The 69,327-nt window shown below is 42.3% G+C and overlaps 3 protein-coding genes across 4 annotated transcripts; 2 read left to right on the top strand and 1 right to left on the bottom strand.

Annotated features, from left to right (window-relative positions):
- Positions 1-9,023: 9,023 nt before the first annotated feature.
- DNAJC8 (DnaJ heat shock protein family (Hsp40) member C8) lies at positions 9,024-21,264 on the bottom strand. Its single transcript, XM_075603765.1, has 9 exons — positions 21,114-21,264; positions 19,696-19,797; positions 18,743-18,799; positions 16,690-16,756; positions 15,721-15,815; positions 15,279-15,350; positions 14,570-14,661; positions 12,451-12,526; positions 9,024-9,470 (listed from the first exon to the last, which is right to left on the bottom strand). The coding sequence occupies exons 1-9, from the start codon at positions 21,180-21,182 to the stop codon at positions 9,345-9,347; spliced, it is 756 nt and encodes a 251-aa protein (XP_075459880.1). The 5' UTR covers positions 21,183-21,264; the 3' UTR covers positions 9,024-9,344.
- A 763-nt stretch (positions 21,265-22,027) lies between these two features.
- ATP5IF1 (ATP synthase inhibitory factor subunit 1) lies at positions 22,028-25,787 on the top strand. The gene is made up of 3 exons (XM_075603764.1): positions 22,028-22,187; positions 23,667-23,779; positions 25,499-25,787. Exons 1-3 carry the CDS (start codon positions 22,110-22,112, stop codon positions 25,641-25,643), a joined length of 336 nt encoding a protein of 111 aa, XP_075459879.1. The 5' UTR covers positions 22,028-22,109; the 3' UTR covers positions 25,644-25,787.
- A 3,810-nt stretch (positions 25,788-29,597) lies between these two features.
- HNRNPR (heterogeneous nuclear ribonucleoprotein R) lies at positions 29,598-52,761 on the top strand. 2 transcript variants are annotated; one of them, XM_075603762.1, is made up of 10 exons: positions 29,598-29,770; positions 30,669-30,793; positions 42,103-42,210; positions 43,035-43,148; positions 44,044-44,220; positions 45,872-46,007; positions 48,017-48,222; positions 49,400-49,549; positions 50,267-50,388; positions 50,985-52,761. In XM_075603762.1, the coding sequence occupies exons 3-10, from the start codon at positions 42,130-42,132 to the stop codon at positions 51,592-51,594; spliced, it is 1,596 nt and encodes a 531-aa protein (XP_075459877.1). In that variant the 5' UTR covers positions 29,598-29,770; positions 30,669-30,793; positions 42,103-42,129; the 3' UTR covers positions 51,595-52,761. The 2 variants fall into 2 exon arrangements, with proteins under 2 accessions (XP_075459877.1, XP_075459876.1); XM_075603761.1 differs by lacking the exon at positions 30,669-30,793 and having other exon boundaries at positions 29,600-29,770.
- Positions 52,762-69,327: the final 16,566 nt, after the last annotated feature.

Here is a 69,327-nt window from a genome sequence, read left to right as displayed (position 1 = left end):
ATATGAAGAACATGGCCCAGAAAGTATAGCGCCCGTAATAAATGGGTAATATCTCACTATAATCGTATGAAGAACATGGCCCAGAAAGTATAGCGCCCGTAATAAATGGGTAATATCTCACTATAATCATATGAAGAACATGGCCCAGAAAGTATAGCGCCCGTAATAAATGGGTAATATCTCACTATAATCATATGAAGAACATGGCCCAGAAAGTATAGCGCCCGTAATAAATGGGTAATATCTCACTATAATCATATGAAGAACATGGCCCAGAAAGTATAGCGCCCGTAATAAATGGGTAATATCTCACTATAATCATATGAAGAACATGGCCCAGAAAGTATAGCGCCCGTAATAAATGGGTAATATCTCACTATAATCATATGAAGAACATGGCCCAGAAAGTATAGCGCCCGTAATAAATGGGTAATATCTCACTATAATCATATGAAGAACATGGCCCAGAAAGTATAGCGCCCGTAATAAATGGGTAATATCTCACTATAATCATATGAAGAACATGGCCCAGAAAGTATAGCGCCCGTAATAAATGGGTAATATCTCACTATAATCGTATGAAGAACATGGCCCAGAAAGTATAGCGCCCGTAATAAATGGGTAATATCTCACTATAATCGTATGAAGAACATGGCCCAGAAAGTATAGCGCCCGTAATAAATGGGTAATATCTCACTATAATCATATGAAGAACATGGCCCAGAAAGTATAGCGCCCGTAATAAATGGGTAATATCTCACTATAATCATATGAAGAACATGGCCCAGAAAGTATAGCGCCCGTAATAAATGGGTAATATCTCACTATAATCGTATGAAGAACATGGCCCAGAAAGTATAGCGCCCGTAATAAATGGGTAATATCTCACTATAATCGTATGAAGAACATGGCCCAGAAAGTATAGCGCCCGTAATAAATGGGTAATATCTCACTATAATCGTATGAAGAACATGGCCCAGAAAGTATAGCGCCCGTAATAAATGGGTAATATCTCACTATAATCGTATGAAGAACATGGCCCAGAAAGTATAGCGCCCGTAATAAATGGGTAATATCTCACTATAATCATATGAAGAACATGGCCCAGAAAGTATAGCGCCCGTAATAAATGGGTAATATCTCACTATAATCATATGAAGAACATGGCCCAGAAAGTATAGCGCCCGTAATAAATGGGTAATATCTCACTATAATCATATGAAGAACATGGCCCAGAAAGTATAGCGCCCGTAATAAATGGGTAATATCTCACTATAATCGTATGAAGAACATGGCCCAGAAGTATAGCGCCCGTAATAAATGGGTAATATCTCACTATAATCGTATGAAGAACATGGCCCAGAAAGTATAGCGCCCGTAATAAATGGGTAATATCTCACTATAATCGTATGAAGAACATGGCCCAGAAAGTATAGCGCCCGTAATAAATGGGTAATATCTCACTATAATCGTATGAAGAACATGGCCCAGAAAGTATAGCGCCCGTAATAAATGGGTAATATCTCACTATAATCATATGAAGAACATGGCCCAGAAGTATAGCGCCCGTAATAAATGGGTAATATCTCACTATAATCATATGAAGAACATGGCCCAGAAAGTATAGCGCCCGTAATAAATGGATAATATCTCACTATAATCGTATGAAGAACATGGCCCAGAAAGTATAGCGCCCGTAATAAATGGGTAATATCTCACTATAATCGTATGAAGAACATGGCCCAGAAAGTATAGCGCCCGTAATAAATGGGTAATATCTCACTATAATCGTATGAAGAACATGGCCCAGAAAGTATAGCGCCCGTAATAAATGGGTAATATCTCACTATAATCATATGAAGAACATGGCCCAGAAAGTATAGCGCCCGTAATAAATGGGTAATATCTCACTATAATCGTATGAAGAACATGGCCCAGGAAGTATAGCGCCCGTAATAAATGGGTAATATCTCACTATAATCGTATGAAGAACATGGCCCAGAAAGTATAGCGCCCGTAATAAATGGGTAATATCTCACTATAATCATATGAAGAACATGGCCCAGAAAGTATAGCGCCCGTAATAAATGGGTAATATCTCACTATAATCGTATGAAGAACATGGCCCAGAAAGTATAGCGCCCGTAATAAATGGGTAATATCTCACTATAATCGTATGAAGAACATGGCCCAGAAAGTATAGCGCCCGTAATAAATGGGTAATATCTCACTATAATCGTATGAAGAACATGGCCCAGGAAGTATAGCGCCCGTAATAAATGGGTAATATCTCACTATAATCGTATGAAGAACATGGCCCAGAAAGTATAGCGCCCGTAATAAATGGGTAATATCTCACTATAATCGTATGAAGAACATGGCCCAGAAAGTATAGCGCCCGTAATAAATGGGTAATATCTCACTATAATCGTATGAAGAACATGGCCCAGAAAGTATAGCGCCCGTAATAAATGGGTAATATCTCACTATAATCGTATGAAGAACATGGCCCAGAAAGTATAGCGCCGGTAATAAATGGGTAATATCTCACTATAATCGTATGAAGAACATGGCCCAGGAAGTATAGCGCCCGTAATAAATGGGTAATATCTCACTATAATCGTATGAAGAACATGGCCCAGAAAGTATAGCGCCCGTAATAAATGGGTAATATCTCACTATAATCGTATGAAGAACATGGCCCAGGAAGTATAGCGCCCGTAATAAATGGGTAATATCTCACTATAATCATATGAAGAACATGGCCCAGAAAGTATAGCGCCCGTAATAAATGGATAATATCTCACTATAATCATATGAAGAACATGGCCCAGAAAGTATAGCGCCCGTAATAAATGGGTAATATCTCACTATAATCGTATGAAGAACATGGCCCAGAAAGTATAGCGCCCGTAATAAATGGGTAATATCTCACTATAATCATATGAAGAACATGGCCCAGAAAGTATAGCGTCCGTAATAAATGGGTAATATCTCACTATAATCATATGAAGAACATGGCCCAGAAAGTATAGCGCCCGTAATAAATGGGCAATATCTCACTATAATCATATGAAGAACATGGCCCAGAAAGTATTGCGCCCGTAATAAATGGGTAATATCTCACTATAATCATATGAAGAACATGGCCCAGAAAGTATAGCGCCCGTAATAAATGGGTAATATCTCACTATAATCATATGAAGAACATGGCCCAGAAAGTATAGCGCCCGTAATAAATGGGTAATATCTCACTATAATCGTATCAAGAACATGGCCCAGAAAGTATAGCGCCCGTAATAAATGGGTAATATCTCACTATAATCGTATGAAGAACATGGCCCAGAAAGTATAGCGCCCGTAATAAATGGGTAATATCTCACTATAATCGTATGAAGAACATGGCCCAGGAAGTATAGCGCCCGTAATAAATGGGTAATATCTCACTATAATCGTATGAAGAACATGGCCCAGAAAGTATAGCGCCCGTAATAAATGGATAATATCTCACTATAATCATATGAAGAACATGGCCCAGAAAGTATAGCGCCCGTAATAAATGGGTAATATCTCACTATAATCGTATGAAGAACATGGCCCAGAAAGTATAGCGCCCGTAATAAATGGGTAATATCTCACTATAATCGTATGAAGAACATGGCCCAGAAAGTATAGCGACCGTAATAAATGGGTAATATCTCACTATAATCGTATGAAGAACATGGCCCAGAAAGTATAGCGTCCGTAATAAATGGGTAATATCTCACTATAATCATATGAAGAACATGGCCCAGAAAGTATAGCGCCCGTAATAAATGGGTAATATCTCACTATAATCGTATGAAGAACATGGCCCAGAAAGTATAGCGCCCGTAATAAATGGGTAATATCTCACTATAATCATATGAAGAACATGGCCCAGAAAGTATAGCGCCCGTAATAAATGGGTAATATCTCACTATAATCGTATGAAGAACATGGCCCAGAAAGTATAGCGCCCGTAATAAATGGGTAATATCTCACTATAATCATATGAAGAACATGGCCCAGAAAGTATAGCGTCCGTAATAAATGGGTAATATCTCACTATAATCATATGAAGAACATGGCCCAGAAAGTATAGCGCCCGTAATAAATGGGCAATATCTCACTATAATCATATGAAGAACATGGCCCAGAAAGTATTGCGCCCGTAATAAATGGGCAATATCTCACTATAATCATATGAAGAACATGGCCCAGAAAGTATAGCGCCCGTAATAAATGGGTAATATCTCACTATAATCATATGAAGAACATGGCCCAGAAAGTATAGCGCCCGTAATAAATGGGTAATATCTCACTATAATCGTATGAAGAACATGGCCCAGAAAGTATAGCGCCCGTAATAAATGGGTAATATCTCACTATAATCATATGAAGAACATGGCCCAGAAAGTATAGCACCCGTAATAAATAGGTAATATCTCACTATAATCATATGAAGAACATGGCCCAGGAAGTATAGCGCCCGTAATAAATGGGTAATATCTCACTATAATCATATGAAGAACATGGCCCAGAAAGTATAGCGCCCGTAATAAATGGGTAATATGTCACTATAATCATATGAAGAACATGGCCCAGAAAGTATAGCGCCCGTAATAAATGGGTAATATCTCACTATAATCATATGAAGAACATGGCCCAGAAAGTATAGCGCCCGTAATAAATGGGTAATATGTCACTATAATCGTATGAAGAACATGGCCCAGAAAGTATAGCGCCCGAAATAAATGGGCAATATCTCACTATAATCATATGAAGAACATGGCCCAGAAAGTATAGCGCCCGTAATAAATGGGTAATATCTCACTATAATCATATGAAGAACATGGCCCAGAAAGTATAGCGCCCGTAATAAATGGGTAATATCTCACTATAATCGTATGAAGAACATGGCCCAGAAAGTATAGCGCCCGTAATAAATGGGTAATATCTCACTATAATCGTATGAAGAACATGGCCCAGAAAGTATAGCGCCCGTAATAAATGGGTAATATCTCACTATAATCGTATGAAGAACATGGCCCAGAAAGTATAGCGCCCGTAATAAATGGGTAATATCTCACTATAATCGTATGAAGAACATGGCCCAGAAAGTATAGCGTCCGTAATAAATGGGCAATATCTCACTATAATCATATGAAGAACATGGCCCAGAAAGTATAGCGCCCGTAATAAATGGGTAATATCTCACTATAATCATATGAAGAACATGGCCCAGAAAGTATAGCGCCCGTAATAAATGGGTAATATCTCACTATAATCATATGAAGAACACGGCCCAGAAAGTATAGCGCCCGTAATAAATGGGTAATATCTCACTATAATCGTATGAAGAACATGGCCCAGAAAGTATAGCGCCCGTAATAAATGGGAAATATCTCACTATAATCGTATGAAGAACATGGCCCAGAAAGTATAGCGCCCGTAATAAATGGGTAATATCTCACTATAATCGTATGAAGAACATGGCCCAGAAAGTATAGCGCCCGTAATAAATGGGTAATATCTCACTATAATCATATGAAGAACATGGCCCAGAAAGTATAGCGCCCGTAATAAATGGGCAATATCTCACTATAATCATATGAAGAACATGGCCCAGAAAGTATAGCGTCCGTAATAAATGGGCAATATCTCACTATAATCATATGAAGAACATGGCCCAGAAAGTATAGCGCCCGTAATAAATGGGTAATATCTCACTATAATCATATGAAGAACATGGCCCAGAAAGTATAGCGCCCGTAATAAATGGGTAATATCTCACTATAATCATATGAAGAACACGGCCCAGAAAGTATAGCGCCCGTAATAAATGGGTAATATCTCACTATAATCGTATGAAGAACATGGCCCAGAAAGTATAGCGCCCGTAATAAATGGGTAATATCTCACTATAATCATATGAAGAACATGGCCCAGAAAGTATAGCGCCCGTAATAAATGGGTAATATCTCACTATAATCGTATGAAGAACATGGCCCAGAAAGTATAGCGCCCGTAATAAATGGGTAATATCTCACTATAATCGTATGAAGAACATGGCCCAGAAAGTATAGCGCCCGTAATAAATGGGTAATATCTCACTATAATCGTATGAAGAACATGGCCCAGAAAGTATAGCGCCCGTAATAAATGGGTAATATCTCACTATAATCATATGAAGAACATGGCCCAGAAAGTATAGCGCCGGTAATAAATGGGTAATATCTCACTATAATCATATGAAGAACATGGCCCAGAAAGTATAGCGCCCGTAATAAATGGGTAATATCTCACTATAATCGTATGAAGAACATGGCCCAGAAAGTATAGCGCCCGTAATAAATGGGTAATATCTCACTATAATCGTATGAAGAACATGGTCCAGAAAGTATAACGCCCGTAATAAATGGGTAATATCTCACTATAATCATATGAAGAACATGGCCCAGAAAGTATAGCGCCCGTAATAAATGGGTAATATCTCACTATAATCATATGAAGAACATGGCCCAGAAAGTATAGCGCCCGTAATAAATGGGTAATATCTCACTATAATCATATGAAGAACATGGCCCAGAAAGTATAGCGCCCGTAATAAATGGGTAATATCTCACTATAATCATATGAAGAACATGGCCCAGAAAGTATAGCGCCCGTAATAAATGGGTAATATCTCACTATAATCATATGAAGAACATGGCCCAGAAAGTATAGCGCCCGTAATAAATGGGTAATATCTCACTATAATCATATGAAGAACATGGCCCAGAAAGTATAGCGCCCGTAATAAATGGGTAATATCTCACTATAATCGTATGAAGAACATGGCCCAGAAAGTATAGCGCCCGTAATAAATGGGTAATATCTCACTATAATCGTATGAAGAACATGGCCCAGAAAGTATAGCGCCCGTAATAAATGGGTAATATCTCACTATAATCGTATGAAGAACATGGCCCAGAAAGTATAGCGCCCGTAATAAATGGGTAATATCTCACTATAATCATATGAAGAACATGGCCCAGAAAGTATAGCGCCGGTAATAAATGGGTAATATCTCACTATAATCATATGAAGAACATGGCCCAGAAAGTATAGCGCCCGTAATAAATGGGTAATATCTCACTATAATCGTATGAAGAACATGGCCCAGAAAGTATAGCGCCCGTAATAAATGGGTAATATCTCACTATAATCGTATGAAGAACATGGTCCAGAAAGTATAACGCCCGTAATAAATGGGTAATATCTCACTATAATCATATGAAGAACATGGCCCAGAAAGTATAGCGCCCGTAATAAATGGGTAATATCTCACTATAATCATATGAAGAACATGGCCCAGAAAGTATAGCGCCCGTAATAAATGGGTAATATCTTACTATAATCATATGAAGAACATGGCCCAGAAAGTATAACGCTGGTAATAAATGGGTAATATCTCACTATAATCATATGAAGAACATGGCCCAGAAAGTATAGCGCCCGTAATAAATGGGTAATATCTCACTATAATCGTATGAAGAACATGGTCCAGAAAGTATAGCGACCGTAATAAATGGGTAATATCTCACTATAATCATATGAAGAACATGGCCCAGAAAGTATAGCGCCCGTAATAAATGGGTAATATCTCACTATAATCATATGAAGAACATGGCCCAGAAAGTATAGCGCCGGTAATAAATGGGTAATATCTCACTATAATCATATGAAGAACATGGCCCAGAAAGTATAGCGCCCGAAATAAATGGGTAATATCTCACTATAATCATATGAAGAACATGGCCCAGAAAGTATAGCGCCCGTAATAAATGGGTAATATCTCACTATAATCATATGAAGAACATGGCCCAGAAAGTATAGCGCCCGTAATAAATGGGTAATATCTCACTATAATCATATGAAGAACATGGTCCAGAAAGTATAGCGCCGGTAATAAATGGGTAATATCTCACTATAATCGTATGAAGAACATGGCCCAGAAAGTATAGCGCCCGTAATAAATGGGTAATATCTCACTATAATCGTATGAAGAACATGGCCCAGAAAGTATAGCGCCCGTAATAAATGGGTAATATCTCACTATAATCGTATGAAGAACATGGCCCAGAAAGTATAGCGCCCGTAATAAATGGGTAATATCTCACTATAATCGTATGAAGAACATGGCCCAGAAAGTATAGCCCGTAATAAATGGGTAATATCTCACTATAATCGTATGAAGAACATGGCCCAGAAAGTATAGCGCCCGTAATAAATGGGTAATATCTCACTATAATCGTATGAAGAACATGGCCCAGAAAGTATAGCGCCCGTAATAAATGGGTAATATCTCACTATAATCGTATGAAGAACATGGCCCAGAAAGTATAGCGCCGGTAATAAATGGGTAATATCTCACTATAATCGTATGAAGAACATGGCCCAGAAAGTATAACGTCCGTAATAAATGGGTAATATCTCACTATAATCGTATGAAGAACATGGCCCAGAAAGTATAGCGCCCGTAATAAATGGGTAATATCTCACTATAATCGTATGAAGAACATGGCCCAGAAAGAATAGCGCCCGTAATAAATGGGTAATATCTCACTATAATCATATGAAGAACATGGCCCAGAAAGTATAGCGCCCGTAATAAATGGGTAATATCTAACTATAATCATATGAAGAACATGGCCCAGAAAGTATAGCGCCCGTAATAAATGGGTAATATCTCACTATAATCATATGAAGAACATGGCCCAGGACTCACGTCGAGTATATGTTTCACAAGTCCATGGAACTGCCTCCCAGCAGAGAAGGGAGTGATTAATACAGCAACGATTTTGGAAAAAAAAAAATACACCACACAATCCCAACTATGGGAAAGGTCAGACGTGAAACCGGGCGTGAAACCGGGCCCGAGGGTGGGCCGCGGAGAGGAAACCAGTGGATCTGATCGTCTGCCAGTTTCTACGCTTCCATAACTGCTACAAGGACGCTCATTTCAAACATTTCCTTTAATGTCTCGCTCCAATAATACATCAGATTGATGGACATCAAACTTACGGTCAAGGTACAAAACATTAAATTACAAGCATATCCCCCTCCAAAAAAAAAAAAAGAAAAAAAAAAAAAAAAATAAGATATAGAAAGAATAATCGGGGGGCCGCGGAATAAAGTTTCTGGGGAGGAACGGCGTTCCGTGCTGCGGCCCGATGCAAATGTACAAAAGGAAGATAGGATTGCTTAACTAAAAAAAAGCAGAGACGTGTTATACGAAGTCTGTAAAAGCGAGGGAGGGAGGGAGCGGTCGTTGCAAAGGCTCATTCTCTCTGTTCCATTTTCACTTTGGGGGGTTTCAAAAAGGTTCGTGCCTTCTTTTCTTTTTTCTTTCCTGACGAATGGGCCTGGAAGTTCCTCCAGCTGTCCACGCGTCCGTCTCGACTTTCCTGAGAAGGATCAAAAAAAACAAAACCGTAAGGAGAACGGAAAAAACAAAAGCACCAAGCAACACGTATTTTAAAAAGGGACAATCCTAGTTAACTAGTCGACAATGGGGATACAATTACCCTTTAGCGCAGGGGCGCTCAACCCCAGTCCTCAAGCCCCCTCCCCCAACAGGTCAGGTTTTCAGGATATCCCAGCTTCAGCACAGGCTCTGATTGAGCCACCAGTGCTGAAGCTGGGATATTCTGACAGGTTTGGGGGGGGGGGGGGAGGGGGGAGGTGCTTGAGGACTGGAGTTGAGCGCCCTTGCGTTATCCCATGAAACATCACTTTGGTCCTACCCCTTAATGCAATAAACACAGGCCAGACTTTTAATCGTACATGGGACTGATCAAGCTCAGGTTATGGAAGTATCGAGCCAGCAACGCACACACACTTAATTTTTACCACGAGTTCAGTTGCCGACTGTTACTAATGACTAATTAACAGAATTTGTAGTCTTGTTTTTTGTAAAGCAAACTTCTTGAGTGGGTGGAGGGGGGGGGGGGGGGAAGGGACACAGAATTGCGCTGCAATGTCTGGGGAATTATTGAAACGTGACGTGTCCGTCACGGGTTTCCTTAGACACGAAAAAGGGAAGACGTGTTAAGTGTCCATCTGGAGCAAAAAGGGGAACTGCCAGTTAGCGGGGGTGTTATGGGGCCCCGGCCTAAAGGAAATACCCTGAAATTTGCGTCATGGTTACTTTTTGACCACTTGCCCACCCCACAGCAATTCTGAAGCCCCCAGTGATACAACGTGAGAAACAGCCGATAGCAGGAGTGACTAACTCCAGTCCTCAAGGGCAACCAACAGGTTAGGTTTTCAGGATATCCCTGCTTCAGCCACCTGTGCTGAAGCAGGGATTGAACGTAAAACCTGACCTGATGGTGGCCCTAGGGGTATGGCGTTCGCCTCCCATATGGGAGCAAATTGACTGTCAGGACAGCGCAGGGTTAATGGCCATTCCCACTTAGGAACAACTTTTTTTATTTAACATCTTCTTAGTCATCTAATGCCTTGGACTAGGGGCGCTTAATTCCAGTCCTAAAGACCCCCCCCAACAGGTAAGGGTATCAGAATATCCCAGCTTCAGCACAGGGTGTGCAGTTGAAGACTGAGCCTCTGATTGAGCCACCTGTGCTGAAGCAGGGATATCCTGTAAACCTGGCCCTTTAGGACTGGAGTTGTAAAACAAGGGGAAGGGGGTGAGGAGGACCCTCGCTCAGCACGGGTACCGGTGCTCTGCTGGGACAGAGAGACTGGAGACCCAAACCCAGAGACAGGCCTCAGACTTACTGCACTCCAGCTCCCTAAATGGAAAATGGTGATAGTCGTCTATGATAAACTAAGGCTGAGATCAGACAGGCTGCTGCGCCCCCGCGCCTCGGCCCAGCAGACAGAAGGATGCGATTGGAGGCGGGACCACGTCAGCTATTTAATAATAATAACAAAAAAAGAAACAAAGCGTGTGCGTTTGTGATTGGCTGGCGCAGTGCACGTGACGCGGCTGCCGGTTGAAATCACAACTTCAGTTCTCTTCAAGTGCAGCGGCGACAACGCTGTACTGCGCCGCCGGGGGTCGTTTTCAGTTTGAAAACTCCCACCCACCAAAGCGAAAGAGCGGCGAGCGTGCGCAGGCACATAAGCGCGCGCACAGCACATCCTGTCTGAGCTCAGCCTAACACTCGCTTTCATCACACTGTGCTGTGGTTTCCTTCTGACTGAATGAATCAGTCCGAGTGCGCCCTCTATTGGCTTATGCTGGTATCGACTGTCTGTGCAGTCTGATGGAGACAGCCAGAAAGATCACTTCTGCAAGTATAAATCCCCGAAGGAAAGTAGTGCTTTGTATCCTACCAATCTAGGCTTGATTAGGTATCTCACTAGTGCCAGGGACTCGTACTTCGTTATGTGTACATGTATCTAAATAGTCTCCCTTTGCAAATGCTTGATATTGTTACAATAATAAACTCGCCCCTCACCCAGCAGCATGTGTACACCTAGCAGCGGTTTGCCAATCACTGTGCAGGCAGGAAATGCTGGGGGGAACTCAGAGGCACGTGTTAGAAGTTACCTGCCGTCCGCATGAGTAAGACCCCATTAATCACTCAGTAGGTAAGGAACGCTAGGGGTAAGTCTGAGCGGCACATATATTCTGAGTTACCTGCCGTCCGCATAGGTGAGAGACTCCCTCATGCAACGTAGGCACGGGACATGAATAAAAACAGCGGCAAATTCAGCAGGCGGACGCATTGTCAGCGCCTGCCCGTCATGCCCTGTGGTGCCACGGACCACTTCCTCAAATAATCGCTCACTAAATACAAGTTACGGTTACTAACAAGCCGACGTAGGTTTCACTCGCAGTTTCAAGGCAAACAGAATCTATGCATTTTGGCCTCCAAATGCCGATATTTATACCCATGGTTCCGTGTACGCCCAGTAAGCTCACTGGTTCCCTCTTGTGGGTGTGTTTAGCATAACCAGTACCATGTCTGGTTTCTCACGCTGTTATAGTCTACCCTAATAGGAGTTGTGGACTGCCATAGGGTTAGATACACTATCATTCTCTATACTGTGAATACCGCACGTGCTGCCATAATATCTCAGATGTATGTGCGACTGTAATAGGATATATGGGGCACCATTAGAGTGATAAGTGCATCCTTCTGATCAAGACGACGTTCAGGATTAGTACAGCAAAATACTAAATCCCAGATGCAATGTCCACTGCTAGAATTAGGTAAAGTCCAAATGAAGAGTATATACAACCTTCTTGGTAACATTAGGGAATAATGCGACCAAATATAAGAAATAGTCAGTGTACAGTCCCACCTGCTGACATATGGCAGGGTACCCAGGTCAGGCTAGAGGGGTGGGGGGGGAGGGGGTTGACCGTCTTTTGTGTTGGGACGGTCTCTTGTATATACAAGGAAATTGTACCTCAAAATTTTTCTGCCATTCTCTATCCCGCTTGGCTTTTTCTTGGACTTCTATTTCTTCTTCTCTCTGCCTTTTCCTGAAAAGAAAGGCAGGAATCACTGTGGGTAACAAACTGTGAGACCCCAGGCAGCACGATACAGGGAAAGGGAGTTGCAGGGAGCACAGAAGCGAGTGAGGAGGTTATACTGTTTAAACGGTTATGGTTTATTTGTGAAGCGCCAACATATTCCGCAGCGTGGTACAATAGGGGTACAGAGTTATGAATATTACACAAACAGATACGCAGAGGTAATGAGGGCCCTGCTCGTGAGAGCTTACAGGCTGGAGGGCAATAGTAGGTGTTATATGGAGAGATGGGAGGAGTTATAGGGAGCGGTTATATGGAGAGATAGGAGGAGTTATAGGGAGCGGTTATATGGAGAGATAGGAGGAGTTATAGGGAGCGGTTATATGGAGAGATAGGAGGAGTTATAGGGAGAGGTTATATGGAGAGATAGGAGGAGTTATAGGGAGAGGTTATATGGAGAGATAGGAGGAGTTATAGGGAGAGGTTATATGGAGAGATAGGAGGAGTTATAGGGAGAGGTTATACGGAGAGATAGGAGGAGTTATAGGGAGCGGTTATATGGAGAGATAGGAGGAGTTATAGGGAGCGGTTATATGGAGATAGGAGGAGATATAGGGAGAGGTTATACGGAGAGATAGGAGGAGTTATAGGGAGCGGTTATATGGAGAGATAGGAGGAGTTATAGGGAGCGGTTATACGGAGAGATAGGAGGAGTTATAGGGAGAGATAGGAGGAGTTATAGGGAGAGGTTATATGGAGAGATAGGAGGAGTTATAGGGAGAGGTTATATGGAAAGATAGGAGGAGTTATAGGGAGAGATAGGAGGAGTTATAGGGAGAGATAGGAGGAGTTATAGGGAGCGGTTATATGGAGAGATAGGAGGAGTTATAGGGAGCGGTTATATGGATAGATAGGAGGAGTTATAGGGAGAGGTTATATGGAAAGATAGGAGGAGTTATACGGAGAGATAGGAGGAGTTATAGGGAGCGGTTATACGGAGAGATAGGAGGAGTTATAGGGAGAGGTTATATGGAGAGATAGGAGGAGTTATAGGGAGAGGTTATATGGAGAGATAGGAGGAGTTATAGGGAGAGGTTATATGGAGAGATAGGAGGAGTTATAGGGAGCGGTTATATGGAGAGATAGGAGGAGTTATAGGGAGCGGTTATATGGAGAAATAAGAGGAGTTATAGGGAGTGGTTATACGGAGAGATAGGAGGAGTTATAGGGAGCGGTTATATGGAGAGATAGGAGGAGTTATAGGGAGAGGTTATATGGAGAGATAAGAGGAGTTATAGGGAGTGGTTATACGGAGAGATAGGAGGAGTTATAGGGAGAGGTTATATGGAGAGATAGGAGGAGTTATAGGGAGAGGTTATATGGAGAGATAGGAGGAGTTATAGGGAGAAGTTATATGGAGAGATAGGAGGAGTTATAGGGAGCGGTTATATGGAGAGATAGGAGGAGTTATAGGGAGCGGTTATATGGAGAGATAGGAGGAGTTATAGGGAGCGTTATATGGAGAGATAGGAGGAGTTATAGGGAGCGGTTATATGGAGAGATAGGAGGAGTTATAGGGAGAAGTTATATGGAGAGATAGGAGGAGTTATAGGGAGAGGTTATATGGAGAGATAGGAGGAGTTATAGGGAGAGGTTATATGGAGAGATAGGAGGAGTTATAGGGAGAGGTTATATGGAGACATAGGAGGAGTTATAGGGAGCGGTTATATGGAGAGATAGGAGGAGTTATAGGGAGCGATTATATGGAGAGATAGGAGGAGTTATAGGGAGAAGTTATATGGAGAGATAGGAGTTACAGGGAGAGGTTATATGGAGAGATAGGAGCAGTTAAAGGGAGAGATAGGAGTTATAGGGAGCGGTTATACGGAGAGATAGGAAGTAATACAAGGAGTGAGCACATTTCTTAACAGACAGAATATTACAATAATGGACGTGTCTATGAAACCAGTTTAAATAAGAGTCTCCTTGTGTGTGAACAATCTCTATATTCCAATTTCTTTTATCCAAAAATAAATTTAAAAAAAGACAAACCTTTCATGCATTTCTTTTGTCTCTCTCTCTTTCCGTTTGATTTCCAGCTCTGCAAAAAGCTTCATGGTCTGTTTGTACACGGCCTGTTTAAACTGCGAGGACGGAAAAATACAGGATATCGTCACTTATTCACCTTCCCTCACACCCACAGCTGTATTACACAGTGCTGAGCAACCCGTCTTATCCGGAAGACATTTGGCATTTTTAAACACAATACAAACTACTGTACGTGTTAATGGATCGGTCCCTTGTAGGTTTAATGCGATTTCTGTGTGGGATTGAACCTTTAACGCCGTGGGTGGCCAACTCCAGTCCTCAAAGGCCACCAGCAGGTAAGGTTTTAGGGATATCCCTGCTTCAGCACAGGTGGCTCAATCAGTGCTGAAGCAGGGATATCCGTAGGACCACGGCACAGAGATATCACACAAAAGGAAGCAGCCCGAGGAAATCAAACCCCGTCCCACGTCAACTCGCCATCTTTAAAAACCAGCTTTGAAATGGGATTTAATAATTCTTGTAGGTGACAGATTGTGTCAATGCCACAGACTTAAACATGTCATTGGTTCATGTTGGCCCTAAGAGGGCTAGAACCTCGATTGCAGACAATATTTAAAGTTCAGTAACAGCCTATGGGTTGGCGATTTTGCTTCCCCCCCCCCCTCGTTGAGCCTAAAGCCACCTCATAAAACCTACAGCCCGCGAGACTTACAACATCGGAGTCATCTTCTTCAACAATTACCGACTTTCCTTCTTTTTTCAATTGCTTCTTTTTCTCTTTAACCTGGGGGAAAAAAAATTGAAGATGCATAAGCCCACCACCATCAAATCGCCTCAATGGCGTGCGCTGCAGCGCCACCTTTATCTAGCACCCTACAGCATGGAAGGCTATGATCTCAAGCCATTTTTGCTGGGCTTTTTATATGCGGCTGCCATATTTCTAAGCAATTCCTGGAATCGCTATAGGATTCCTGCCTCACTTAGGGCAGATCCCTTCAACAGACCCCAATTATAGCAGCATGTGGTCTATGGAACCGGTTGTTTTTTTGGCGGGGAGGGGGGCTTATCGACCTTAAATGTGGGGGTCATAAACGTATCTTGTCACTTGGGGTTAAAATTGCGAACGACATGCTAATAAATCGGGAGGTACTTACAAAGTGCTCAATATACTCTTGTCCTGCCTGTATAACGTCCAATGCTCTCTTCTTCTGCTCGGGGTCTAGTAACCGCTTGTACGCTTTGTCTACGGCTGGAGTGAAATACAGACACAAGCTCAGAAAATACACGTGGGACACACACACACACACACACACACACTCTCTCTCTCTCTCTCTCTCTCCAAAAGGGCAAGGATGAGAATATTTTGGAGTAGAAGGGCCTCAAGCTTATTATAATGTCATTTTAGACACATTTAAAAACAATAAGAGATTTCAACATTCTGAAAACATGTACAACATCTGTACCATAAACATTGACATTACCTTAACTTACAAGTGAGTTGGTGGGGAAAAAAATGACGCTTGCTGTCTAAGGCAGGGGTGTGCAAACTGGGGGGGCACAGCACTCACAGAGGCCCCGCGCTCTTCCCCAAAGCATTTAAATTCAATGCCGGGGAGCACGCACGAGGCCTCTGTAACTCACTTACCTGGTCTCCGGCAGCTTCTGGCGTGAGCAGGCAGGGGGGGCAGACTAAGGCACCCCTGGCCTAAGGAACAAGTCTGAAACTAGCAGTATCAGAGTGTTCAAGGGCCACAAAGCCATTTGTGGGTCGCATTTGGTTCACGGGTCACTAGTTGAAGAGCCCTGATGTAGATCCTTTTATTCATGTCCTTCCGGAGATCTGTTCTCCATAACTGAACACAGAGCTCTAGGTCAGGTCCCACCAATGATCTATAACAGGGGAGGCAAACTGCAGTCCTCAAGGGCCACCAACAAGGTCAGGTTTAAAGGATATCCCTGCTTCAGCACAAGTGGCTCAATCAACAACTGAGCAACCGATTGGGTCAACTGTGCTGAAGCAGGGATATCCTTAAAACCTGGACTGGAGTTGGCCACCCCTGATCTATAAAGTGTCATCACTGCCTATATTTCTGCTGCTAATACAATAATGAATAGAACTATACCTTCAAACGCTTTCTGTGCTCGTTCTACATCATCTTGATTTTTATCGGGATGCACTAATATGGATAACTGTAATAATAATAATAAAACAAAAAAAATTAAGAATGTTGGAAATGCAATTTCCTCCTAAATAATATATTTGACAAACGTTCAATATGGAACAGCTCCTCTCCACACAAACAAAGCAAGAGAAAAGCTTACTTGGAGGTTTTTCCGGACGTCCCAATGATCCATTAGTTCAGGGGTGCGCAAAATTCTTGCCTTGCTCCCCCCCTTGCTCGAGCCCCCCTTACCTGCTCTGAAGCATGAAATGACGACGCGGGGTCATATGACATCCTTGCCGAAGTCAACTGAATCACGGTAAGTTAAGTTGCAGAGGCCTCGCACGGTCCCCCGGCATTTAATTTAAATGCCTTGCGGAAGAGCGCGGGGCCTCTGCAACCGCCGCGCCCCCTCCCCCCCCAGTTTGAGCCCCCCTGCATTAGTAGATGGTGCAGAACTCAGGAGCCACCCCATCTCCCATTACATACACAAAATACACATGACGTTGTTCACTGCATCACGAAACGTAACATAGCTTTGGCCCTTTCTCAAGCTATTTGTTCCTGTCTAGGTCTGCAATAAAGTGAATTTCTGAGAAACAAGAGCTTTGAGCAACGTCATGCATTCTCAAACATTATATTAAGTCCTGTATGCCATTCCCACCCACCTCCGCCTGTCCAGTTATATCATCTCATACTTCCTTGATTATCTACCTATATTAGCATTTTGAAACAGTCACGGCGGCGTCACACTCGAGGAGTCATTAAGCTCTAATTGGCTATCCTATCGACCAATCAACGAGGAGCCGAGGGAAATAGCTCTGTCCCTGCCAGAGACCAGCAGAGGACTGATTAACCCCCTTCCTTTCCATGATACTAATTAGGGGGCAGTACCTGAGGTACACTAGCTATGAGGGGGCAGTACCTGAGGTACACTAGCTATGAGGGGGCAGTACCTGAGGTACACTAGCTATGAGGGGGCAGTACCTGAGGTACACTAGCTATGAGGGGGCAGTACCTGAGGTACACTAGCTATGAGGGGGCAGTACCTGAGGTACACTAGCTATGAGGGGGCAGTACCTGAGGTACACTAGCTATGAGGGGGCAGTACCTGAGGTACACTAGCTATGAGGGGGCAGTACCTGAGGTACACTAGCTATGAGGGGGCAGTACCTGAGGTACACTAGCTATGAGGGGGCAGTACCTGAGGTACACTAGCTATGAGGGGGCAGTACCTGAGGTACACTAGCTATGAGGGGGCAGTACCTGAGGTACACTAGCTATGAGGGGGCAGTACCTGAGGTACACTAGCTATGAGGGGGCAGTACCTGAGGTACACTAGCTATGAGGGGGCAGTACCTGAGGTACACTAGCTATGAGGGCGCAATAGCTGAGGTACACCAACTATAAGGGGTCAATTGCCAAGGTACACTAACTAGAGGGGGCAATAGCTGAAGTACACTAGTTATGAGGGGGCAATTGCCGAGGTACACTAGATATATAAGAGAGAGCATTACAATGGTAAGTATCTGGGAAAGCCAGGGGTCCCCGGAGCTAAAAATTACAGTTCCGCAACGGTTATGAAACAAATATAAAAAATTGCTGATTTAAAAAGGTCTGTTCTAAGTAGTAGCAAAGTTACCGAATGACAGACAAGTATATTAAAATGAAATGCGTGATAACCCAACGATTTAGTTTTTTTTGTTAAGGGTCTGTAGCTAAGCTTGTGATGAGACTGACAATTTCTTTGCATATCCATTTCCAAAACCCCACATTTTCCCATAAGAAAGAAATTGTCATGCCATAATTTGCCAAACGGCTAAAATTGGGGAACAAAGATGCGATAAGCATCTACATGACGGAATCCGATTAAAGGAAAATGTATTTCACATACGACAGGTAAAATTAATTTCAAGGTTAATCTGAATCTATAAAAAAAAAAAACAACCAAAATGTATTTGTTTATTATTTGCTGTCCTTAAAAATAAATGAATTACAGATGATAAAAAGGTACCTGTCGAAATCTCTTCTTGATTTCCTCATCTGTAGCTTCAGGATCTAGCTGCAGGACCTAGGAAAAACAGAAATGTCCACTGATTAAATTACAGAAAGGTTATGGGGGAAAAACTCAGAAACCCCATTTAAAAAAGGGACATGCTGCATTGTATAAAAATGCAAATCATGTCACCATCGTTCAAAATTATCACTCAACTGTGATAGGCTCTGAAGACTACACCCTATAAATTAAGAGTTTTTGTAAAACCTTTCAAAACAAAAAGAAAAATGTTTTCTGTTTTTATAAACTCATTTTAAAAAGTATGAGTCTTCAAAAAATAATAATACTAATGTTTGACTAAGGGTGAGCCCTTAAGGACCAAATACAGCGATATGTTTAATAGGTTAAATAAAAAGGTAGGGATTCCGGTTTTCGGTGTTTATTTTCTTCAAATCTGTGTTGTGTTACCCTTTTATTTATTAAAAAAAAAAAAAAGTGAATAAAAAAAAGCGACATTTTAATTTGCTGTTTCTGTGTCCTCTTTTTTAAAGTTTTTTTTTAAGTTTCCATACTCCCCTTGTGTTGCTTTTGTCTCCTACCTGTGGCTGCTACAAGAGGTAGAACTGAATAGGAAATGATGCTTAATTTTCAGTTTTTATCGGTTTTAACCATAAGTGCAAGGTGACCAGTCGGTGGGGGGTTTCCGGTGTTTTTCAGTTAAAACCTAAAACCGGAATCCCTAAATATAGGTAATGGGACAAGTATAAATATATTTAAAAACATTTTGAAACATGTAATGTTTCCGTGGTAAACAGAAGCTTTGACGCGTTACATTGTGTGTTCCCCCGAGAAAGGCAACATAGATTTTTCACAAGTTACAAATAAGTAAAACAATTATGTTAATGGTGATTACATCTTTCTAAGGGTGGTTCCTGACCCTACATATATATCTTGTATTAACGCAGACTTACTTCATATGGGTTCAGGTTGAAATAGGATGACCCGGGCCTAATTAATCTCTCTATCTGTTGCTTCGGGGTTAGAACAGAGTCCCGCTTTTCAATTTGTTTGACCTGAAATAAAAACTGCATTTATTTGGATGTTTTGACCATACATAGGATGAAACATTTTTAACATTCAGTTCATAAATGGTGCCGTCTTGCATTATGACACAGATCAACTACCTACATTTTAATGTAGGTCTGCAACCTAGCAGAACCCAAAGACTACACTGTAAGAACTAAGAGGCTGCTCCCAGTAGCTTGCTATCTGAGGTGATTCCATACAGTGAAGTTATCCCATTTGGGACGGATACCAAAAATCTGAGCTACCCCCAATTTAATCTAAGGGGCAGGTTCACAAATGTCGGTTACGGGTTAACTCACCCGAATGGGTGTTATCGGTTATTGGCATGCGTTGAAGCAGTATTTAATTTGGAAAATAAATAAAAGTATTTTCTCCCTAGGTGTGAAGAGCCCACGCAGAAATGTCTCTCCCATGCATACTTACAAGGAAGTAGGGGGAGACAGAGGGAAGCATGGGGAAGAGATACAGGGAGGGAGATTTAGAGGCGGGACCATCAATTTAAATACCACTAGGTTTAATAACCCATACTGCATATGGGGATATGCCTGGGAAATATGCACATTTCTCAGGCATCCCTGGACGTGAAGTACACACTAATCTTTTTGGAGATATACAGATCAACGGACCATTTTCTGAAATGTTCGGCTCATTTCAGAATCCAAATACCATGACACGATTTCCTGGTGTTAACTTTAATAAGCTTGGAAATATGGGATGAATCACATTTAGGTTGTAATAAAATTGTTTGCGTATAATTTATAACAGCCAATTCAATGTATTACTTCCTGGTAGCACATTTTTATAAATAAAAGTTATACAAAAACAAATAAATAATAACAAAAAGAACTCATGAGAACTAGGCGAGTAAATCTTGGTTAACGTTAGGTTATTGCTTTAGTGAATACTGTGTTATGATCAATGATCAAAGGAGCCTAATGAATTTGGTCCCAAAACGGTCATCCAAGTAGGATCCCATTCCACTGATGCTTCAGGGGGATCCAGTCAATGCCTGAATTCAGGAGGATCTGCTCCCAATAAAGGCTGATCCCATAGATATTACTGAAGTCTGTAAAAGCAATCCTATCCCACTGGGATGTGATGCTATTGAAGCCTGTGGATGAGATTCCATCATGCTGGGACCCCATTCAAGCCTATGAGCCTCTTCACATTATGCTGGGATCCCATTAAAGCCTATGGGGCTGACCCCGTGTTAATGGGATCCCTTCACAAATCTGTGGGGCCGCCACGTTACACCGAGAGCTCGGTGTTCTGCTCTTCCTCCCTCCCCCCCGGGCCACGTGACCTCGGTATAATACGTGGAGAACGCTTCGTCCGCCGCGCCGGAGGGTCCACCAGCCCCGGGAGCCGCCATCTTGCTACCTTGACGTTGCACGTACGACACGTGACCAAACGCCTTAACGCGCAGGGGTGGCACGTCATGGCCTAGTGACGTCGGTGGTATAGGAGGAGCCTTTACCTTTAACTCCTTGGTTGCCGGAGTCACCCCCTTCCTGTAGAAGTCTATGGGGAAATGTGTCTATGGGGGAGATAGATGTATGTATACAATGTATATAGGGGGTGATACGATTAACGTCTATGGGGATTGTATACAAATGATTATATATAAATGATTATATATGTATATAATATATATATATTTTTTTTTTAATATTGTTTGTTTCTAAAAAAAAAACCTTTTTATTCAGGGTTTTAAGCTAATTTTATGATTTTTGTGAGTTTTAAAATGATTATAAAAATGGATACATAATTGTTTTTGGTGTTTCCAAAGTAGAAACATACTTTCTTTTTTTATTTCTGAAAATATTCTTATAATGACTTCTCCAGCTTTACAAAGCGTAGCCTTCTATTTATAACATTGAATGTTTTTTCACGGATTTAAAATCATCATTTAGCTGCAACTATAACAAAACTTTACATCTTAAAATTGACCACTAAACAGAAATGATCATTAGAATCGATTGTTATGGGGTTTTCCCGCCTTTGTCTGTCAGAAGGCGGGAATTATGGTAAAAGTTGCCCAAATCAAACATGGCGGTTTTATCTCCGTGCCTCGGCCTGTCTATCAGCTTTCTAACCATTCCATAAGTTGGAAGCACTGAAAGAGGCGGACTTATGCAAAGTGAGGCTTGGAACGCAAACAGCCAGCACTTGGCGGTGCGCATGCGTACATGTAATTCGGCTATTGGTTCAAAGAGAACAAGCGGGTCAGTGACGTAGCACAGGGCCCTCTGCTTAACTGACAAGGTCAGGTGTGCGACAGTCATACCGTGGCAAGAAGATGGCGGTGCATGGATCGCTGCTCCGGGTTGGGTTTAGGAACTTATTGTTGGTGCAGATGCGGCGTTCTTCCGACCAGGTGACCGGGGGCATTGCTAGGGGAGAGGGGGCCATATTTAAAACACCCTGTGAGGCTGGGGAGCAGGCCTGTCCTATGTCACTGAGATAAGACAGCTCGGCGTGAGAATGTCATGTTGTGAGCTGTGGTCATTGCATGGGGCGAATGTCAGCTGAGGGCGGTTGTGTTGAGTGGATGTTACTGTAAAGTTGGGGAGTCACATTGGGTGTCATAGTGGAAGGTGGGATATCACAGTGGGTGTCTACCAGTGTTACTGAGTCATAGAGGGGTGTCACTGTGACACTGTGGGTGGGTGTATGCTATTTGGATAGTGGTGATTGGGTGGCAGTCACTCCACGGTGGGTGTTTTGCTCATTTTAGATGGGTGTGGGTCGTTGTCCTTGTGGGTGGATGTGTCACTGTCATGTGGCTGGGTGTATCGTGTTTGGCTTGACTAGGGGACACATGGGATGTGTTACGGTCTTGGTAGTTACCTGTTTAGATGGGAAAGGTCACAGTGAGTGGGTTTCATGCAGGAAGATGATCAATTGTTATGGTGGATTAGTCACTCTGCCTTGAAGGATGAAGTGTTAGATGTTTTAGATGGGGGGGGGGGGGGGGGGTTGAGGGGGGAGTTATAACTGGGTGTTTTGTCTTGGTGGATGTTGGCTGTTTTGTTAGATGGAGATCACTAGATATGACGTCTGGGTGGGTCCTATGTTGTCACTTGTAAGGAGTGGTGATTGTGATTTGGGGTTGTGTATGATTGCAATGTGTTTTTCAACAGCGGTTCCTAGGAACCCTTGGGTTCTCTGTAATTTTCAGGTCATTTGAAAATTGTACCAAATACAGCAGAATATACAATGCATTTGATCTCAGACTCACTATTAGACAGGGTTGGGGTTCCTTACAATGCATCTGATCTCAGATGTGCTATTAGAGGGTTGGGTTCTGTAGAAATTTTGCAATATAATTATAGGGGCCATAACCAAAAATAGGTTGGAAAGCACTGGTGTAGGATATTGAAGAGGGATATCGGTTTTAGGTGGAGAGGTCACAGCAGATCCTTTTCTATAATCCATTTATATTTGGTCTGTTTCCATAATTGTATTTATGCTCACACCCTTACTATCAAAGGCCTAAGGTAAAGGTAGTTAAACCCTCATTAATTCAGCTACAGTGGTGCACACATTACCCACAGGAAACTGTCAGAATTCTTACAGTTGCAATAACACATTTTTGAAATCTTAATGTTCTAAGATTTGCCTAAATAAGCTATTAATACTTAACGATTCGGTCTGTCACTTTAGACTACTTTATTTTGGTGCTTTTAAAGGACTGCATGTTTAAGTGAGAGACAATTAAGCACTCTGAAGCAACATCAGATTTTCAGCTGATGTGAAAAAAAAAAAAGGCATCAAGGGTTTAAATGTCACTGTCTGGTTATATGGGACTGACCCTTTAACCCTGTTCTAAATCTGCTCTGTTTTCTCTCTGCAGTTAGGGGAGTTGGGTAAAGGAGCCGGGAAGGGCGGTGGAGGAGGAGGATCTGTGAGAGAGGCAGGAGGAGCCTTCGGCAAACGGCAGGTGGCAGAGGAGGAGCGATATTTCAGGTAACAATGCCATGGAGTAGAATTTTCAGCTTATAAGTACAGTAGAGTCTCGGTTATCCGACCTAAATAGGACAGACTGTGGCGGATGACCCGAAAATGATGGATAAAACGGAAAGTATCCCCCCCCCCCTCCTCTTCTCGCTTACCGGCGGTGGAAGAAGAGGAGGACTGCAGACCACAGGAGCAGCACCGGAGGAAGACAGCTTGTGGCTGGAGAAGAGGACCATGTCAGCGGAGGAATGGCGTTGATAGCGGGCAGTGGCAGCAGAAGACCATCAGACCCTGTGTGCGGAGCAGGAGCAGAGTGGCATAGAACGGCCAGGGAGGAGCTTGCTGTAACACCGGAAGTTGACCGGTGTCTGACTTCCAATGTTACAGCGCACTCCTCCCCAGCTGTTCTCCTATGCCGCTCTGCTCCTGCGTCACACACTGTCACCTGGTCTTCTCCTGCTGCCACCGCCCACTGTCTTAACTCCATTCCTCTCTTCTCTGGCTGCCAGCTGTCTTCCTCCGGTGCCGCTCCTGTGGTCTGCAGTCCTCTTCTGCCGCCGTTAAACGAGATGACTGATAAAATGGAAGGTCGGATAATCAGGACTCTACTGTAATTGTAATAACGAATTTCAATGTAGCATTTTCCTTTTATGTTATATAAACCAAAGCTATGGAATAACTGCTGTATCCATTTCTCAGGTAGGTGGAAGATTAGGGGTAATTCTATATAGTCCAATGGTGCTAAAAAATATCCATCAGAATAATCCCAATAAGACCCTTGGCTGTAAGAACGCTACCATTTGAATCCTGCTGTCGGCTCTCCTTTTGACCTTGGATAAGTCAATTTCTCCCTGTCCCTCAGCCACAAAATTAGATTGTACGTACCTTAGGACATTGCCTGAAAAAATGATATGTACATGAAAATTCCCCGATAATAAGAAGTGTATTGTGATAAATACTTGTAACTATATTTTATTTAGGAAGCATATAAAAGCCATGGAAGACCTTAACTGTTAACAAAAATGAAATATAAATAATTTGGAAGATTCCATGCCTTTTTTTAAACTGCATGTCACCAGCTAGCTGTGTTTTTAATGTCATTTAATCCTACTGTTAACTGACTTGTGCTTGTGATAATTCTGTAGATTGTTGGCTATGTAGAAGAGAAAATATAATCGTTAACTGAGCTGTAGTATTGTAAATCATATCTGATCAGTCGCTTTTCCATTTGAAAGCTACGATTTGCAGAACTATAGGACACTCAAACGTCAATGTGCGACAGTGTCTCGCCTTGCAGAACCTTCAAATTTTAATAGTTTCAAGTTTTTGTTCCCTTCAAATTATGTAAAATTATTATCTATCTATCTATCTATCTATCTATCTATTGATGGATCGAGAGCTAAACAGTGTCTTGATCCAGCGCAAGGGTAGCCAACCCAAGTCCTCTAGACATACCAACAGTGGCTATCCTCTCATTAGCGTGCGTGGCCCAAATAGTTTGACTGACCCACATGTGCTCAAGCAGGGATATCCTTAAAACCTGCACGGTTAGTGGTCCTTGAGGACGGAAGTTGGGAACCTCTGATCTAGAGGAAGATCTTACTGATCAGAACACATAGGCAGACTATTGATGAGCTGTGATTGCAATAGATGCCAATTTGGGGTTTGTTTTGCTCTTTAAAAAAAATAAAAATATATAGTAACTGTAAAACTGCTCCCATCTTGCAGGCAGAAGGAGCAGGAGCACCTGGCTTCACTGAAGAAACACCACGAGGAAGAAATAGACCATCACAAGAAGGAGATTGAGCGCATGCAGAAAGAGATTGAACGCCACAAGTACAAGATCAAGAAGCTGCGTGACAACGATGACTGAGTCAGCGGACATCGGACATCTGCTTTATTCCTGATATGTCCACTGTTTGGTTATATAACCACACACTAAATGGTTTGTTTTGCTTGAGACATCAGTGTGATATGCTAGCCCCAAAGCTATATTGCAATAAATATAATCAGTGGTGTTTGTTGTCATAGTATTTGTAATAAATATATACACTATGTATGTTCTTGTATAGTGCTTAGGGCAACACTACACATACATTTGCAGGCACAATGAATCGATGCCCAGAAAAGCTTGCAATCTAGTTTATTAATGACCTTGAATTTGGCATAGAGGGCAAAGTCTCCATCTTTGTCAACCCTACCCTCCGCCTTTGGAGCAGGATGTAATTTCTGTACGGAATTATTTGAGCAAACTGAATACTTGTACAGGTAAATGGCAGATGAGGTTTATTAGAGTTAAATGTAAGGTGATGCTTTTGGAAAGCAAATACTGCTACATGCAACTAAATGGGACACAATTGGATGAATCCTTGATGGAGAAGGATTAGGAGTCCCGTTAGGCAACAGGCTTGACTATACTGCTCAATGTCAGGCAGTAGCTGCAAAGGCAAATAGGATATTATGCATGGTAGGACAGACTGCATAATTGTGCCACTGTATAAATCCTTAGACCACACCTTGAATATTGATCATAGTTTTGGGCACTAATCCATTGATAAGACATTATGGAACTGTGAAAAGTGCAGTGTCACCAAAAAGGGGGTGGAAGATCGGACATGAGAACAGGCTAACTAAATTAGATTTCTTTCCATTAGAAAAGAGGCGTCTGACGGGATATAACTATATACAAATATATTCAGCGTCAATACAAGGAACTTTTCAAGAGAACTATTCATTCTAAGGAAACTACAAACGACACAGGGTCATCTCTTAAGATGAGAAAAGGAGATTTAACCAGCAACAAAGGAAAGGGTTCTTTATAGTGAGGGCAGTTAAAATGTGTAGTTTATTACCCAGGGAGACTGATTGCAGATACAATAAATGTCTTAAAGAAAAGGTATACAGGGATATACCAAATAAGTTAAACACAGGACGGATGTTGCTCCAGGCTGAAAGCTGATTGCCATTACTGGAGTTGGGTAGGAATTTATTTTTTCCTTTGGAAACAACATTTTACTGGGCTTTTTTTTGTTTCCCATCAACATAGGAAATGTGTGTCTCTGTCTAAATGTAACATCGGTTGAACTTGTTGGATACATGTCTTTTCAACCTCCACTACTATGTAACTGGTAATGGTGTCTGGTACATAGGGAAGTTAAGGGTCGTGACGAAGAGCTGATACCATCTGGTTCCCTATAATGGTGCACTAGTGAATTACTGGCACTGATAGACTTAAACCCAACCGGCACTTTAATACCACAAACATAATTTGGAAACGTGTTACTGCCATTAGGTTACTTTGCGCCCCAGGTTGGACAGCGCATTTAAATTTAAACGTCTACCACTTTGGTCCTACAGGGGAGACTGCCCTATAACCCATTAAACATATCACTATACGCTCAATTTGGTCCTATGTGGGTTTGAACAGCAGTTGCAGCTGTTGTTGCCCCCTCCCCCCCCTTACATTTAATATGTGCATCAATGCAATCTTCACACTGACAAGTGATTAGCTAATTTTCTGATCGATCGACGAAGATTAGGCTTGGGGGTTCACTAAATCACTGTCAGTGCTGCAGAAGAGAACCTAAGATGCAAAGATCTGTGGGGAAGCTCATGAGACCAGCAAGGCACTGGCTAGAATTGGTGCACTGCTAGACAGAGGGCAAAAGGGGTGTGCTAGAGCTTGTCGAGGAAGAGGAAGGGGATGTGACTTTGTAAATGGTTGCTATAAAAACAAAAATGCTTGTTACATTAAACTACATGAAAAATGTATTTAATTTTTTTTTTAAATGCTACAAGTATTTTCTCAGTTCAGAACCAATTTATTAAAAAAAAAAAAAACATGTAGGTTATTGCTTGAACTGCAGCTTTAACACATTCAACACGTGACTTGTTCAAAGTGGGACGTGCGGGAAAGGACACATTTCTTACATTCCAGGACTGAGCTGTGTTAGGCCATTGTAAATGTTAGATTGGCTGCTAAAAGTGGCAAATAATTTATTGTATTCTTGCTGGACAGAAGAACCTTTAGCTTCTGTATCGCATGTACAGATATTTACACTGTAGCCATTGACCACTACAGCTTAACCCCAATATGACTAGAGCATGCAAGGCACTGGGGTTACTCTCTGGATCAATACTTTGCCTATATTTTATCCTGATCAATCAGATCTCTGGATCAATACTTTTACCTGTGTTAACGGTTTGCCATATTCATGTATACCTTTCCATCCTAAAAAAAAATAGATGTTTAATTTGAAAGGTTACTCATAGGAAAACAAATTATGATTTAAGTGTAATAATTTGTTGGTTGAAGATTTTGCATTGCATTTAAAGCAGCAATCCCACTGATTTAATCGCTCTTTATTTTTCTTTACAGAATCGGGGCCACCGAGAGTTAATCCGCACAATTTTTTAGTTTTGGGGAACCCCCAGTTTTGAAAATACTTATCGTTGTACAAATCCGTTTTTCCTGAGGGCGGTTACATGGTCTTCCAATAGGGAGCTGCAAATGATGACTTTCAGCTTCCCATTGGCCTGTATTTTGTTTCTGCTGGAGGGAGATTTAAAACTGGTAATTACACTGGTAATTATTTCTGAAATATATGGTAAACTGGCCTAAAGATAATTAATGCTAGCAAATGTTTTGCCCATGTGCAATAATGACCCAGACTGACTGACACTGAGCACTTACACAACGTGTGTGTATGTGTATATATATATATATATATATATATATATATATATATATATATATCCTTCTGCATTACGTTTAACATAATAGAAATGTACAACTTTGTTTATGAACTCTGCCATAAGCAGTCATTTTTAATTTGTAATTTTATTTGCTTCTGTACATATATATATATATATATATATTATTTTAACATAACTACTTTAATATAGTTACTACAAATCAGGGGCTCTACCATTTGCTAAACACACTATTATCTGTCTAAATTATTTATATATGAATATCTTATTTCTGAATTTACACATAATTCAATTGCATGTTATTATATATTTTACTAAATGCACACATTTAGTATTTTAATAGTTTTCCCACTTCTTTATAGCTAACTTTGTGTTCTCTGTGCCTATGTAACACTGTATAAAAGCTTTATCTCAGTGTTTTTATATTAAATTTAACTGTGCTGTTCAGTGTGACAAAAGCAATATATTTACTTATTAGATACATATAATGATATATATTTATACCTATTTATATAATAATGATTGATTTCAAATAATTGTTGCTGGTTTTATTCTATTGTCAATATTGTTCAAATATGGAAAACAAATTATTTTACTTATTAAAAAAATACAGATAGCATAGTGTATATATGTATATATATATATATAATATCTACAGTATAGTATATATATATACAATAATTCAAGATTTTAAAGGAAAATGCACACATATATTGTATATATTTTTATCGTGCAAAGTAATACACACACACACCTTTTTATTTGCTCTCTCTATATATAATATTGTGTATAAAGTGTGAGATGTAAATGACATACATATGCATGTGTACATGATAGTGCATTGATCCCATTGTCTTTGTCAGCCATATTGTCTCATCCCTCCATGCTTTGCCCTTGCCTCCTCTGTTGCCCGCCTTCCAAAACCCCACCCGATGATTGGACACTGCCTCTTTCTTCCTCACCAATTCCATTCCTCGTATCAAGAAGCCCAACCCCTAATCTTCTCTCTCGCACGCTGATTGGTGAAAACTCCCGCCTCCTTTCCCGCTCTTTTTCGCGCCCTCCTTCGCTCTCATTGGCTGCTCCCTGCGGTCTGGTACCTGGGACCCCGTGTCGCGCTCCTGATTGGTCGGGTGGCTGAGGAGAAGGAGGCGGGGCTTTGGCGGAGAAGACGCGCGCCATTTCTACACAATCGAGGGGTTTTGTTTCAAAGACCGGACAATAGTGGGAGCAACGTCGGGCGGTAATTACCGGCTGGTTTAACGGGCTTCCGCTACATATAGGCCGGTGAGTCTGGCGCGCACTCCCACCCCCCTCCCCCATAAACCTCATAGACCCTGCCGCGGCTCCTTGAGGCCTGCGCTACCCAGCCCCTGCCCTCCATCTACACGCCACCGGTCTCCGTGAGGTCCCCCCACTCCCTCTGCCGTGAGGTGAACAGGTTATGACGGCGAGGGAGGCGGATTCTCGGTGCCGGAGACCTCTGAGGCCAACGCCATTGTTCTGTAGGGGTGTGTAGAGGGAAGGCGGCCTGGCCCCGGGGTTTTAGGATATGATGCGATACTACAGGGTTTTTATAACTCCTTTATTGCAGTGAGGTATGCAGAGCTACATGCATCGAATACCCCTTGTTTCTTAGGTGGTTTAATACCATTGTATTAAGGGGCAATACATATCTGCTATAGGTGCACGTGTTTATTTGTGGATATACAGTTTATATTTTCGGACGATGTGTAACTAAATCGGTTATTGATGGGGACGTTACCAGGAGGTACCTGTAAATGCATGCTCTTGAATGAAGCTCTGATGACATAAAACCCCAGTGTAAAGATCAGCATTGGTGCTGGCATCCTGGTGCTCGCAGTGAGAAAACAGGAGCGCACACGCCACTATGGGGGTCCCGGGCAGGGCTGTGGGTGGGGGGTGCACAGTGTGTGAGGACAGTAATAGACAATGGCGTGAGTAAGTTCATAGTTGAAAGCTAGATTGTTTTGTAGCTAGAAGTGCATATGTTAACCCCTTCTGGCCACCAGACATTGTCTGGTTTAAAAATAAAAATCTCATCCGTCACTTATCATTTTGTTTTGGGGCTACTTAATAAGTTAATATTGTGTATGCTGCATACAATTTTACACGGCCTTACTTTGCCCCTCATAGTTTGATGGATATCTGTTTTGTTTTGTAGAAAGTTTGTGGTGAATATTTTTGAGCCCTTGCAGAGGTGTGGAACATGACTTTAGAGACCTGTTTTCGATCGACCGTACATAAGATTGTTCCAGCCATATTACTGTCTGCATTGTTTTAATCCTGGTGAGTTTTACACTAGTGCCCGAACACATGCAAATACCTTTTGAATAGATAATCCTTGCAGTCAATATAATTAAATAATACAAGTAATGGGCATTGTGCTCAAATTATGTAGAAGAGGCACTTACTAAAAAGGCCTGATCACAAAAATATATGCGGGTATGGAGGCCGCAGGGGACACCCCTAATCACAATTATATGCTCAAATGGGCGGCCGATTTAAATCTGGATATTGATAGAGATGACTGGGAAGATATCTGGGAGTTTGCCGCAAAGACCTATATTTGTACAACTATCAAATAAAATATTTATAAAATTCTATATCACCGGTATCTCACCCCAAGTCGTCTGAGGCAGATCTACCCGGCAACATCAGACCTGTGATGGAGGGGATGCGGACAAAGAGGTGACATGGCTCACATTTGGTGGTCATGTCCAGCGATTCAGAAGTATTGGACCACTATCCAAACTATTATTAAAGATGTAACAGATCTTTCGATTCCCATAGACACATTGACTTATCTCCTGGCAAAACCAGTTGAAGATATAAGCCGGCCTATGAGGAGGCTAGTATAATTTATACTGACGGCGGCTAGATGCGCCGTGGCGGCTAGATGCGCCGTGGCGGCTTCCTGGAAGACCGTCGCGCCCCCCTTCTAGGCGAACTGTAGAGAAAAGAATAACCGAGGTGATGCGGAAGGAAAAAATGACAGCGTTCCTAACACAATCTTCAGATGAATTTTACAAAATATGGGATCCCTAACTGTAATACAAAATTTAATACAAAACAGTCAAACAGAAAATCGAAACGTCAGGGGGTGGGAGGTCTTCTCTCCCACCACCAACCCGCCCCCCCCTGTCCTTGGTTGTTTTCCTTTTTCTCTCTGTATTCTTCCTCTTTGTTCTTATTACCCTGTACATAGTATATAAATCACCCGCTTAGAACTGAGCCTCCAACCGTAACCATATTAAAGTGGATTTAATGCCTAATCATCTACAATTTAAGCATTGAGAATATAACTAAATAGTGTTTGTATGATTATTCTATAGTATTTCATTGATACTATTCCTACTCAATGGATGAGAAAGTTCGCTCAGTTGTTTGTTGGAGCTCCGATGTCTGTGATTTTTACTATGCGGAAAACTAATAAACTATTTGAAATAAAGTTACTGTAAAGGGTCAGTAAAAATTTACACCAGGGACTTTAATATTTTTTAGTTTTATTTTGCCACTTACCATTACAACATGGTTTAGACAAGGAACCGAAGGAGCCCCCGAGCTATGAAAGGTGTGTGTGTGTGTGTGTGTGTGTGTGTGTGTGTGTGTGTGTGTGTGTGTGTGTGTGTGTGTGTGTGTGTCATTAAAAGAAAAGAGAACCTATGAATGACATTTGTAATGTATAATGTAACAAGCATTTTTGTTTCTATAGCAACCATTTACAAAATCACAACCCCTTCTGAAACAGGCTCGGCACACACTTATTTTTTTTTTTAATAGTCCTGCTCAACTTGGCTAATTACAAATTAGGCTGTGCTTATAGTGACAGCGACGCAAATTCGCCCAAAAGCATTTCCGCCGCCGCGTGCGCCTATAGTCGTCGCGAATTGATTTTTCAAGAGGCGTCACGTGACGGCCCTTTACCAAATCAAATTGCAGGAATCCCGCGATGCCGCCGACCGGCGAAACATAACTTTCGCCGGTGGCGACAGGTGACGTCACCCATCGTGTTGCCGTCGGCGGCACTATAGGCAAAGCCTAATTGTGTGGATTGTATTGATGCACATATTAAAGGGGAAAATGTAAAGTCGGCTTGGACTGCTGCTTTAAAGGTCCCTTCTAGAACTGAAACAAACCAATGCAACAGCATGTTTAATTGGTTAAATGTAGGTGTTTGGCACTTTAATAGAAATAACACAAGTACATTTTTTTTTTTTTACATTTTTCAGTTTTGTTATCAAAAATCCATGTTATCAAAATCCATTTTAGATTTGGTTAAATTCATCTAAGCCAGTGGTTTCCAATTTTATTTTTTATTAAGGAGCCCCATGTGAAATTCTGAGCAACCCCAACCCTCTTACAGCGTGTCTGAGATCAGTATTCTGTATTTGGTACAATTTGAAAATTACGGGGAACCCTTTAGGGATGCCCAGGGAACCCTGGTTAGAAAACACTGCTCTAAGCTGTATGAACAAGGCTAGAAGTACGACGCAAAAAAATGTAACAAAATAATAAACCCATGGTTTGAAGAAAAGGGCACAATACAGGTAAGTGATCAAATGTAATGGATTGAGAAAAAAATGTATGCATGTTCTTTGGATCCACTACATGAGACTACCCCTTTAAATGATCATATGAAAGGACAACGAATCACAAGGCTGGAATAGTTTGCAGTCCTTGGATGCCAGAGATTATTAGCAGGCCCATCATCTCTGCTTGTCATATCTCTTGGGCAAAAGTGTCTGGAACATACCAAATACATAAACTATTTGAAGGGTTAGCCGCTTTGCCAGCATATCTGATGACATTATTGGGCTTCCTCCCGAGTTTTCTGCAGGGATGGCTGTACATTTGGAGGCACTATGGAAATAACCTTAAAAATAGCCTGTGTATATCTTGTCTCGAATTAATTGCATTGCAGTGATTAACTTGACCTTGTGCTTAGCAGGCATATATAGCATACAAGAAAATCTGATCTCTTATGATGTAGTTACATTTGTGAGAAGGATGTGTGTTTATGGAAACTAATAAACCATGGTCCATTACAAAATAAGTATTTGGTCATCGGGACTTGGAATAAACCAGCTACAATTCAAAGATGTTGTTTGACTTTTAAAATGGCCTAATTGTATGGTCTCTGGTAAGGAAATATTTTCTGAAGGATTTATAGTTGTCACATCTCCTTAATTTAAAGTGAATGCAAGATTAATAATATAAATTCATGATTTGAGTGTAATTATTTCATAGACAGTCCTGCATAGGACCACATTGAACTAATATGTGCAGAAGTAGAAATGGGCGGAACAGTCCGAATTTCCCATATAGTTTAGGCAAAATCTGCCCACGGATTTGGCATTTAAAGCTGCAGTTCAGGCAATATCCTGCATGTGTGGTTTTTTTAATAAATCAATTCTGTAGTAAGAAAAAATACTTTTAGCATTTTCTGTTTTAAAAAAAAAACAACTTTTAAAGAACAATTTTCTTGTATTCTATTTTAACAGCCATTTGCTAAGGCACTGCCCCTTCATGTCCTGTCACAAGCCCTGGCACACCCCTTTGTCAGCCCTGCCCTCCCTCTAGCACATGTCAGTGCAGGAGTGCTCATGAATATTCATGAGCTTCCACTGACAGACAAGCAGAATATAAACAGATCCCTTCACTAATTATGTCACCAAATTTCGACCTATCAATACATGGAGAACGAATTGACTGACAGCTATACAGTTCTTTGGGTAATTAGAGATTGCACACATAAAACTATTGAAGTAAAAAAACAAATAATAATAATAAAAAAAAAAAGACAACTGCAGCTTTAAAGTGGATTGTTGATCCGGACTGATTCCAAAATCCTCTTAAAAAAAATAAGTTTAAAGCAGGGGGTCTCCCAAGTTGAACTCTATTAATTTCAGCTCTGGGGACCCCCTGCTTTCAGAGACACCTGCACTCCTTGTCTCTTCAGTTTCAATGTCCCGTCACGTGGGCCAATAGGAAGCTGTGACCAGGACATTTAAACTGCAACGATAATGGCAGCACCATTATCTCGAAAATTAATGGTGTTCAGCTCCCCTGTTTCCAGAGATGCTTACCGCCAAAGCTGTGCTGGTATCCCTGCAGGTAGGGAAACTGTATTCCTTTAATCTACTAGCTGCTTAAATGTCTCAAGTCAAATGGGCAAATAGAAAGCTGTGACGTCATCTGGTGCGGCTTCCTATTGGCCTGCGTGACAGGACCATTAAAATTGCTAGAGATACCGGCACCCCCTACCGAGGGAAGTATCTCGAAGCAGGGGGCACCCGGAACTGAAATTAACAGGGCTCCGCTCCGGAGACCATAGGATCCAGAACAATTTGTTTGATTTAATGCGCCTATGGCCGCGGATATAGTAGCAGTGCGTGACGTCGCACGCGCCTGCCCCAGAGGCGATCCGTGGCCCTCGTTGGCTGAACTGCGCACGTGACCCGACTGTCGAGCGTCAAAATCCAAATTGTCGGCTGCAAATGTGCGCACGCTGTCGCGCTACATTGGTTGCGCGCTCTGGCCTGCCTCGTAGAGGTACAGCCTTGTGTTGGCATCGCGGCCTTATGCAGAAACTTGAACTCTTTAAGAGATGCTGGTTTCAACCCCTTTTGAAATTCTTGCTGAAGGAAGTTAAGTACATTCGGGACTTGCAGCTGCAATTATTCCACTGTAGGCCTGGGACATGGTGCAGTTAGCGGCGCTGGGCAGCGCTGACGCTCATACTCTCCTGCTCAAGCAGGAGATTTTTCTTGTCCCTGCATGAGCGTCAGCGAGCGCGTTTGTGTGCCGGGTGGGAGGCTTTCGGGAGACGGGCCTGGAGGCGGATCGGGAGGTGGGGCTAGCGCGCCACATCACGGCGCCGACGTCACGGACTGCCATTGGCTTCTGGCAGTCACGTGACCGGCCCTGCGCTTGCATGAGCGGCAAAATTTAAACTTGCCTGTCTCCTGCATTTCCACACGCCTGCAGCCGCGCTGTCTGCAGCCGCGCTGATAGAGATAATGTTTCCCCTCAGGACGGTCTTTATGACCATGTCCGAGGCCTTAGTTTACACCATAGTATAAACGTCTTCTAGATACGATAATAGATCTTATAGATGTCATGTGCTTTCCGGAACACAGACAGGTGTTTCCCACTCCAGTCCTCCTGGGCACCAGGTTTTAAAGAATATCCCTGCTTCAGCACAGGTGCTACAGGTCAAGACTGAGCCACCTGTGCTGAAGCAGGGATATCTTTGAAAACCTGACCTGTTGGTGGCCCTTGAGGACACCCCTGCTCTAGAGTTTATTACTTCTTTGGATAATCCCTGAGCCCTCAATGACTTACAAGTTCCACGCGGTCAATTTAAAAAATGGGGGTGGGGGGAAGCAATCGTTGAGTCAATAATGCCGGGAGCAGCCGTGGCTCCTGTAGTGACACATTTCTCAATAGCTTGGGATTTTCACTTCCATCTTTTCCATTCAATCCCTCTTCTACAGAGGGTAAGGCTGCCGCTGAGCGCGCACATGCTTCAGTGCGGTGACGTCACAACTCTCCAAGCATGCGTGCAGGCTGTCATGCAGAATTTTGCAAGCGTGAGATGGGGTGGGGTGGCCGGGGTCGTGTCATTGGCGGAATCAGGTCTGTGTGTGTTTGTGGCAGTGTATGCATTGACAGGCGCTGAAGGGTCACGTGACCCTTCAGCGCACTTGAAAATCAATTTGCGCTGTCTTCCCAAGCGCCTAGCTTGGGAGAGCACGTGCCGCGTGAGTGTGGTTGTTCAGATTGATTGTAACTGGTGAGCGCGCTGAGCGACAGCGTGGACGCAGCCTAAGGCTGGGCGCGATGGTACCGCAGACCGCGTGGAGCCGTCCGCACGCTGAGCGAACAGACTGCCTTAATACAGTGTTCGCACGCAGGAGGGGGCGCGCGTTACGCAAGATCAGTTCTGATTTTTTTGGCGCAACTAGCCGGTCACGTGAGCGGTTCGCCCAATGAGGGTGAACCAGCTTCATGACGCCCCTGAGCACGGCCTGTCGGCCAGGGAAAGCACCCGCTTTCCCACAGCCTCCACGTGGGCGAAGGCACCATAGCCTGCCTGGGCCTAATGAACACGATCGAGAGGCAAAGCTAGAGTTTTCCTTATCTCTGTATTAGCCCAGAAAGCATACTGTTTTTACTGACAATTTACTGCCTGAACAAAACATATGGGAGCTTCCTTTTTTGTGGGGGAAGAAGAGAGTAACTTTTGATGTGCATCTGTTTTATTTTGCGTTGTGCACCCGCTTCATTAGTTTATAGCAGGTTTTCTGGGCCACATAATTAATGTAGATTCTACATTAAGTGTGTGGCCCGAGAAGCTTGTCAAGTGGCCCTTCAGCCAAAATGGTTGCCCACACCTGGTTTACAGTGTGGGTGCTCACTTAAATTCGTTGTTTGTATCTAATTGAACTAGGGGTATTTCGCCATCTATGGTTGTTCACTGTTGCTTGGCTATACTGAACTTGAAATATGTTGTGTACAGTCTTGTTAGTTAATAAATAAATGAATCGCAGTTCACATCCATCAATTTAGGGCCCTGATGTTTCGGTTCACAGAGTGACTGACTGTCAGCCCCTGAAGGTCCCTTTTGGGGCTAAGATGTCTGGGCTGCAACGGTTGCATGATATGTATACATCTGCCCAGATCATTGTTCTTGACAATGTAGTAATATGCGCTAGAAGCTTAGATTGGTGCTTTTAGCGTGATGCTGATTTTGTTGTCCAGAGGTTTATCCAGTAAGCATTGTGCTTTTTAATCTCTTGACCCCTTCTTGCCTGCTAGCTGTGTTAACATGGGCACCCTTTGCTCGCACTTAGTTGTAAATATCATACTTGCAAGGAAGTCAAATTTACATATATAGATATATCTGTTCTACATGGTGAATCATTCTAGGGTCCAAAGTTTTTAATCTTTATTTTTTTATTTATTTGCATCCTGTTAAACTGAATGTGGGGGCTGGCGACCCTCCTGCAAGTGCATGGGAAAATATATTTGGCTTTTACAGTTGGGTCTGAAATTTGAGGCCCGATTAAAAGCCAGCTGAAAATGTAGTGAAATACTAAGCAATACCACTGTGTATTTGCATTTACCTCTGAGATGGGGGGAAAATCCCAGCCGCCCCAAATGTGTCACCTGCGCAGTGATGAATTGCCTTTCTGTTACCGTGCACGGATCCGGCTCCTAAACATTCTATCTGGCCTGTTAAAGTATTTTAATTTAACGTGTCTCCAAAGGAGGATATTGGTGTTGCAAAGGCTTGGTGGTCATAATTAATGTGGGGTCTCGCTTTTAACTATGGTAATGATTTAAAACCATGTTTATCACGATACGAGAGCTTAAACCAGACTTTTTTTACGAAATTGCTAAACACCGGGTAGAAAGAGCATTAAATCAACAGTGTGGTTTTTTACAATTCTGGGTGACTGCTGCTGGTGGCACAGTCTGCTTTCCAGTTGGTCTCTTGACACTGGTCGGCACCCAGTTAGTTGGTTTGGTCCCAATCAGCGGAAACCTCTCCTCCACTGAGCCAATTAGGAGCTGGGGGCTAAAATTGGAACGGATTAAACAGGGCTGTGATATTGCTTGCGGACAGCCCCATGAGCTTTGGGAGCACTGAAAATTGGAACTGACCAATGGGAATCGTGTCTTTTGCTTGGACCCAGGCCCCGATTTCAGCTCCATTCCTTCTGCAGGGATAGATGCCTTATTGCCGGTGAGAGAACAATGCTCCTCTTGGAGTACATGCCTCCCCAGCAGCAGTGCGTGCCCTTTCCCCATCTGACCATTGTCTATAGACCCTGCATCTGACCCCACAGACAGGCTAGTCCTGTGACGCGCTGTGTGCTGCCCACTCCATCATTGTTACTGGCCCAAGCATACAATGACTGTCACACACAACTACATAGAAACCGCAAGTGCATGATAAACATTATACAGTAGCTCTGCTACAAATACCTAACCTCAGGTTACACTTTTAACAGGGCTGGCAGACAATATTTAAAAAAAAAAAAAAAAAATTTAAGCCCATAGATGGCCAGTTAACCCTATAATCTGGGTCGCCATCGTGACTGGTAGGGGCAACAAACAGGCTTAACATATATACCGTGCCACACTGCCCTCACATCACAATGTTAAAGTTTCCGATTGACCTTGCATGTACAGTGAGCTTCCAGTTTTAGTGAAATAATTTCTTAGAAATGTTTTTAGTAGTCGCAGTAATATCCCCAGACACTTCGAATTACCTGCCAGTAGGGGCTGGTCAAACACTATAGCAATGTTTAAATAGTAATAAAATATACATTTGCATTGTAAATGAAACCTTCAAAGCCGTTTTTTAAAATGCATTTCAGTGAAACACGGCTTTTGTTTTATTTTCCAGGCAATCGTGCTAAGAATAATTTGTGGGGCAATCGGGGATTGCTTCTGTTGGATACCCACTGTTTTAAAGCCTTGCTAAATCCATATTTAATTGACTTTTCTTGTATACTTTTGACAGTTCTGGAACTGAAAAATGGTTTTCTGAGCAATTATCAACTCGCTGATATTGGTGAAGAAACTGCCTTTTAAAAAGCAGCTGCTTTTCAATGCACAAATCGTTAACACATCAGTGAGATTTCTGCACTTTAAAGCAGGTGGTTTCTTAATGATCTTTACCAAAGAAAAGCTTGCCTAACTGCACAACATGTTCTGTATGATTTTAACTTTCTCTTGGTAGTTTGAGCCTGAATTTTATAGGACCATATGCAAATTAAAGAACAGTATGTTTTAGCTCTGTTTTTGGCGAATGACTGGAGACATTTAGGGTCTTTCTGGTAATGACATTGCATAAAACTGAATTAGGTCAAGCGATCCGGTTTACATTTATTTTCATAGCTTTTGTAGTAATGGGTATTATGGGGAAGGAGGGGACAGTATATCCATAACACTATAAATCTTAGAACTGTAAAGAGAATTAAATGCAAACCCACAACAATTGGTCATGCTCTTGTCTGTACAGATATCTCATGAAGAATTCACATTGATAACTTTTTTTTAAACGGTCTAACTCCAAATTAGACTGTTCAGATCGAATATAATCTTCCCCTTGCAATTGCCCATGTTAGGCCAAAATCCATGATTAGAGTCCGCGGGTGCCTCTCGCCCGAGCGATGTGATCTTGGCTGCAGGAGGATGGGGAGGCGTGGCAGATGTGTCACGAAGCTGGTTCGCCCTCATTGGCTGAACCGCTCACTTGACGCCGACGTCACACGACCGCGCTTGAAAAGACACAATTTTTTTTAAATGTCTTTTTAAAAACGTGCGTGCATGGGGATTAGCCAATTGCATTCGTCGCGCGCCTGTACCATCTCACTGAGTGAGTATAATCTCAGCCTAAGTCTGAGTTTATAGACCCGGCTACATTGACTGCGACGCGACCGGTGACGTCGCCGTTGCAACGTTGTTGTAATTGAGTCTTTGTGATTGTCGCTGGCTGCAGTGACGTCATGTAGAGGCTATGTGATTGGCTTATTGCAGTCACGTGGTGCGGCCGTCGCGGCAAAATGTAAAAATCCATTTATTTCAGCAATTTTTGGTCGCGCCCACTATAGGCACACGCGACCGATTTACATGTACTTGTATTGACGCCGCGCGGCATCGCTGTAGCCGGGACTATAAGCACAGCCTAAGGCAGCACAACAAAACCAATCTTCCATATGTCTTTAGCTGAACGTTTGTGTGACAGGTTTGCATTTGAGCAAAGTTTTATTTTTAGGTGGTACCAAGCTTATTTTTCTGTCTTATACCATTTATCACCAGTTTCAATACCAATAAAGTAGTGGCCCTATCTTCAAACCTGGTCAGGCTTGTGGCATGGGCAAGAGTTTAAAAACATGTAACTGTGCAGATATCAATACTGGTTTGTTTGTGGAAAATGTGTTTGTTTTTATTGGATGTTGAAGTTATACATGACCTTTTGGGAAGGTTTATTTTATACTAAACACGGTCTCCCAATGTTGTAACTTTTCTCGAGCCCCATGAACTACCACCCTAGTAATATTTGAGATGTAAGTGGGACAGTTGTCTTGTATACTTCTTAAAATACTCTTTATCTTTTTACGTGCACATGTAGCCAATCTGTATTTGAGAAAGTGACCTCTGATAGGTTTAAGCAGAAGGTGCTGATTGGCCATGTTTCGTACAAGATTCCTTGATCCGCCACATTGTCACCTTGGTGAATTTTGTTCAATTTTTAGGCCTGGGACATAGTGCCTTTAAACAGTGCTGAGGCGCGCTGAGGCTCAGGGAAAGCGGTGCTTTCTCTGACCTTACACAGCGCGCCATCAGGGGGTGGGCCAGTGACGCCACGGAGCTGGTTCGCCCTCATTGGGAGAACCGCTCACGTGACCGGCCCTGCGCTCCGGCAAGCGAGGAAATTTCAAAACGCCGTCAGACACACGCTTCCCCAAGCGTGCTGACGCGTGCGCGAGCCCCTGCTAAAGCTGCTCTCATTGCGGCTGCAGGGGCTCAGTGCCGAGCAGCAGCACGCCTCAGCACGGGTCAGCGCATAAGCGCTGACCATGTCCCAGGCCTTAGACTGTGTTGAAATGCTTATACTATAGTTTAAACCGGTGGGGAGGGGGAGGAGGGGAGTGGCGGCTGATGTTTTTTTTATGCTCCGTTGCTTTGTTTTTACGTTGCAATGTTTAATCACGGAGTAGTTGATAGTGTTTCTATGTCTTCCACAGAATGTACTTGTTGGCATGATTTTGAAGATGCCTTCTGGCTTGTAGAAATGATTCTATGAAATAACTTTTTTCATATGTAGTTTGCTTTAGCAATTTTCTAGAATGTATTGGTTTCTTCAAAGGATGTGGAATTCCCAAGAAGCTGTCGTGTGTCTATTGTTGGATAGACTTGTACCAAAATGTTTGTTTGTGCAAGAAGCTGAATTTTTAAAACTATTATTGTAACAGTACCATTTATCACAGGGGCTTAGTAAGCCCTGATGTGGGGCATCTCATTGTGATCCCACTGGCATTGAATTTCAATACTGGTTAACATGGGATCCTGGAGTGATACCCCTACATCAGCGCTTGGTGAAGCACCGCCTTTGGGTTTCTATGGTTTTCAACTTGTGATGACAGGGATGTGTTGTATATCAATTTAGCAAATGTATCAATTGACTTGCCAAGATGTATTGGAAGCTCACTTCTCAACCCAGTCGCTCACAAATTAGACGTGGGGTGGTGCGCACACAACTCGGGTCCTTTAAGGCAGGCCAGGGTTTAAAGATGCCCCTGCTTCAGCACCGTTGGTTCAGTTAAGCGAGGAAATCCTGAAAACATGACATTGGTGGCCCTTGAACTAAAGTTAGCCACCCATGATTTAGACCAACACTACAAGACCAATTTATAATTTGAACTCTTGCAAATGTATTTATTGTAAATGATTTTAGTATGAGCTCCTATAATTCTATGCATTTAAATTCGTGTCCTTATGAATGGCTGGACTTATCTTGTTTTTTTTGTTTTGAGAAATGCATATAGCATTTTCAGATTTCTTCTTTTGTTTTACAGAATAGAAGCGCCTTTTTATGTGGAATCATGAAAACCTACAAGCAGAGAGAAAAGCCAAGCAGTAAGGTGCTGGAGACTGCAAAGCCACCAGATGAAGCAAAGATTAAGGTAAATTCATTCTTGGTTGGTCCAGAGCAAAGGGCTTTTTGTTAATTTTTTACTATTCCTGTGGAGCTGTCCTTGCATTTTCTTTTCTCTAACCTCCAGTGTGGTGGTTTTCTTAGGCCTGGGCCATGCTGCCTTCGCCCGCACAGAGGCTGTGGGAAAGCGGGTGCTTTCCCTGGCTGTAGGGGTGGGGCGTGCTCTAGGGATGTCGCAGAGCTGGTTCGACGAACCGCTCACGTGACCGGCTGGTCGCGCCAAGAAATCAGTTTGATTTCGCTCAGCTCTGTGGTACCATGGCCCCAACCTTGTGTGCAAACATTTCTCTCTCCTCCCCCCCCCTGCCCCAAAACCAATAGAAAGTCATAAAGTTGCTCCTAGATATAGCTGGTGCTTTAAAAAATGGGATGCAACGTGTCTGCTATGGGAGGACACTTATCCACCAAGATGGTCAGCCCATGAAAGAACAGTTGCCAAATAACTATGTCAAAAACACAGCTGTCAGTTGCCAATTTCTAAAGCTGTGCCTTTCAGCATTGGTCACCTCCCTTTTTCTCTTGGTCCTAGTCAAGTGGACTTTTCAAGCCCTGTAGAGAATATAGTATGTTTTGTAAGGAGTAAGAAGACTTGAATAGGTTTAAAGTAATTATGATTTCCCTTGAACATTTTTATTTTTTTTATAACCACATAATGTTTTTCGTGTCATTTTGCTATTCTGATGGAATGCATTTGTTCCTTACGGTGAAGAAAATCTCAAAGGGCGGGGGGGGGGGGGGGGGATGAGAACCCGTATACGCTTGTTTAAACTTAAGTGAATGTTCTTATTTTAGGCGTTGCTCGAAAGAACGGGATATTCACTAGATGTAACCACAGGACAGCGGAAATATGGGGGTCCCCCTCCAGATTCTGTCTCCTCTTGTGCTCAGCCTGGGATCGGAACGGAGGTCAGTATTAGCTTTTTTCAGGGGTGCTTTGCATCTGTTTATAATATGTGTGTTTAACAAAGGTGGTCCAGCCCAGGTAGTGTCTGATTATATCAAGTCAAACCCTCCTCCTTTTTAAACATATTTGAAATGATACATCAGGAATATGCCATTGTAGATCCAGCCGTGCCTGCAAGATTGCATCTGCAGATGTGGTTACTAAATCTTTGAGTGCTGGACAATCCATAGCACTGGAGTGCAACAGAAATTTGAGCTCCAGCACCATGTGATTGCTACTGTAGTGATCTGTGTCTCCAACCCGCATATTTATTCTGGAAACAGAGGGCCCCCCTTTTCCGATCGCGCCTGCTTTTCAGACCGATCTCACCCAGCCACAAGCAAAAAAGGTACGGTTCAAGCGTCTGACATGGGCCCAGCAACCTGAAGGGGTTAATGGAGAAATCCCCAACCCAGAGTTTCTTATTTAGTGCTAGTACCTAACTACTGGCGCTTATTCATTTTTAATTAAGTTTAGTGTTAATTTCTAGTTTCTGTTACATTGGTAACCCCATATTGCAGTGGGCTCTGGTGAGGCATCTATTTTGACCTCTTGGGCACTTAATATTTTAATCTCTTAAACTGGAGTATCCCCAGGAGCTGTAAATATCTGGGAAATTGGGGATAAATGGAAGTGGAACGGTACATCGGCTTTAAGGGACACCACGGGTTTAGGGGGAAAAAAATGGGAATATCGGGGGGGGGGGGGGGGGGGGTGGTGGTGCGGCGGGGGAAGGATTGCTGCTGCTGCTGCTTCAACCCCACGTTTTCTAGATTAAATTCTACAGGACGCTGTGTATAATTTGTAATGTTTTCTGACATTTAAACTAAAGTAGGCGTTTTGGTTTTTATGTAACAGGTATTTGTGGGCAAGATACCGAGGGACTTGTATGAAGATGAGTTGGTGCCCCTCTTTGAGAAAGCGGGTCCTATTTGGGACCTTCGTCTCATGATGGATCCACTCTCTGGTCAAAACAGAGGCTATTCCTTCATCACATTCTGTAACAAGGAAGCAGCACAGGAGGCGGTTAAATTGGTGAGTGAGTTGTTGTAATAACTTTATGCAGTTTTTTGTGTCTTTATTTTTATTTTATCTGACTTGTGTCATTTAAGTTTTACTTCTACTCTAATTGGCTTCCTTAGATTAAATTGCCCTTTAAAGTAAGTTTCACTTTGTCCTGTAAAAAAAAAAATATAATTCAGCAGACAGAAAAAAAGGGTAGTCAAGTGTCAGCTAATTATCTGTTTGATTAATGATGGCATCATATTTAATTTGCAACATACAATTAAACTGTACTTTTGAAGATTGGGTATTTTCACATCAAGATTGTACCCATCCCTGCCAAAGCTTACCATGGAAATGTTAAAGGTTTAAAAAAATTAATAATTACAAATAATGTACTACCACTAAAGTGTATCAATGACCATGCCAAAATATAACACCAATAAGAGCAACCTGGAAATTAAAATATGTAAAGGAGCAATCAATAGTTTTTTTTTTTTCTTTTTTTAAATTGTATATAAAAAATAGACTTGAAGCCGTTGGTCTCTGGAGCTGAACCCCATTAATTTCAGCTCTGGTGGCCCCCAGCTTCTGGAGATGCCTCCTATATAGGGGGTGCCAGTAGCCGCTCCAGTTGAGCTAGTTTTAGGTTTAATGCTCTCGCGTCACACGGGCCAATAGGAAGCCGAACCTGATGACACGGCTTCATGTTGGTCAGCAGGGCGCGGTAGCTTTGAAGCGCCGCAAGAATGTGAACCCTGGACCTACAACGGAGGCAAGTATGGAAGCAGGGGGTCCACGGAGCTGAAATTAATGGCATTCAGCTCCGTACCCGTGTTAATGGCTGTTTTCACCAGGCAATGTCCCTTCCTTTTTTTTGGCTGAGTAAATAAATACAATTGATGAACACTGCTCCATTCAGAGGCGCGCCCCCACCCCCCTCCCGAAAAGGCTGCAAAGTCTATGCTTATGGATTGTTTATAGATTTGTTTAAGGAAGCCAATCATTTTGTTGGTCTTTACAAATGATTTAAAAAAAAAAAGTTGAAACACGAGTTGCTCAAAGAAAACACTACTAGGGAAAACGCGGCTCCACAGCAAAGAGAGAGAGAAATACATTTCTCCGCACTCTAGGGCAGGGGGCGCGGGGATTAGAGGCTCCCGCATGCTTCCCGAAGGCACTTAAATGCCGGGAAAGCGGCGAAGGCCTCTGTAAACTTCACTTACCTTGGCTGAAACGGCTCCTGGAGGCACTGTGTCATGTGATGTCGCGTTGCCATGACGCCCAGAACGCCGGAGCCAAGTTAAGGAAAGGGGGGGGAGCACGACGGCCGGCAGGGGGGCGCTGGGGAAAGATTATGCTGCCCTGCTCGAGGGTTAAAATAAATGTCTCTTATCAAAATCTGTAAGACCCGCAGCAAAACAGCTCAAACTTTTAAAGTTTGAGCTGTTTTGCTGCAGCCTATCAGATCTTGATGGAGAAGCATTTACTTTTACCCTCAAGTGCTCAAAATTGTTTCCTTTTCTCTTTACAAAAGCTAATGTGGTGCCTATGTGGGGCGGCGGCACATTGACAAGGTGGGAATCGGCTACATTTAATCTATGAAACCTACGGTCTTTTAGTTCTTGTCCTATATGGGACTGCCCCAGTAACTCTCTAACCCTCGCTATCCCTGACTTTTCAGTGTGATAATTATGAAATCCGCCCTGGGAAGCACATCGGAGTTTGTATTTCTGTAGCCAACAACCGACTGTTTGTGGGATCCATCCCGAAAAACAAGACCAAGGAAAATATCCTGGAGGAATTCAGTAAAGTGACAGGTACAGTACTGTGAATAGGCCTTTATCTGCATTCCATGAATGGCTCGCCTAAAGAACATCTCACAACCTTCCTTATGGTATCTGAGACACAGGGACACAATGACCTCAAAGGCATATTGAGCTGAGTTTTGAAAATGCGTGCATGTTGGAGACTTGTTAAACGATCACGTGCTTCAGTGTACTAGCAAAAAAAAATTGATTTTTGAAATGACATTTGTAAAAAAAATTATTTTATAATTATAATATATATTTTAAATCCACTTTTGGTTACTGGTCTGACACTGCTGGTCCACTCATGAACAGTCTCTTGTGAGCCCTGGAATTGTTCTGCACCACCTGCTCTGGAAACCCATGGGTATGATTTGTGATATGATCGCATTGCCTGGCCCATTGTGTTTCAGGAACAGGTGCAGAAGTTCCTCCTCAGAGTTCTGATAGACAAAGGGTCCCTCAGTTCTGCGGTTTCAGTTGGCCTCGATCACTGTACATCATGCTACATTTGCAGTGTCTATTATAAGGCAGGGGTCCAATTATTAATTTTTTTTTAATGTACATATGCCGAATCCGAAAATATTTAAGGGCAGACAGGTCGTGAGCTTATTGTAATGTTGTTTATGGGTCATTCAAAATGTTGCCAACCTTTAGCACTTTTGGGCCATCTACATTACATTATCTTCAATTACAAGTGCAGTTCAGTGTGAGAAACCTGCATATGTACTTAGCAAATACAATCCCAGCAAGCTCTAACCCCAGAATCAGGGTGTGTGTATCTATATCTCAAAAGGAGAGCTACTGAGCGTAGCCAATTGTATACAACAAGACAGAGAAGCTCAATGCTACATCCAATGTGACAACAAACATAGTATATAGGATATAGTTAAATACTTCAATAATAATATTCTCATGAATACGGGTCATTTAGTTAAACCATTTGGCCAAAGCGTGATAAGCCTGCAAGCCACTGGGTTCAACTAAATGACCCTTACTCAGGAGAATATTATTCAATTATTTAACTATACTATTTACTATATATTTTGTAGCATTGAGCTTTTCTGTCTTTTGTTGTATACTTATGTGCTTAAGTAACTGGTCTGAAATTACCAGGGACAAAGTCCAAATGCCACGCCCCAATGCGGGCTGCCAGTTGAAGAGCCCCGTCAGAAGGGTCATCGGCATGATGGTCCTTTGTATGTCATAAGAGCACTGGGTGGTTAAGTGCGCCCAGGGATCATTGTGCAAACTGAATATATGATGAAGTATGCTTACACTTAGGTCACTAGGCTGCACCATAATGAATTTGGCTCTAAATGCATCTTAAAGATGCTAGCGGCTTTAAAATGGGCCAAAAAAACGTAACTTTAAAAAAAAAAAAACCCCAACCTTTCTGTAAATAATTTAATGGACTTCCCTACACATCTAGCTTCCAATAGTGTATGATGATTTTAAAATGTCTTTCTGTTTTTAAGACATCACACACCCAAATATAACCCCATAAACATGTCACTGCCATCAGGGAGGGTGGGGTTGTATGGATTTTCTATGTACACCACCGCCATCCAAAATATAGTTCCTGCACTGCCATTTGGTTCTTGTTCTTGGTAACCCTTTGAGTGCTAGAGGGGCCAAGGCACCAGTCGCGCTCGCATGATATACATGTCTCCGCAGTCAAAAGCAGAAGAGGGACCTTCACTTTCAGATTGTGTTCACTGCTCTGGAGTGTAACAGATACCACGTCATGGGCCCTCTGACGTGGCAGCCTATGCGTAGCGGTCATAGGGCAATCAAAGGGTTAAAAGTTTCTCGTAGCATAGTGACGTTCATCATGTCTGCTAGTTCCTAGGATGAACTTTATCTGCTGCTCTTGGCGAGCTGTGAATCGGACCCTCTTATCACGGTCCGATTCACAGCTCCTTCGATTCCCCGCTTCGATTCTCCGCGCCATGGAGAGCGGTCGCTGTGCCGCGGGGTCTATAGTCGGCAACTCTGAAGGTTTATTCTGTATCTTCTAGAGGGCTTGGTGGATGTGATACTGTACCACCAGCCTGACGACAAGAAGAAGAACCGCGGCTTCTGCTTCCTGGAGTATGAGGACCATAAGACTGCAGCGCAGGCGCGGCGCAGGTTAATGAGCGGCAAGGTGAAGGTCTGGGGGAACGTGGTGACTGTGGAGTGGGCAGATCCGGTGGAGGAACCAGACCCTGAAATCATGGCAAAGGTGAGGCAAGGAAATTCTCCCCTGCAGCCAGGGATTCTGGGTGATATGTAAATGAGCAGTGTCACCTTTTTTGGTTCATGTCCATTTTAACATGAACCCATAAAGCTTCTGCCTGCCACATTACACAGCTTTTCAGCACATCCTGGGTTAAAGTGCAGAGCCAGTAACCCTACTCACCGACCGGATCAGTGTGAGTCTGGTTATACTGGCTCTGGAATGTGAAGCAGGAAATGGTATGTATGGTAGTGTGTGTGTGTGTGTGTATGTATGTATGGTAGTATGTATGTATGTATGGTAGTATGTATGTATGGTAGTTAGTATGTATGGTAGTTAGTATGTATGGTTGTATGTATGTGTATGTATGTGTATGTATGGTTGTATGTGTATGTATGGTTGTATGGTAGTATGTATGTATGGTAGTGTGTGTGTGTATGTATGGTAGTATGTGTGTATGTATGGTAGTATGTATGTATGGTAGTGTGTGTGTGTATGTATGGTAGTATGTATGTATGGTAGTGTGTGTGTGTATGTATGGTAGTATGTGTGTGTGTATGTATGGTAGTATGTATGTATGGTAGTGTGTGTGTGTATGTATGGTAGTATGTGTGTGTGTATGTATGGTAGTATGTATGTATGTATGGTAGTATGTATGGGTGTATGTATGGGTGTATGTATGGTTGTATGGGTGTATGTATGGTAGTATGTATGTATGGTAGTGTGTATGTGTGTGTGTATGTATGGTAGTATGTGTGTGTGTATGTATGGTAGTATGTATGTATGTATGGTAGTATGTATGGTAGTATGTATGTATGTATGTATGGTAGTATGTATGTATGTATGGTAGTATGTATGGCAGTATGTATGGTTGTATGGGTGTATGTATGGTAGTATGTATGTATGGTAGTATGTATGTATGGTAGTATAAAAAATTCTTTAGGCCAGAATTTTAGCCCATTAAAAAGGGTATTGTAAGTGTTGCTACATTTCCTTTTATATGTTTACATCTACAACTTTATTCCTGCTCAATGGCCGTTAATTACATAATCTCCAATTAACCTGTTCAGCTAGAGCGTTTTATAACGTATTATAACAGCACTCTACATATATTGTATTTTTCTCTAATGTAGTGTTGTATATTTTATTTTATTAATATATATATTATATATTTTTTTTTCAGGTTAAAGTGCTGTTTGTGAGAAACTTGTCCTCCACGGTGACTGAAGAGATCCTGGAAAAAGCATTTGCGGTTTTCGGAAAGCTTGAACGAGTGAAGAAACTTAAGGATTATGCCTTTGTACATTTTGAAGATAGAGACTCTGCAGTCAGGGTGAGTTTGCACATCCAGGTAACCCCGAGGCAGTATACACCTTACAGCGTTCCCTTCAACCGGTCTGGCCTCTTAATCCTGAAGCATTCTGAATACCAAACTGCTAGAGTGCAGTGGTAGAATAGAGGAAATTGGAGGAGCACTACTAAGTATCAAAAAGTAGGAAAAAGAAGGTGCGTATCCTATAAAAAAAAATGTATAGGACAATTGTCCTGGTATCATTGTGTAGCATCATTGTGTAGCATCAGTGAGCTCACTATCCAGGATTGCAACCCAGTACCTGTCTTCTATCAAGCTTATGTTTAGGGGTCCCCCCCCCCTCACAAGTATCTGGTTATTTATTTATCCATTCACAATACGGCTGTGAAGTCTATAGCACTACACATATACCAACCCAGTAGAGTGCAGGGGTAGCCAACTCCCAGTCCTCAAGGGCCACCAACAGGCCAGGTATTAGGGATAACCCTGCTTCAGCACAGGTGGCTGTGTGAATATATCTTTTCCTTCCATCAATGGCAATTACATTCTTTTTTTACGGTGTACAGTCGTTGAGTCTCCTCATGAAAGATCATTAACATGCAAACATTTGGTTAAAACTGCAGTTGGGTCACTTTGGTCCTATGGAGAACTATTTAAATCTAATCAATGTAGACCACTGCCCTGTCCCCCTCCTGAAACTTATTTATTTTAAGTTTTCCCCTTTGTTTTCTTCTGAAGGCCATGGATGAAATGAATGGCGTGGACGTAGAGGGGGAAGAAATTGAAATAGTCCTCGCAAAGCCCCCTGATAAGAAGAGGAAAGAGCGGCAGGCGGCAAGGCAGGCCACCAGAGGACCTTCGTAAGTGTTTTGTGGATGCAAGTTGTGGTAAACTCTTGAGGACCCACCTGTTGCAGTCAAATATACGAAGGCATGAAAAAGGGGGCTTTGTCTGGGCAAAACTCGTGTTCAACATATAGTCATGTTACACAAAAGGAAGCAGTCAGCAGATCCCCAAACCCCACACGAGTATCAGCTCGCAATGTTTGCCAACGAACTTTAAAGTGGTTTTTAGACACTTTGTGTGTCCGACATCTTCAGAAAGATGCCTAGATTAAATTCCTTTAACCATTTGCTGCTGCAGCAAATGTGTGAATCGGGATCCTAGATCCTCGTCTGAGAAGCTGAGAAACACTAAACTGAATCACTTTAAAGTCTGCATGGGAAACAGCTGTATTGGAGCAAGCTGAGAGGAAGCAGAGGTTGCCATGTGAACGTGGCGTCTTTTTAAATCAGAATTCTACTTTAAATCAAAACCAGCTGGAAAAGAAAAATATAAAGGTTTAAGGGGCAGGATAACGTTTTATAGGTAATGCAGGGTTATCTGCACCTGTATACGGGGTAACGTTCCAGCATTTTCCGTGTATGAGTGCACTAATACTTTCTTATCTTGTTAGGTATGATGATTATTACTATTATCCCCCACCTCGCATGCCACCTCCAGGCAGAGGCAGGGGCCGTGGAGGGAGAGGCGGGTATTCCTACCCCCAAGATTATTATGGCTATGAAGATTACTATGACGATTATTATGGCTACGACTACCATGACTATCGGGGGGGCTATGATGACCCCTACTACGGCTACGATGATGGCTATCCTGTGAGAGGAAGAGGAGGCAGGGGTGGCCGTGGAGCACCCCCACCCTCCAGGGGGAGAGTGGCCCCATCGCAGAGAGGTCGGTCCAGCTACACCCCTAGGGGGTCTCCCATGGGGCCCCCACGTGGTTCCAGGGGTGGACGGGGTGGCCCCGCGCAGCAGCAACAGCGAGGCCGCAGTTCACGCGGGACCCGGGGCAGCCGCGGTGGAAATGTGGGTGGCAAGAGGAAGGCGGACGGGTACAGTCAGCCGGATTCGAAGCGCCGTCAGACTAACAACCAGCAGAACTGGGGGACCCAGCCCATCGCACAGCAGCCACTGCAACAAGGCGGTGACTACTCTGGTAACTATGGTTACAATAATGACAACCAGGAGTTTTATCAGGATTCTTATGGGCAGCAGTGGAAGTAGGCAAGTGAGGGCTTGCTAAAGATCTGTTTGCTACAAGTTTAATTCTTCAAACACCTACCTACATATATATACATATATATATACACACACATACAAGCTTCAGTAACAATTGCCTGCAATTTGTACTAGGCTGTCATCACTATACTGTACTGTATATACTTTAGTTTTTTTTTATTTTGTATTTTGTTCTCGATGGTCTACACCCAGTACTCTGGTAAGAAGATAACATGGCGGCAGAACAGTTTGTAACCTTTTTCAGGGCTGTATGGCGCCTTGATGGCCCCTCCAGCACTGAAAGAGTAAAGTGCTGCTGTTGGGCACGATATTGTCAGGGGATGGAGCGGGGACACTTGTCTCTGCTCCCACTGCTTCTGCGCACAGCATTTGTAAAAAAAAAAATGTGGGATGTCTAAACGACATGAACTGTGCCGGTGTTTGTGTAGTCTTCTTATTCTAGAGCTGGGTAGAAACGTTTCTGGCCTGCAGTGCTGGGTAAGATGCAGTGCATTGCACGCCTTGCCTTTCGCTAAAGGTATTTGTATGTTACCGCCCCAATCTCTTCCCCCCCATCCCCAAAGAATATTGGGGGAAACTAGGCTTTATTGTTTTTAGGCATATTTTTTTTAGCAGTTTGTAAGGCTGTCGGGGGCACAACGTTGAATCATGATTTTTGCAGGACTCCCTGGTTTTTGGACAGTTTCGTTGGTTTTGCGGTTTCTGACATAGGATTACGCTGTACATAAATTTAAAGCTAGTGCTGTCTAGTAGTTTTAAGATAAACAAACACGAAAAAAAAACATTTTAAAGTTTCTTGTATTAAATAACGACTGTATGTTTTGCATTCCTAGAAGTAGGTTAATAGTTATTTTTCTTTCCATATTTAAATTGTTATGATTTCACACCATTATTTTTGAAAGGAGAAAAAAAAAATAAAAATAAACCTGCCCTACAAAATTTTGTTTGGCTTGGGCGTTGGAAGCCGTGACAATTTGTTCATGTGACTGTATTTCCAATTTTCTTGTTCATGTAAGATTTCAATAAAACTCAAAAAAAACCTACTCAAAACAACCAACCCTATTTCAAAACACAGTTGTGTCCTATTAAAAAAAAAAAAAAAAAGAAACAAATTCTGAGTTGTGATTCTTACAACAAAGCACCATTTCAAAAGCCGAAACTGCCTATGTGAGTGATCAAATTTTTCTCAAATGAAAGTAAATGCTTTTCCTAAAGTGTCTGGGTCTGTCAAAATAATGTGACCGCATTTTGAAGATGAAAATGCTCTATGGTACTTGGCCACTTGGTTGCCAAATGAGATTGCTGCACATTTGCAAAACGAATCTGGCAGCAAAGAGGTTAATTGTACCTGATGCAAATGACAACCTGGGCTACCCACTGTTACAATGATTTACCAGGCTGCAAGCTGTCCTTATTCCAGAAGAAAGTGTCTATTGCATTTCAGAATTCTGCTCCAGGTTGCCTACTTCTACATTATTTCAGGTCTCTAGAATCTTCCTTTCACATCGGACATGGCAGGTATTTAAATAGCTTAAAATGTCTGTTAAGGAATTGAGGTAAGAAGCAGGAAATATGCCTTGGTCTTAAAACTGGTACGACCGGTTAAAAGCACAATATTCAGAGCCCGGCGATTTGCTGCAAAAAACTAATGATGCTACAGAGACGCGTGCACTTTTAATTGAGATTTGCTAGGCTTGAAATTTTCCCACAATGGAATCACTTCCCAGTCATATTGAAGCAGGAATCCCGGTTCTAAATGTATTTTTATTTCTAATCTGAACTGTGGATCCTGCAGAAGAGCTGATTGGGACAGCCATGAACCTCCAGGTTCCAGAGTGGCGTTCCCATGGTGGGACTGGCAGTCCACTGGGCAGACAAACAATATGGCTGCTGGGGTCGGGTCTCACTCCTGCAGCCAATACAAAAGCTGCAATACCAGCTTTCTGTTGCTGACCCTGATGCCATGTTTGTTTGCCTTCCACCAGATCTGTAGATCCTTTTTTTTGTCAAAACTAACAATCTCCCAAGTACAGTATCTCTGGGACAAAGAGGGTCTGATGTGGGGGGACGAATGATGAGCTTACTGGCAACCCCCTCTTCAGATAATTAAGTAAAACTGAATGGGATTGCTGCTTTAAAATATGTAGTCACTTGATGTTTAGCTTCAGGGCAAAAATAATTGGTGGAATTATTTTTCACTCTTCATGCTATACTTTTGTGTTCTGCATTGGCGTGTGGGTGCAGGAAGTCTCCTGTATTATTGGAGATCAATTTTGATTATAACCGCAACCCTAATCATTTGACTTTTATGAAAGTTGGAGATCCTACCATATTCCTAACACGCTGGTAGTAACTTGATGTGGAATTGAGCTTGAATCATGTTGGTGCTTTTGCTAATTTTACATGTGACCTGCCTTTTTAAAGATATAATAAACAAGAACTTCTCCTTGGAATCCAGGGTCAGGCTAAATTGCACACATTTAATTGAAAAGTGGAATAAAGTGTGTTCATTGCAAAAATGCTGGTATTCTTGAAAATGAAACATTGTCAGTTTTTCTCAGCACTCCAGTGTGTCATTAATAGCAGCTGTTTACCGAAAATACAGCTGTTTTGTGAAGTGAAATAATTAAGTGCATCTGTCATGGCAAAAAAAAAAAAAATCCCGTTGGACAAAGCGCTGAATTCTAGTTCTATTGCAAACTGGTATCCTGCATTTGTTGGATTTAACAAACCTATTTAATTGCAAATTTCTTATATATTTAAAAAAAAAAAAAAAAAAAAAGTGGGGGGGTGGTTGAATTAATCTTTGATCAACGGTTTGAAAAGCTGAATCTGTTTAATTTCTGTGTGCAATTTTCACAAATTCTTCTACAAAGGAGCATGAAGAGATTTCTGATATTCGGGTTTAAAAAATAAATACAAATTTGATCTGGTCTTGGAAAATTTTTCTTCTGTAGGAGGTGGTAATGAAACAATATTCTGTCAATTGTTGCAGGGGAAATGTTCCTGTTTTTAAAAGCATTGGAAGAGCACTAAAATGTGTTTGTTTCAAAGGGTCTTGAAACATTAATACTAGTTCTATCAAAAATCAGAATTATACAAAAGTTCTACGTCAAAAGGAGAGACAGTGTTCATAAAGAGGACGATTAAAGCTTTCCTGACCACTTCCTTTGTTGCCAGACACAGACAGCTCTGCTATGCTTGGCATCTTACAGCTCTTGGCAACAGAAGAATTAAGTGTGAGATCTTTTCCAAAATAAACCAATGAAATGTATTCTAGTATGCCATAAACACTTAATTTCCAATTTTATTTGATCACTCATTTAAAGCAGTTCTAAAAAAATAATAATAATGAATGTATGATGTATGAAAACAAAATGCATATTCCAAACAGGTCCAAGCAGAGGATATTCAGTCAATTCAAAGCTCTGAATATTGTTTTACTCGCAGTGGATTCATTTACCTTTTACCTTTTTGATGTCGAGATCTGCATCAAGAAAATCTTCCAACCAAATTATCACTGATGCCTTGTTTGTAGGCTTCTCCAACCTGTACAGTTCTTATTTATTTTGTAAATAAAGTGATTTGTTTTTAAACTGCATTGAATCACATGAAATTCAACCTGTTTTATAACTTAGTTTTTTTTTAAATTGTACAAAGCATTTTTATTAAACTTTAAATTGTGACAATGTTTTAAATTTGAATGGAATTAACGTCTGTGCCTGAAATTATAAATGGACACAATTGCCTTTGTTGAAATCTAGACTAGTTTTCATATTTCGAAGTCGTGTTTTTTTTTAGATGCACTGATGCTATGTAATTACTTTGACACTTTACATTGTACAGCATAACACAGTCAGTTAAGCAGAAACCTAAGACAATGGGAGACCTAAACCAGAATCACTGAAGACCTTTTGTCAACTACATGTATGTAATAGTAATTGGATCACAAGGCTTGAATACAAAACTGTTCTTGGGTTTGTCTGGTGGCTTTAAAGGTGCAGTTGCATTTTATTTTGTTCAGAAATAAACACAGATTGCTGCGGCAAAAATAGGTTAAGTGGGACTGCACCTTTCGGGTCACTAGTGATGTTTAGCTAATCCTGGTGTCCCGTTTTTCTCTGTAAGGTTATTTTATACGTAGGGACCAATTCATCCTTTAGTTTGAAGATGCAATTCCACTTTACAGAAATCTTTCTGATTAACCTACTTCCTTGTAATTCTCCAGCAGGATTTGGGGAAATTATTTATTTGCAGGGTCTCTTAAAGCAGCTATCTCCTGTATACCACATATATGACCTCATTTGACATGGTGGGTACTTCGGTGGCACTGAACTACCGCATTAAAACTATAGACACCCTCCCCCCCCCAATTCCAGAGAAGCTTTCATGTTTAAATTCCTGTACAAGGATTATTGTCTGGAGGAAACGATGCAGCCATTGGGAGCAGCCTCTCTCCAATAATAAGTGGAGATGTTGAGATGATGATGCTGCCTTTTTTTTCCTCACTATAAAGTAAGAAATAGGGGTCCCCAGAGTTTTGAGTTCTGTGATTTTTAGCCCTGGCACCCCGCCCCTCCCCATGTTAATAAAAAGGTACAAATAAGTTTTTTATTTTGCAGGGGGTATTGGTGTATTTTAAATCTGCTTTTCAAGCAGCAGCTCTCTTTTGCCCCCCCCCCCCCCCCCCCCATCCAGTTCCAAAGCAGGTGTTCCTCAAAATACACTCACTCCCCATTTACCAAATCCATGTCGGGGATTTAATTACCGGACAGTACTGGCGCTACATTCACTGGTAAGTGTCCCAAGAACCAGGGGGTCCCCAGAGCACAGATTGTTAATTTTCGATGACTGTCTGTGTCCCATTTTTGGGGGGCATGGGTGGGAGGGAGAGAGAACTGGGGTTAGTAAGGGCTAGAGGGGAAGTTGTACTACATTTATTTTTATGGGAATGTATACATTTATAAAGTGAGCTAAAGTATTTCAACATTTTGCAAGTACTTCTAATCTCTGTCCTAATATATATATATTCTCTTTAAAGCAGCACTTCGTGTTGCATTGTTTGCTTTATTTTCGCTCTATAGGTTTGATGCAGGGGTCCCCGGAGCGGAACCCCCTTCATTTCGGCTCGGGAGACTGCCTGCTTCCCGAGGTACTTGCCTCCATAGGGGCTACTGGTATTTCTGCAGCGTTTAAAGGTCCTGGTCATGTGGGCCAATGGGAAGCTGCACCGGATGATGTCACGGCTCCCTATTAGCCTGCGGGGCATTTAAATTACGCCGTTCGGTGCACTGTCTTCGTAGATACCGGCACCCCCTATGGAGGCAAGTATCTCTGGAAGCGGGATCTCCGGAGCTGAAATGTTATAAGACCCCCTGCTTCAATCCGGAGTAAAAAGTCGATGCAACAAATAGTGCTGCTTTACCTTGGTTACAAGTGAGGTTTACTGTGAAAAATTGCACTTTGCTCCTGCGAATATTATAGTTGCTTGGACAGCTGAGTGGGGGACAAATAAAGGCTCTTTGTGGGCTTAAGGGTTGCCAGTTGAAGAGCCCTGCTGCAAACCTTTGTTACTAACAGACCTGCATCCATTATGGGAAACATCATTTAGTAAGTATCTTGTATCAAATGCATTCAGAATACATTTTCTGTTCAGGCACACATTTGTTTTTTTTTTATATGAAGCACATGTCACTCGTATTGGATTGCACTTGTTCACAAGACAAAGATGCTTGTGACTTTGAGGGTAATTTGAATGACACACATTCTACGGCTTGTATGTAATATATTCTGAATCTAGTGAAATGTTCTGATGTTGCTTTTTGTTTTTTATTCACATTTTGCTTCTGTTAAACTGGATATTCCATTAAATTGGAACAACTCCTAATTCAGCAGCAAAAAGACAACCAGTATATATCGATGCAAACACCAGTACTACTATTCTACCGATGAAACTATTAACCACAGCTGATCTATGTTTTTTGGGGGGGAAACTGACCCTTTCTGGAAGGGGGGCGGGGTCAACAAAACTTCATATCGTGACATGACCTTTTGGGGGCTGGAATAATGACTGGGAAAGGATGAAGGCCGTTTCAGCCCCATTTCTTTCTGTAGATGAAGCTGAACTATTGTAGCACTGATATACATTTGTATTTGCCTAGCAGTCCAGCCCCCCCCCCCCTCCCCCCTTTTTAATTTTTTTAAATTTATTTGTTTTTTTTCTCTTCACGGCAAAAACATTTTGTATGCTTCTATTTTAAACTAGCTCATACTAGTATTCTCTGGCAGTGCAATAGTTTAGTTACCATCGGGTAAAGAAAATACATTTACATTGGGTAAAATAGAGTGGTCAAATTATTACAGCATAAATGTATTCTGTCTCTTTCAGAAGGTCTGTTTTTGGAGTTGTAAAGGTGCAGTCCATAAGAAAAATAAAGCCAAGTACTTTTATTTTCCATTGGATCTTCACACTTTGATTGTTAAATCCTTCCGTAAATATTCTGTTTTGGGCTGAATATTGGTGTAAAGACACTTGTTTTTACAGGGACTTTACAAAATGTGGCTGCCATTGTCATTTTTGAATAATGACCAAACGGTTTACTGGTCACTTCTGCTTTGCAGCCCTATGTGCAAAAGCCACAAGCAGAACATGAAGCCAGTGCCAGAGTGCTTTTTGCTTAGACGGCTATCACAAAGTCGAACTGCATCTTTAACCCCTTCACTGTCAGTGTGTTTTTTATATGCAGATGTCCAGAGAAAATGTGAATAATGTGCCTATTTTAATTGCTTCCTTTTATCACCTGACTATCAGGAGAAGCTGCCCTGTCCTGACATGTCATGAATGGGACTTGCTAGGCGGGGTTCGCTGACTACGATAAACCACGGATTGTTTGGTAAGAATTTTTTTTGTTTGTTTGTTTTTATTATTATTTAACATTTTTTCCCCCCCTTGTTTTCAAAAAGTGCCTTGTTGGTGAATGAAAAACTGCCATTAAAAGAGTGCAAGTCTACTTGGAATAAACCGAAGTATACAAGATCATCAAATTAAATAATGGAGTAATTAAAAGGTCAGTCCCACATAGAAAAACAAGCATAATTAATTTCCTCAGAATAATTCCACCGCTCCTTAAAATTCACTTATTTGATTCCCGTGAAAAAATTAACAGTTTGAGGGTGATGCATCAGCGTAAACAGGGTGGAAATAATAATGTAATTTAACACTGCTCCATTTTCTGCTTGCACTTGTAAATGTAAGAAAGGGATTACTGCATTTGACGCAAAATGTTACACAGACAAGTTCCACGACCTCAGAACTAGCATACATTTTAACGGCAATAAGAGGGATGCATTGAGATCAGTTTTTCAGAAATATTTGATCAAATCTATGTCATGGGAGTAACAGGATTGCACAGTTACGTAGACGACGAAGTTGAAAAATTACCATGTCCATCAAGTTCAACCTATGCTAAATGTAGACGACAGATAATTTATCCTAAATTTGTATTTGCAGTATTTTGATCCAGAGGAAGGCAAACCAACCAACCCCCCAATGAAACATCATCCATTGATGTGTCATAAGGGGAAAATGTAATTCTTTCTAGACTCCAAATAATGGCAACCCGATGTACTCCCAGGATCGTCCGGCCATCCAATGTTTACTTATTTGGTATATCCCTATACACCTGTGTAAAAAGATGTCCATTTTTTTTTTTAAGTTGTCAACATTTCCCTTATTAAACATTCCATTGCCATTCGTTTGCTTTGAGTCCTAAAGTGACTGCCCCTGTAAAGGAGTTCTTAATACGTTTTATATTTAAAACCTTGTAGTTCTGTTCCTTAGACCTGGGGTGCGCAAGATTCTCAGTGGTGCGGTTACATAGGCCTCATACGCTTCCCGAAGGCATTTAAATTAAATTCTGGGGAAGCGGTGAAGGGCTCTCTAACTCTCACCTTGGTACAGACGTCTTCTGGTGACGCTTCGCCATGGCAATGCGGCGTCAAATGACGCCGAAGGGTCGTGAAAAAGATTGCGCCCCTTGCCTTAGACCATGTGCATAATTTAATCTATAAAGAACTAAAAGGTATCGACCTTAAAACTGCCCTTCAGGACCAATATAGCTACTATTAAATGTATTTGTATGTTGAACTACAAAGAATTGGGGACGGGGTTAAATATGAGGCATTAGTCATTGGAGTAGAGTTACCATCCTATAAATGTAACCACTTGGTTCTAGGAGGGACTGCCCCTTAAAAGTTTTTATTTTCAGAAGATGCCATTGACTGTTGGTGCGGGAGGCATGTCATTAATTCTCTAAAAGGCCAAGAATAGACCAGTCAGGAAGAGAAAACTGAGCACTTTACCTGCTCAATGCACTATGGGGAGACTCACAAAGCTCTAATAGCTAGTGTCGGGGCTCGATCAGTGTTGACTTTTATACAATGGCCGATAACTGGTATTGGAGCTCGATCGGCTTGATCTGAGCTTTGGAAATCCCCAATCCCTCTCCCCGCCCCCCTCCCCAATCACATCACACTAAATGGAAAGACAGAATTTGACTGTAGGTAAGAACCATTTTGCTCGACTAGTCTGGCTTGCCTTATCAATCCAAAGCTTTCTTTTTTTAAATTCTCTTACTATAGATGTTACAAGACTTACTGTCCTCAATGTCACGATTTTCACGGCCGGTGCGGTTACAGACCGCGCAGCCCTGAGGACTGTAAGCTGCCAGAGGATTAATGCTGCGGGTTTCCATGCTTGTGAAGGGGACGGTGCAGCATTGATCCTTTCTGTGCTATCTGCATGGAGAGAATACCGCTTACTTGCCTTTAAGATGAGCTGTGTCCGGTCCCTGTCTGCAGCTGCCTCTGCCGCCTGGATCCGTGTCCCCCGCTCGCTGAACGTAAGAGATGCAGGCTGTATTTCCCTCACCCTAGATGATGTAGATGCCCTTTTATATGGGGCTCTACATCATGAGGGGGCTATATGGCCGTATCTGGTCATCTACATCAAGGGGGCAGGACAGTCTTCCTGTCCTGCCCCCTTGATGTAAATGCCAAAATACGGCCATATAGTCCCCTCATGAGGTAGAGCCCCATATAAAAGGGCATCTACATCATCTAGGGTGAGGGAAATACAGCCTGCATCTCTTACGTTCAGCGAGCGGGGGACACGGATCCAGGCGGCAGAGGCGGCTGCAGACAGGGACCGGACACTGCTGCGCAGCTCACCGGAAAGTTGAGTAAGCGGTATTCTCTCCCCGCAGGGTGGCACATCGAGCGAAGGATTAACACTGCGCTGTCCCATTCAAAAGCCTGGAACCCTGTGCCGCGTTAATCCTTCCGGGCTGCAGGACTCTGCATTGTTGTGTGTGGCCACAAGGACAGTAAGTCTTGCAACATCTGTATATCATCTTATACTAGCTCGGTTGGGGAGGCTGTTTCACTAATCCTCGTGTTTCTCCTGCGCCTTCCAGCTTCAGAGCATGACCTCCGGTTCTAGCACGTCTTTCTCTGAAATCTGCTGCTCTTGTACTTTATACATCGTAACATATACATCTGTGTACAAAAGTCACATTCCCCTCTCCATTCCCTCTACATATTCAGGTTCTTCAGTCTTTCCTAGTAAGACATGCTATTTATAGTAAGACCATGCATCATTTCAGTAGCTCATCTTTGCACCATCTCTTCTCCTCTTTGTACAAAAATGACCAGAGGAAATCGAACCCTTCCCATGTTCCCGCTTTCCCATGTTTACATCTTAACTGTATAAAAAAAGAATTTTGTACCCAGACTTAACATCGTGAAAGTATTTTCATGCAGCGGGTCAAATACTTTGATATTTAAAAATCTCAGTGTAGCTGGCTTCCTTTTATAGAAGAGATTTAAAAACCTTTGAAAGTATTTAACATTAGAGTATCCTGTAAAAAGATTTTTTTTATAATAATAATAATAGTAAACTTTTGGTTCTACTCAATTCAAGCAGATCAGCTAATTGGGGTTATCTGTTTGACTAACGATGGCATAGTAATTAACAAACAGGAAGAAAAAAAAACCTGACGTGTACATTTCGGGAACTGACGAGCAGTCCTATCACCAAAATCGCAGATTGTAAAATAACTTACACTTTCTTCACTGGGGACATGTTCACAGTTTAAAGGTGTGAATCTCGTACATTTAACCTATTAAACATACCGCTGTCCTTCGTTTATTGTTTTGAACCTGCGAGCACTGCTTCCCCCCTCTCTCTCCCCCACCCCCCTTTAAATAATTTTCTGCCATTGATTCATGTTGGTCCTGGTGAAACAGACCCTATACAGGTGAAGTTAACACGTTTACTTTATTATAAAGATTTTCTTTCCCCCCAACTGTACGCTCGCTCGGGTGTCTGATTCACCACTAGTTTACTCCATGCTCCCAAGATTTTTAATTAGTGACATATTTAAACTTGTAATCCTCTCCGACGCTCGGGATAAGACTGCTTCTCTGAGTCTCTTTGAAGTCCGCTGTTTTGCGTGACTTGCGCCACTTCACCGTGCAGAGGTTGCCATGTGGACACTACTGCTGGCTTTGGGTCTAATTAAATATCAACAACCGCTAGGACAAAAGGTGGGCGATCTGCTTTTTAGGGCATCACACGAACTCCCTTTATTTAATTTACTTTATGGTGGAATTGCACCCTTAAAGATTCAATTTCCCCAACTTGGGTGGTCCGCGCTGGAGATCAGACTTAATATGGGGGTTGATTCTCAAAGATAAGCACAGCTACTAAGAATCTGCACCAGGGTTTACATCAAAGTTGGCCCAACTCCAGTCCTGAAGGGCCATCAACAGGGCAAGTTTTGAAGATATCCCTGCGTCAGCACAGGTGGCCCAGTCAGTGACTGAGCACCTGTGCTGAAGCAGGGATATCCCCAATACCTGGCCTGTTTTGGGGCTTTGAGGACTGGAGTTGGCCAACCCTCGTTTAGTCATAAGAATGCATCTGAAGAAAAACTGTACAATCACTAGACATTATTACGGTCACTGATTTGAAGGCCGTCTCACTCATTTTTGCCATCTAATAGACTTTAAGAAACTCTGTGCTAACCATCAGTACTTCATTAAAATTTCATTTTATTGGCCCAGATTTCATAAATCTCACTGGTTTTGTTCCTCAGAGGTTGGTATCTCTGAATTACACGTATAAGAAAATGCATCCTGCTGGTTCGTTAAAAGGTATCGCATGCACGAAAACATTAGGTTACAGAGGTTCAAACCTTTTAAATTAAAGCTCAGACTTTTGAAAACTAATGTTTATACCTAAATGTATATATTTTTTTTTTTTTTTAAAGCCCATTTCTAACCAGAAAGATCTGTGGGGTTAAAGTAGTTAAGATCCATTCATCAGTGTCCGGTCCGGGGTACTGACCCTTGAAACCTGTTGCAGTCGTTAAATTATTTTGCTTCGGTTTGTGACTGACCCAAATTCCATTAAACAAGTCACTTTTTCTTTTGGTCATATGTGGTACTAACCATTTAACCCATTAAACTGGTAATTTTGGTTCTATTTGGGACCAACCCTTTAACTCCATAAACATGTCACTAGGTCCTACGTGGTGCTGGCCCTTTAATCTATTAAAGACGTCACTGTCGTTGTCCTACATGGCACTACATTCTCATGTTACTTGTAACATGGAAAGGGAAGTACTTTTCACACATGCTCCTTAAGACTGTTCAGGTATGTCAATCATCATACAATGCTGAACTTCACACATATCAATATCCTGGCATGAAATTGATGACCCTTATAAGGACCACTCAGTCTAGTTGTCTGCAGTTAACAGCTGCTGCAGTGCATAGTATAACATTAACCTCTTGACTTCCAGTAACATCTGGATTTGCAGTGGATTGTGGAAGCCTTCAAACTTCCTTCTATGCTAACATGATGAGACACTCCTCCTATATTTTAGATGGATTAACATCGTTCCGTTGTTTAATTTATTTGGCATATCCATGTATATCCTCCTTTCTTAAAAGAAGAAAATAAAATAAAAAGTCAAACCTTTTTTCTTAAAGATATCTATTGTATCTCCCATCAGTCTCCATGGGTAGTAAATCTTACATTGTCACTGCCCTTACTGTAAAGAATCCTTGTGTTTGCGGCTGGAGAAATCTGATCTGAAGAGGTGATCCAGTGTCATTTATGCTGTCCTTGGCAGGAAAGGGTTCCTCGAAACTGCCGTGGGTTAAAAGTACAGCCACGCTTATTCTACTTCTCAAAATAATAGCAGGTGTGTATATAACATGTACTAAATGATGCATTCAATTCCCTTCACTTGAATACATATACATATAGGTGGCTAAACTGCTCCCAAGTATGCCATTAGGAATGGGGAATTCAACTGCTACAGAGCTTTTTATAGCTTTGCAAAAAAGTTTAGCTTGGATTTAGATCATCATAAATATAGCAAAAAGAAAGGATGTTGGCAAAAAGGTGTACAAGAAACCATGTTACTGTGCAAGGCTTGGGGGAGAAGGGGTATGGGCAATAGGATGAATTAGGGAGGAGTTCTAAGGAGAAGTTGGTTATAGGAAGCGGTTCTATGGAACAATTGGATTTAGGGCGTTATGGGGACCAATAGTAGGCGTTGGGAGCAGCTGTATGGAACAATAGGATGAGGTGAAGTTGCAAGTTTATTTGGGGCAGTTATATGGCTGAAGAGGAGGGGTTAGTGGGAGAGGTTATAGGATTATTAGGGAGCTGTTATATGAAGAGGTTTTATGAAGCAATAGAAGGCATTGGGGAGATGAATTATTTACCTATAAAAGTCCTCTGTCTTGTTACATAAACCTGTGCTCTCTATCTTTCAGCCCTGTCACTTCTTGGTTATCGGACACCCAGTGCATGCACCTCTCCCACTTCTGTTCTGTGGGTGCAATTGATTGCTGAAGCACAGCAGGACCCGCTAGACTCCACCACACACCGCGGCTGATATTCCCCGCAGTGAGATCTTGAGCCGCGGCCATGCATCTACAGCCCCTGCATCCCACTGCGCTTTAGCTATCATAACCACCGCACCTGCAATCGCACTACATTCAGCAGCAGGTAGGTAGGTGGCGTAGCTTAGTGGCAAGAACAGCCCTGGCAAACCTGGTTCGAGTCCAAGCATCAACTCGTGAGAAGGAAACAACTAAATTGCCCGTCTCTGAAGCGCACACATTGGATTGTAAAGTCTTTAGGGCTGCATCTGATCTTACCTGCAAACCGTTACATAGAGCACTGCACACACTGTCGGTGCATGTCATATATTATAAATATTCAGAATTTCTGTTGCTTTTTTATTTATTTTCGCAAATGCACTAAGCTACACCATATTAATTATACAGTAGAGATTCTTTCACTGTCAACTTTAATTATTAAACAACTATTCACACAGCTTGGAAACCCCCTTTTCATCTACAGCCTTGATTCCCTACATTCTCTTAAAGATAAATTTTTCATAATTTGTTTTGGTGGTTCTTGGTCAATTGGCCCGGCCATTGAATTTTTTTTTAATTTAATATACATACATACATACATACACTTTCCCCTCCCCCGCCCCCCAACCTGCCCATGGTGGGAAGCCGTGGGTCTCTGGAGTTGGACCGAGTTAATAATCGTGGACTTCCTGCTCCCAGAGATGCCTCTAAAGGTGCTACCGGTATCTCAATCCATTTTCAAGGGCCCGCGTAACGCAGGCCGATAGGAAGCTGACGTGACTTCCTATTGTGCAGGATTAGGATTGTTAAACAGACATTCTGTGCCCAGCCGCGGCTGCTACCGAAGGCCCCTTCAGTGTGTGTGTATCTTGGAAAGCAGGTGGTCTTGAGAGCTGAAATTAACATGGTTCATCGCCTGAGACCCCCTGCTTCCCACCTTAAGCGGAAATGCCACCATAGGCAGTGATGTATCCACGGTGTTAGAAGTGTAAACTGCTGGATCATTTTAGTTCAATTGTATCTTCTTGTCGCCTGCTGACAGTCTTGTGATATTGCCCTGATGTCTGGCACCTGGAACGTCCTGCACTTTAAGTGACATCAGCAAAAAGGCAACATGGCGATTTCCTGCTACCTTTAAAAATAACATTCATAACTTAACCATGCTTTTACATTTTAGAAAAGAAAATCCGAAGCCCTTACAATTTTTAGGGTATACACTGCCTTTAATTGACATCTTCCTATTGTTATCTAAACTCTACTATACTATGGACCTGTAAGTAATTTTGTTTGTATTGCAGCTCAATTAGAGAGCCAAGCGGCAATGCAGTTATTGGTTTTGTGATGCTAAATCTTCAGTCAAGATTTGGTGTGTTCAAGATTTAGCAGAATGAAGGTAAGTTACTGACTTGCAATGGAGGAGTGTCAGTCCCACATAGCGACTTAACAACAGTAACATATTTAATGAGTTAAAGGGTCCCCTACAGCAGCAGTTCTCAACCTTTTGCATCTTTCATCCCATCAACCATTTTGTCAAAAACCCTGGTCCCATCATGATTAAAGTAAAACCCACTTTTTCAAAGGAGTGTACGCTTTTCTCTCCCTCTCCCCCTCTCTTCCTCACCCCCCCACCGCTCTTCTTTTCCTCACCCCTCCCCCACCTCATCTTCTCCACATCCTCTCCACTTTTCCTCATCCCCTACCTCTCCATTTTTTCCCCCCCTCATCCCCCACCTATTTTCTCTCTCTTTCACTCACGCCAACCTCCCCCCGCCACCAACAATCTTACCTTGGGGTGAGAAGGTCTCAGTGCTGTGCTTGTCCGGTGACTCCGCAGCTCCCTTCTTCGGTTAGTGGAAGTTGGACCCGACTTTCGGCACTGACAGGAGGAGAAGGAGGATTGTTGTGACTGCAGGGCTGCTGCATGGGGAGGCTCTGGGACAGTTGTCCGATCACCAGCCACTCAGCCTTTCACCAGCCCACCGGGACAATGCCAAATGCCTGATAGGCCAATCCGCACCTGCGTCCCACCTTGACAACCTTTGCGTCCCACTGGTTGAGAAACACTGCCCTATGGGACCAATAGGGATAAGAGCAGCTTGTAAATGATAGCAATACTACAGAGGGAGACCCTGCCCCGAAGAGCTTACCGGTTTAATGGGTTAAAGGGGAAGATCCACATAGTACTAAAGAATCCTAATAACGTGACTTCTTAAAGGGCCCTGACATCTTAAAGGGTCTGTGCCTCATAAGACCATAGTGACTTAATTACAATGACAGTTAATTGGTTTACTGATTAGTAACACAAGGCCAGAGTGAGCGAATGATACCGATGTATGTAATCGGTTAAATCTTAATGTTTGCTTGAAACCCTTTGCTACCACTTTTTTGCCATAACGTTTTGAAATGCATTGCAAAGAAATAAAAAAAAAAAGGAAAAGTGTAAGTATATTAAATCACTATTTCTTTTTTTATTTTATTTTTTTTAAATCTTGTATTTCATTTTCAGGGGGTTGGATTGTTTTTTTTTTCCATCCACCCCAGTAAGCATTAAAGCACGTAAAACCCCTCCCTGGCAGACATCCTGCTTGTGGCTCTGTTCAATATGCAGAGACCCACCTCAAATTGCTGGAGAAATTAATGGAACTAATCTCCAGCACAACTGCACATTTAATGAGCTCAGGCGAACGAAGCTACTTAAGATGCAATAAAACCAGCAAACCGCAAAAGATACGGGAATTAAAATATCTCCCAATACTTATCTGTTTTTAACCCATTACCTAAAATTTAACTCATTCAATATTTGGTTAATTGTAATCCTTTGTGAGATGACACTCCTAAAGAAGGTGGGGATATCCCAAGATTAATTAACTTTATGAATTAAAAGTTAATGTATGCATTGTTTTTGTGTGTGCTTGTTTGTAATGTGCCGTTTCTCTAATAAACTTTTTCATACCAAGCTTTGTTTCTCCATTTCTGTGTCTGGTATAATGTGTCGGTAGCTGATATTTTAGATTTTTTTTGCATATCTTAAACCTTTTAGTTGCCGCTAAGCACACTTGAAGTGAAAGCATTACATCCTTCTTCCCCCCCCCCTCTCCCCTCTCCCCCCCCCTCTCCTCCCTCCCCCCCTCTCCCTCCCCCTCCCCCTTTCCCCTCCCCCCCTCCCCCTTTCCCCTCCCCCCTCCCCCTTTCCCCTCCCCCCCTCCCCCTTTCCCCTCCCCCCTCCCCCTTTCCCCTCCCCCCCTCCCCCTTTCCCCTCCCCCCCTCCCCTTTTCCCCTCCTCCCCTCCCCCCCTCCCCCTTTCCCCTCCCTTCCTCTCCCCCCCTCCCCCCTTTCCTCTCCCCCCTTTCCGCCCCTCCCCCCGCCCCTCTGAGCAGTGTCTTATCAAGTGCTTTTATAACGGCTTCATAGAACTCCACCTCTTACTGCCCTATAAAGCCTCCCCTAATTGGTCCTGTAACTGTTCAATATAACTCTAAACTTCGGTCTGCCCCCTCCCTACCAATGGATTTCCTAAATGCTTCCTATAACGCCTTTTAACTTCTCCTATAGCACTTGCCCTTGAGTTTATGAGGAGGGGTGACTGGTCAAATCAGGAGGATGTCCTGTCCCATTTCACTTTCTCTTGGCATTTTGGGATTTGGTGCTCTCTTAAATGGCCAAAATTGTGATTAGAAAGCAGATCAAATAATACTTTAAACATGGAGCCACGTGGCCTACCTAAGGATTATGGGAGGCCAGTGAAGCCAGCCAATGTTGAATAGGAATAATAAGTACCTGGGAGTGAGTTGTAATGGAGAGCTTCTCATTCTTTCCTAATGTGAGACCAGATTACTGGTCTCTAGGGTGACCTCATGGGCTGGTCGTATGATGATATGTTTTTATTCTTAAAGCCTTCTAGGATTGATAACCCTGTGTGCACTACAGACTAAGGTGTCCTGTGCTAGTGATTTCTGGCTGTGTTCACCCAAACTACAATGGTAGAAGAACACAAAATAAAGGATTAGGGAAGAAGCTAGAAGAGAAGTAACATGGCATTTCTCAATCCATCCCAATGTGCTCATTTGGGGTAATGCGACAGGTCTCAATATGTTAACTGGCTACAAGAGGGGAATATCCTACCAAAGGCATTCTGTGGTTAGTAATGTTGGAAGCCGTTTGGCCACCGTTCGGACTACATGAGGACAGAGGAGCAGGCTGGGGAAATCTGGAAGATGGCACTGGTAGGTTTCTGTAGTGAACCCATGTCTCCGAAACAGGAGGACATCTTAAGTCTCAATATACTTCTTGAAGCATTCTGGGATTAATAGCTCCATATGTTCTCGTAGCCAAGATGAAGTATTTTTTATGTACTGTGGTAGCATTAAGGCTCTGTTTGTTTGATCTAGTCTGAGTAACCTTACTTTGTGCCCTGTGTCCAATTATAGAAGCCCCATCTTCAGCAGGACATGAAGTGCTGTAAGAGGGTATAGGTGAAAGGAGGGAATGTGAGGTCATGAAGGGGTGTATGGGAGACCCTTTCAGCTAATTTATGGAGCTAAGGGAAGGTTTCTATTGGCAGCAATCTATCTAGTTGAACAATGCAGGCAAATGCCTATGCCATGTTAAACAGAGATAAATGTAGACACAAACAGCAGATGTCAGTGTTGCATTAGAGCTATCTGTAGGACATCAATGTAATATCCTGTGAATTATTTGACTAAATGGTGCAGGTGCAAGCTAAGTTTTGTGACCACACATTGCACCATATATGTATATATA

This window comes from Ascaphus truei, chromosome 6 (genome assembly GCF_040206685.1).
Source record: "Ascaphus truei isolate aAscTru1 chromosome 6, aAscTru1.hap1, whole genome shotgun sequence".
Classification (NCBI taxonomy): Eukaryota; Metazoa; Chordata; class Amphibia; order Anura; family Ascaphidae; genus Ascaphus; species Ascaphus truei.
This window is presented reverse-complemented; position numbering and strand designations above follow the sequence as displayed.

Coding starts and splice junctions, on each gene's coding strand:
- DNAJC8 (XM_075603765.1), bottom strand. CDS start 21,182: ATGGCGGCTCCCGGGGCTGGTGGACCCTCCGGCGCGGCGGACGAAGCG. Junction 18,800..19,695: donor TCAACCTGAACCCATATGAA/GTAAGTCTGCGT, acceptor TGTTTTTCCTAG/GTCCTGCAGCTAGATCCTGA. Junction 12,527..14,569: donor ACAAAAGAAATGCATGAAAG/GTTTGTCTTTTT, acceptor CTTTCTTTTCAG/GAAAAGGCAGAGAGAAGAAG.
- HNRNPR (XM_075603762.1), top strand. CDS start 42,130: ATGAAAACCTACAAGCAGAGAGAAAAGCCAAGCAGTAAGGTGCTGGAG. Junction 42,211..43,034: donor CAGATGAAGCAAAGATTAAG/GTAAATTCATTC, acceptor TTCTTATTTTAG/GCGTTGCTCGAAAGAACGGG. Junction 50,389..50,984: donor CAGGCCACCAGAGGACCTTC/GTAAGTGTTTTG, acceptor TTATCTTGTTAG/GTATGATGATTATTACTATT.
- ATP5IF1 (XM_075603764.1), top strand. CDS start 22,110: ATGGCGGTGCATGGATCGCTGCTCCGGGTTGGGTTTAGGAACTTATTG. Junction 22,188..23,666: donor TGCGGCGTTCTTCCGACCAG/GTGACCGGGGGC, acceptor TTCTCTCTGCAG/TTAGGGGAGTTGGGTAAAGG. Junction 23,780..25,498: donor GAGGAGGAGCGATATTTCAG/GTAACAATGCCA, acceptor CCCATCTTGCAG/GCAGAAGGAGCAGGAGCACC.